The 59127-nt window shown below is 37.9% G+C and overlaps 7 protein-coding genes and 1 pseudogene across 7 annotated transcripts; all 8 read left to right on the top strand.

The window, feature by feature from the left end:
- The first annotated feature begins 5954 nt into the window (after positions 1-5954).
- ccn5 (cellular communication network factor 5) lies at positions 5955-12489 on the top strand. The gene is made up of 5 exons (XM_044352791.1): positions 5955-6089; positions 7366-7582; positions 8059-8307; positions 9379-9620; positions 10799-12489. The coding sequence occupies exons 1-5, from the start codon at positions 6042-6044 to the stop codon at positions 11084-11086; spliced, it is 1044 nt and encodes a 347-aa protein (XP_044208726.1). The 5' UTR covers positions 5955-6041; the 3' UTR covers positions 11087-12489.
- Positions 12490-14702: 2213 nt separating this feature from the next.
- Positions 14703-18185, top strand: LOC122982294 (P2Y purinoceptor 1-like). The gene is made up of 2 exons (XM_044351480.1): positions 14703-15709; positions 18036-18185. Exons 1-2 carry the CDS (start codon positions 15071-15073, stop codon positions 18183-18185), a joined length of 789 nt encoding a protein of 262 aa, XP_044207415.1. The 5' UTR covers positions 14703-15070.
- A 4625-nt stretch (positions 18186-22810) lies between these two features.
- LOC122982904 (P2Y purinoceptor 1-like) lies at positions 22811-24162 on the top strand. The gene has a single exon (XM_044352527.1). It carries the CDS (start codon positions 22811-22813, stop codon positions 23795-23797), a length of 987 nt encoding a protein of 328 aa, XP_044208462.1. The 3' UTR covers positions 23798-24162.
- A 2908-nt stretch (positions 24163-27070) lies between these two features.
- On the top strand, positions 27071-28619 carry LOC122982679 (P2Y purinoceptor 1-like). Its single transcript, XM_044352154.1, has one exon. It carries the CDS (start codon positions 27192-27194, stop codon positions 28176-28178), a length of 987 nt encoding a protein of 328 aa, XP_044208089.1. The 5' UTR covers positions 27071-27191; the 3' UTR covers positions 28179-28619.
- Positions 28620-40002: 11383 nt separating this feature from the next.
- LOC122982912 (P2Y purinoceptor 1-like) lies at positions 40003-40874 on the top strand. Its single transcript, XM_044352543.1, has 2 exons — positions 40003-40500; positions 40666-40874. The coding sequence occupies exons 1-2, from the start codon at positions 40072-40074 to the stop codon at positions 40843-40845; spliced, it is 609 nt and encodes a 202-aa protein (XP_044208478.1). The 5' UTR covers positions 40003-40071; the 3' UTR covers positions 40846-40874.
- A 2460-nt stretch (positions 40875-43334) lies between these two features.
- Positions 43335-44686, top strand: LOC122982800 (P2Y purinoceptor 1-like). Its single transcript, XM_044352371.1, has one exon. The coding sequence runs from the start codon at positions 43379-43381 to the stop codon at positions 44342-44344; it is 966 nt and encodes a 321-aa protein (XP_044208306.1). The 5' UTR covers positions 43335-43378; the 3' UTR covers positions 44345-44686.
- Positions 44687-47502: 2816 nt separating this feature from the next.
- On the top strand, positions 47503-48518 carry LOC122982293 (P2Y purinoceptor 1-like). Its single transcript, XM_044351479.1, has one exon. It carries the CDS (start codon positions 47503-47505, stop codon positions 48487-48489), a length of 987 nt encoding a protein of 328 aa, XP_044207414.1. The 3' UTR covers positions 48490-48518.
- A 2779-nt stretch (positions 48519-51297) lies between these two features.
- LOC122983035 lies at positions 51298-52400 on the top strand (annotated as a pseudogene).
- The last annotated feature ends 6727 nt before the right edge of the window (positions 52401-59127 follow it).

Below are 59127 nucleotides of genomic sequence, written 5' to 3'. Positions count from 1 at the left end.
TCCTAGGACATTTTTAGACTTTTAGTGAGGAATTTAGGTAATTACTGTATTTAGTCTCTGGCTGAGTGGCTAGGTGGAATTAAATCATGTCTCAGTCCCTTGTTTTGGATATATTTAGACCACTAATTACTATTTAATATGTATATTACGTAATATAACAGCGGTGCACCTGTAGTATTTCCTCTTCAGTTTTGCAAGAATGGATTTCAGAGGAAACACCTGGACATGTGAGGGTACGTTTGTGGCTGTTCAGTATGTTATGTAAATGTTCAACAAATCTTCCATCTGCTTGGACATTTAGCTCTTCATCTTGTCTTTTTCCTCCCTATTAAAAATTTTATGACTTAGTTTGTTTAAAAAGGCACTTACTCTGCTTTTCAGGCTACCGCCCAGATTCATACCAGTGTGTTGGATGAAAATGGATGACTTTAAGACCTCCTCCAGTCACATTTTAAGACATATAAAAAATATCCTGCCTTGAATAATGATTTATGTCTAATATGTTTTTTCCACAAAGAAGTTCAATCACCTCATTAGAAATTCTTAAAATGAAGTCTCCTCCTTCTCCCTCACTAAAGACTCAGTGAATATGCAAATATTTTTTTCAAAACTAGTTGTGATGTCCACAAATCATGCTCATAAGTACACCTTAAACTGGGATTTAAGGTGAGCACAGAGAAACTTTCCCTCTTCTGCAGATGAATGTAAAAACATCCCTCTAGTGTCAAACTACACTTACATCATTCTGCACAGTGAAGCTCAAACATCCAGGTGAAGTAACAAGAAGCAAAATACATTTCTGAGAAAACTTCTTGCTCTACGTCCCCTACATGAAAAATCTGACCAGAAGTCTGAGCCAATGTTAATCAAAGACAACATTAACTACAGTCTCTGTAAGAGGAAACTATTTGCCCTGAGGTGTGTTGAGGGAGACTCACAAGGAAAAGACGGAAGAGAAGCAGACAGAACAGACACAGTGCCGTTTGAGTGTTTATTGTGTTTTAAATGGATCAGGATAACTCAGTCTGTGACCTCTACAGGGTGTGGTGGTGATCCAGTGATGCCCGTCAGTACATTACATATCCAAAATCCTTACTGGAATAATGAGTCAGTATAACTCAGTACATCAACATCGTGAACAGACAACAAGTCACACATGCTTTCTGACTTTAGGCTTCGGAGTTGGCTCACTTGCCTGTTTTTTGCTATTTCTGACTGTTCCAGCAGTCATGACTAATCTGCCGTCTTCACTGAAAGGATACCTGCAGATCTGGCAGAGCCAACCTGCCAATGACCGGAAAAATTTCAGCGACACATGGTGCCAAAACCTCAGACACCAATTACCAAGTGCACTTGGAGCTGCTCTGTGTGTTATGTGTCAAATATTGTCCTGTGAGAAGATTTGAGTATTATTTGTGGCTGTTACAGACCACAGCCTGTTTATTCTGGGTTACACTCAAATCAGTCACAGCTTGTTGGCACCACCTGAACCCACAGACTGGCAGACTTGAATATTGTCTGGGCTTGCTAAGGTCACAAATGTTGGGGGTATGAAAATGGACTTGTCAGAGAAAGCACTACCCAAGAGCTTAGTTGAATGTCATTTGGTTGTTAAAAAAAAATACAACAGCCAAAAATCAACTCCAGAGAAAAATTAGAAAAATTATACACATTTACACATATTTAATCTGCTTTTTTGTCTACGCTAGCGGCTCGACTCTTTGACAGTGCTGTTTGATCAATTAGTTCATTAGTTCATAATTAACCGACTGTTGGATGAAATTTTGTACAGACATTCATTGTCCCAAGAGGATGAGTCCTACTGACTTGGATGATCCACTGACTTTCCCTCTAGTGCCACCATGAGGTTCACATTTGTGGTTTTTTGTGAATTGTCTCAGCAACTATTAGATAGTTTGCCATGAATTTGAAAAAAATCACTTTAATCACCAAATACCTTAGATTAGATTAAATTAAATTAGATTAGAGTCGATTCGATTCGATTACATCACATTACATTACATTAGATTACATTAGATTGCCATGAAATTTGGTACAGACATTAATCCCCATCAGGAAGAATTGTAATAACTTTGGTAATCCTTGAAATTTCCTGTTGCACCATCATCAGGTCAATGTAGTTTGTCCAACAGAGCCTTTAGCATGGCAGTAGACTTTTACTGGTGATCAATATCAAAAGAGAGACATCAAAACTGCTACTGAAGCTTTAAGTCTGTTTAAACCACACTGACTCCGACCTCCATCCTCCATTCTAAACTGTCTTTACCAGTCTGACTGATATCAGGAAGCTCATAGTGACAGTGGGCCTCGATCAGTCATGACAGATAGCCTACCACTAATAAATTTACAACATATAAACAACAGGAGATTTGTGGGAGCTGTCTGTGGAGATTACACTTCACTACGTCGCGCCAGAGGGAAAAAAAAAAAAAAAAAGATTTGGAGTAAAAAAATGAAGGGGGTCCCAAAGTGATGAATGAATGACCTATGTCTCTGGGTCACTGTGGATCAAATGGAAGCAGATCTATTCTGTGGAACGTGGGTATATATAAAAAAAAAACGCTTCAAAAACACTTTTGTGTCCAGATGTGATTTAATACCAGCATTTAACTGCCAAACGTCCCAGAAGACAAATAACTTGTAAACTCTATTTACAATAGTAACAGTTACCTAGCTAACAACAGAAACACAAGGATGAATCACATTTATGAAACTACGAACAACACAATGGTTTCAAATCACACAGATTCAGAAAAAGTACGTTCTGCATGACTAAGTGTGGTGAAATTGCCCCTATCGCTTGAGACAGGGGGCGATTATCTCTCTCCCAAGGGAGAAATTTCAGCATAACGTCAGCTGCTGTTATTTCAGGGACAGACCAGAGGCTAACAGACCACTTACTGGCATAGTCACAATTGGAGAATTTGTGGGCGTAAAGATTATGTCACGTCTTGGAGAGACGAGTGCATTACACCCTTTCAACATCTGGATAATGCATCTAAAATCACCTCCCAAGTTGGTTTTAACAACTGGATTTGAATGAGTCTCAAATGCTCACTGGATGCAGTTACACTGTTATGATTAATAAGTGTAAATGGGATCTCAGTCTTGTTAATAGATTTATTTTTAACAAGTTCTCAAATCTATGCTCCATATATCAGCGCTGATTTCTGCCGATGATCAATGATTTTACTTGTTGAGTATAACCAATTTCAACAAATTACAGAAAAATATGTCAAATATACAGTAGTAATAACAGAAATTAATAACATTTATTAATCCTCCTTTTGGCAGCCTTTGGATATTCAATGAGCATGTTACTGTTGGATTTCACTGTGAAATGAATCTCAGAATATCAGAGCAGAACAACAAAGTTTCACATCTGTAAATGTCACTTAAGCAGTGCATAACTTCAGCAGAGTGTCACCTTAGAGTATCGTTACAGCAGTCAGAGTCTACAATGTATCATCTGCTACTTCCACATTTTTGCTCCATAGTGACAGATTTGGTAGAACGATTTTCTCTACTCTCAGCACTTAGATCAATGCATTCTTTCCTAACATTTACAGGACAAATAATATTTTCCTTACTTTGCCATGCAGTTTATGCATGCATGAATCAACAAGGGATCCAGTGGGATTTTCCTACATACCATCACATACCAAAACAATATTCACTCAGACTGAAAGGGAGTCATTGTACAGGATTTTGGGGTTTCTTCAAAAGAGAAGTGTCCACTGTTAGAGTGATACTTTACTGTCTGGGAGCTTTCAAACATCTGTGTGCTCGCTGGAAAAATGAGTCGAGCCTTCTGTGCCTCTCTAGGTTTGCATTGGCAGATATGATTTCACTATGGCTGATACTGGCTGCAGTTGTTGATGTTATGACTTGGCTATATCCTTTTCACACAGTAGTTGCTCATGGACAAGCACAGTGAATCTAGTATTCATGCAATGGGTCCTACCAAGTATAACTATGTAAGTATAACTACGGTATGTTATAGTAGGCCTGTTGCATGTTATAATGCAATCCTTCCAGCTTCTGTCATTCTTGGAGAGCATGGAAAACACATGTAGAGGTGGCCAGGAAAGCATAGTTTTCGGAGAAATCTGAATCTGAAGCCTTTCAGTACTCTAGACTGGCTGGCCACCTGGAGGCCACCTGCCGGGACACACATACTTTCCTCTTTTCTCTATCTTTCTGTCTGTCTCCTTCTATTTATAACTCATCACTGGATGTCTTTACTGCCCACTTAGCTCTGAAATTCAGGAATCTACTGTTACTTTCGATGGAATTCCTTTGACCATGAATAGTTTAATTCCTGTTTCAGTGACTGCAATCTTTTTACTTTAAATATTTTTGTAGTGTCATTTTATGAGTTTTTATCGGCCATGCTATAGAAGCATGGCTTTATGGACGGTCTGTTTGCCCACTACTTTGGTCCAGACTGAAACTTCTCAACAACTACTCTTTTATTGCCATAAAATTTGGTACAGACATTCATGTTCCCCAGAGGATGAAGCCTCCTGACTTTGGTGATCCTCTGACCTTTCCTCTAGCGCCACCAGCAGGTTCATATTTTTGGTTTTGAGTGAAATGTCTCAAAAACCATTGGATGGATTGCTATGAAATTTGGTACATACATTCATGTTCCCCTTAGGATGAACTGTAGTAACTTTGATGATCTGCCTTTTTCCCTAGTGAACAACCTATCATCGGTTCGAAATTTCAATTTACCCAAAATGGTGATCAAATTACATCCAAAGTCTTGAAAGATTATATATATATATATTTTATCTTGTGCACAACTTCTGCTCACAAGTTTTTAATATATGCAAAGAAGATCCATATCTTGTGTGCACAAGATAAAGAAGTTACATCTTTAAGGACTTTGAGGGCTCCGTACCAAATACCTGCATGACTAATGACTTCCCCTCAGCCTCAGCTGTACTTTGTGTTCAGAGCTTATTAGCAAATATTAGCATGCTAACATGCCAAACTCATATGTTGGACTTGGTAAACATTATACATGTTAAACATCAGCATGTTAACATTTCCATTGTGAGCATTAGCATTCAACTCAAAACACTACTGTGCCAGCCTCACAGCGCTGCTAGGAAGGCTGACTCTTTTGGTTAATCACAACAACAACAAACAAACTGTGTGGTTTAATGAAGATGGCTGGTACACCGTGTATCCTGAGCTGAATCAGTCTCGTTGCCAGCACTGCTGCCTGTGCAGCAACTATTTGGTAATGAAGCAGCTCAGTTATGTCTTTGTGGCCTCTGAGGAGTCCTTTGAAACTGTTTGCTTCCAGGTCCCTGTTTGAATTCTCTTCGGGGGGAAAGCTTTTCTCTCACAATGGAAGAGATCATGATGATTCAAGTTCATGCTAACCTCAGACATGCTGCCCTGACACCATGGAAACCAGGGGGAAGAGGAGGATTAAATCTCTTTTAAGTCTGGCTTCAGATGTATTTTAGGTTACGGGATGAGAAATTAAATAGTGGAAATATCTGATTCATATTCGTCCGTTCAAAAGATCAGCTACTATATCTGACTGACCATACAGCAGCAGCAGCTTGCAAAAACATCAGCATGATAAAATCTCACCGCCTTAAATCGGAATCGTCACCACAAAAGCCCCGGAGGTTGTTTGACTTATAGACAACTGGGTTTATGTATTTTTCTCCCCTCAGCTCGTGTTAAGCTGTGTAAACTTAGAACGCCACAAGACTGGAAAGAGAGGGAGGAGAGGAAAAAGAGGGGGACGAGTGGAGGTGAAGGGGTGTGTGTGTGTGTGTGTGTGTGTGTCTGGAAGTGGAAATGGGCAGCAGGGAGGAGGAATGTGAAACATTTCTGACGCTGATCCAGTGGCTGTTTACACGGTAGTCAGCCCGTGACATCAGAGTCCAGACTTTATAAATGTCAGCAGGCGCAAGAATGAGCAGTTAGCAAACAGCTGCACTGTTAGCACCACATCGTCACACAGGTTAGTGAGACAGACTGACTTCGCCCCCATGGACTGTGTGATAGCTTTGGCTGTACTGCTGTGTGTGGCAACACAGGTGAGGCCTGTTCCTGCTTATTTACAGTAGTTAGTTCTGAATGAGATGATTCAAACAATGAAGCTTATTTTCCTGTGATTTTTCTTGGCTCTTGTTATTGTTAGAATATTGATTAATATTGTGGAAGAAATCATAGAAACAGGGTTTTAGTGTGGTCAGGTATTGATAAATGATAGTTATTTCATGTTTGTGCTGGATGAGAGTTGACATCTGCTTGTCTTGAGTTGAAAGGAAGAGTGATCATAGCCATCACATCTGGGCAGAAGTAAGTTTACAGACAGCTCTGTGTTCAAGATATGCAAATATGATCTTTAAAATGAATAGGACTGCAATGCAATTGACAACTGTTTTCCTTATAAATTAATCTGCCAATTGTTTTCTTGATTAGTGGATAAAATATTTGGTCAATCAAATGTCAAATGTAATTTAAAATGCTCATCACAATTTACTAAAGTCCAAGGTGATCAAATCATCTAATGTCTTGTTTTGTTGGATCAAACCCAAATATATTAGTTTATGATCAGATAAGACAAATAAAAGAAGCTAATCCTCACAATTTAGAAGCTGGAACTAAAGATTTTTTTCATATTTGCTTGAAAAATTACTTAAATGATGAATCTATTAATCAAATGTTGCTGATTAATTCCATCTCAGCCCAGAAGATACTTGATTACTCAAAATCATGTTGACATACAGAACCAGTCAAAACTTTGGACACACCTTCCCATTCAAGTGAATGGAAAAGTGTGTCCAAACTCTTAACTCTTAAGACACCAAATTCAAGGAAACACTTTTCTCTTCCACATTGTCATCTTGCTTCTTGGTTTAAAGTTGATTAACAGTAAATCTGTGTACATGTTTGTAGATTTATGGTAGAGTAGCATTATCTTGTTGCATGAAAAACAAGTTGTGGACTGTATTTGTTTACATTTTCCTTGTATAAAAGCAATGAGGGGATTATTCTCCTCTGGTTAAGTGAGGTTTGGCTGGTTCAGCAGATCTGGCCTGTGTTTTGGCTCCATCAGATACATGTAGGCTAATTGAAAACAGTGATGTGGCCTGACAGTGTTGGATACCAACGTGCAGCTTTGGAGAATACCAGTAATATTTTCTCTGCTCCTTCACATAATACAAAAATGTGGTCAAGAGGATAATCATTTAGATGGTGAAAATTGTTGTGGTGGTGATAACAATGCTCTTCATATTAGAGGCTTTTGTTTTTTGCTCATTCTACTGTAGCCTTCCTCTAACTTATTCCTGTGTATTGTCCCTCCAGGTGTTGTGCCAGCTGTGTGACAGGCCCTGCCTTTGCCCCGGTCCTGTCCCTCAGTGTCCCACAGGAGTCCCACTGGTTCTGGATGGCTGCCGGTGCTGCCAGGTGTGTGCCCGGCAGCGAGGCGAGCCTTGCACTGAGATGTTTCCTTGCGACATCCAGAGAGGGCTGCAGTGCGACTACAGCGCCAGCTTCCCCGGAAGCCCTGGGGAGTGTGTCGGTAAGTGCCTCTTCTAACAAGCAAACAAGCAGGCCCATGTCTATGTTGGTGAGACAGAGTGGAGGACATACAGGAAGGGTGTGATAGAGCCTCAGTCAGCGCGCATGAGTGGCACAAACAGACAGTTAATGTTTAGAGTCTGCTCAGCCAAGCAGGACTTCTATTTCCAGGGCTGCTGTTGACACATTTTACTCTAATGACTACCTTTTGAGCATGATAGATTGCAGAGACAACACTCATGGATTGAAAACAGACTCCTTGGTTTCTCAGTAGAGAAGCCTGGTTTCCCATAAAACTACATAACCATTGGCAGGGACAGTCACTCCTGTGTCCTCACCCCTCTCTCTCATTTTCCCCTTCTGTGTCCCCCTGCATCCATCCACCTCCCCTTCTCATCACCCAACCTGATCCTCTCAATCCAAGGTGCAGGTGTGGTTGAGGAAGTTAAAGTGGTGTCTGTGCTGTGTATCCGACAGGTCAGGAGGATGTGGGCTGTGAAGTCAATGGCATCACTTACCAGGAGGGCCAGTCCTTTCAGCCCTCCTGTGATGCCTACTGCCACTGCAGAGGTGGAGGGGTGACCTGTGTGCCGGCTTGTCCCCTGACTGTCCGTCTTCCCACTCCAGATTGTCCCAACCCACAATTTATCCGGCTACCGGGGAAGTGCTGCAAGGAGTGGGTGTGTGAAAACCTGGAGAACACAGTCATTCAGGATGCCATCACAGGTAAACCCCACAGGTGGAACTCTTTAAGGAGGAACACAAACATTTCTCTCATACAGGCATTTATTTATGTTTGAAAGTAGATTTTATACTAGCAGCAGCAGTGAGTAGAGTTTAAAGGAACAGCTTGACATTTTAGTAAATATCCACTTTTTAGCCGAGAGTTTGATGAGAAGATTGATAAGAGTAGTATCAATCTTCTCATCCAACTCTCAGCATGAAAGGAAATAAGTGTATTTCCCAATATCACAAACTATTCCATTAAATTCTGACACCTGAGCCATACTTTGGCCATATATCTCCATATATCACTGGACTCCCCACTTACAATTGTTGCTCAGTGATTACCAGTCCATATGGCAACATAATACTTCATTTATATGAGCTTTGTCACTGGTGGTCATGTCTGGAAGTTTTTATTGCTGCATTTTGCATTAAAGCGGGGTGTGTCTAGCCAAAGGAAAACTCCCAAAGTCCAAATATAACCCACATTTCTTTGGAAAAGTCAAAACATTTTTGCTTGTTGCACAGTTACCAAGGTCCCTAGTTCATAACAACAACCACGTCTGTGCAAAAATTAAACATACGAAGCCATGTGGAGATTGCATTACTCCATTAAAAGGGAAACGTGTGTGTGTGAGAGGGGGAGAGGGAGAGAGGGAGAGGGAAAGAGGGAGAAAGGGAGAGAGAGAGAGAGAGAGAGAGAGAGAGAGAATGGGCGTTAGGGACATGAAGCCACTCTAAAAAACATGTGGAATTCCAAACAATGTCTGAGTCAAACTACGTTATGAGAACAGCAATGGAACATTTTGTTCTTGGATACAAAACCTGCTATGTCATGCCTGAAGATCAGCTGATTATTATGACTTATACATGTTGGTTTTGGGAGGAACAAAAGCTTCCAATCCAATCCAATACTTTGGATTTTTATACTTACAAAAATTCAAAGCATTGGATTGGAAATCTTTGTGAACAAAAAACAATCAGAGATCAGAGACACTACTGGAAGTGAATTACTGAGTTGAATGAGTTCAGTTTATTCATTTCTTATCCCATTTCTATGTTTTCCTCTAGCCATGAGACCCAACAGGCTTTGGCCAGCCCTCCCGAGGGATCATCTTCTAAACAAACTGGTCTCACCTGCCCCCACCTGTATAGAGCAGAGCACCCAATGGAGTGCCTGTTCCCAGAGTTGTGGGGCTGGGGTCTCCACACGGGTTTCTAACCAGAATCCTTCCTGCAAGCTGCAAATGGAGACTCGACTTTGCAAAGTGCGGCCTTGCCATACAGTCCTGCCTGCCCCAAGGAAACCCAAGGTGAGTCTTGCTTCTACTGTCTGCCTATTCTCAGTTTCTGTCTTTACAGAATATCCCATAAAGCTCCAGTCATGGCTTTAAATTCACTCAAATCACAGAAAATGGTTTTGTTTTGTGGAGTTTTGAGATATTAGTCTCTAAAACTTCTGTCATTACTACAACACAATAAAAAGTATGCTCTCAGAGATTAATATCTCAAAACTTACATAACTGTCTGCATGGCTAGATACAAGGAGTATACTAAATATATGTTTATGTGATTGGGGTGAAGTTAAAACAATGCACTTTTTCAAACATTTTTCAGACACAGAGCTGCTGTGCACAACCAAATTTAAAGTTTAAGGTACCATGTGGAGTTTTTGACCACTAGTAGTGCTATGGAGCACTGTTTTTACTGTGTGCACTCTTGAGCCTGCACATGTGTGAGCATGCAGGTGACCTGATAAACATTCCTGCTGCTTGTTTCATGCTTTTTCACTGATCAACAGTTGTTGATGGTTATGCATCACTAAACCCAGCAAATTGCTAACAAAGGCAGAAAAGAAGAAGTTTGCAAACAGCATGGATATAAACAATGTACAATTTAAAATACATTTTAATATATCTGCTCTGCAAACCTTTTCTTAATTGCTGAACCCTGGTGAAAAAGGCAATAAATGAATTAGAGTTTCCATAGTCATGAAGGTTGTGCTGTGAAATGTGAAATTAGTGATATGTCATTGCCACTTCTGACCAGATTTTCTTCTATGCCATTCAGACTTACTGGTTAGTTAAGCTGACCAGTGAATTTCTATCTTCCTCGATAGCATCTCTGCAGCTCAGATGTGTTTATATTACTACACCTGTACTCTTAGTAAAGCATTGATGTTGCAGGTCAAAAGACATTATGGAGTCTATTTAAAAAGTGGGCTAAATCTGGGTGAGAATTTAATAACAACAATAATAATAATACATTGGTAACATATATAACTGTAAACTTTAACAGCATTTTAATGACTATATTTTAAAATGTAGTTTGCACCTACTTCACAATAAAATATTGCCACTGAAATCTTCTTAGACGTCTAAAAAAATAACTATTCAAACAATTGAAGCCTAGCTTTGACCTAGACATCTAGACATTTTCTCCATTAACATGCATCTTTGTCTGTGCGTGTGTGTGCATGTTGTTTTCCCAGTGGGGACGGCAGGGACAGTGCAAGGCCAGCTACACGTCACCGGGGCCCATTCGACTCGTTCACCAGGGCTGCTACAGCACTCGTGCCTACAAGCTCCGGTACTGTGGACAGTGTACTGACTCCCGCTGCTGCATGCCTTACCAAACCACCACTGCTGAGGTGACCTTCCGCTGCCCCACCGGCAGACTGCTACCGCGAGCTGTGATGATGATCCACACGTGTGTCTGTCATAACAACTGCCCCTACTCTCCGTACAGTAACCCTGCTCTTTGGGGATACCGTCCTTGATTCACTTATAACACTTCAGACTTCACTGACTGACTCTTCATCTCTGAGGCTTGCCACACATGTGGACTGGACATTGAGAGAAACTTTTTGTATCACCAGCTGGATCCACATAGGCATCCTCAATGGACCTTGAAAGAGAAAATGACATTGTAGATAAAAAAAACTGTGATTGAGTGTGTGGGATGAATCCTGATCTTCACACACAACTTCTGTCTGCACTTATTCACAACTCCAGCCCCTTGGAAAACCAGTATACTGGTGTTTTTTGAGCATATCTAAGATGCAAAAGATAGAAAGCAAACTTTATTACATAGCACTTTTCAATACAGAAGTTACAAAGTGCTTTACAGGAAGAAGGAAAAGGGAAATAAGGAGACAGAGGAGACAGAGAAGACAATATATAAATACGAAAAGGTTATAAAACCAAGACAAAGAACAAGTAGGTTTCAAGATGAGATATGCACTGATTTGGCTACTCTGAGACTTTGCATAATCACCTTTGTAGTTTTCAGCATTGACTTTGAAACAGCATCCAAACGTCCCTGCTGTGAGGAACTGAGGCTTCTCCCATACCGACGTGCCTGATCATGTAATGCCTTGATTGTCAAAGGTAAAGTTTCGAAATCAGTCATTCAAGAGACAGGGATCCAGTGCAGAGAGACAAAAACTGGTGCAATGTGTGATTTATGTTAGGTTTCTGCAGAGTTCTGCACCTGCTGGCGTCAAGATAGAGAAGATTTGCTTGAGCAGCTGAACTAAGTGTGACATGATAAAGGAAGGATAAGGAAGATTCTGGTTCATGCAATGTTCCTTAGTTCATTAATTCCTTGGTTAGAAAACAGGTAATCACAAAAAGTAATCCAAAGATTTTTCATACTGGGTTTAACATTTGGGGAAAGCAGGGCCATTAAACTGTTATAGTTATTTGCATAACAGAATCTGGGCCAATAAAAAGAATTTCTGTTTTGACACAATTAAGCTGTGGAACGTTTTGAGACATCCATTTGTAGGAGAAACAAAAAATGTGATTTTTTTTCTCATAACATTTCATAATACTTTTTATACTTCAAAAAACTAAACAATGACTTGATGACATTCAGACATGGTGTCAATTTGGTTGTAAATACAGCTTTAAAGACACATTTACACAACTGATCTGTAAATATGTCAATAACAAATTTCAATGATATAAAAGTATGTACTTGTATCCCACAGAATGATTCCAACCTTTGTGTTGACAGATATTATTTCCTGATGTGAGCAATGCAATTTTTAACTTGTACAGTTTTGTCTGTGTGTTTGTAATTAGATGATGTTGCACTTATTTCTTCATTTTCTGTTTTGTTGTAAATAATTCTGAACATGTCTCTTATGTACAGTGAAAAATATTTCAATATTTTACATATGGCCTGCATTGTTACAATGATTTCTTTGTTTTTGGTTTATATTTTTCTTTCGATATTACATCATTGCTTCATAAAAACATTTTCTTTTTCATTTAATTTCATTTAAATCATATGCATCACATTAGTTTTACCTCAATCTGTACATACTGCAGCTTTTTACATATCTTTCCCAAATATTACACTTCATTATTGATCAGTATTTGTACAATTTTCACCTTGCAAATGAACTGTTAAAACCATTTTTGAAGCACCACATATGCCACTTTGGGTATTTGATATGAAAAATGAAAACAAATTAATGACTACTAATTACTATTATTACTAAGTATTTTTTTTTTTTACAGTTCTTCACTATGAACAGACCACAAGTCAGTCAGACCACACAATCTTTTTAAGGCATCCTGACATCTAGTGGACTACAGGGTCTACTGCTGAGACTAAAGGCAGTGCAATAAACATATCACCAGCATCATTAGAACATAAGACAACATTTTGAAGTAAAGACTGCTTGTTATCAAAAGTAATCATTTTGAGGGTCGTTGTAATGTATGGTTGTGGGTTATTATCTTAGATGGAGGACTGTTTCAAATTGTATCTTGTCCATTTCTGCTTGTTACCATATGACCTTATCAATGGTGGCTGAAATCCAACTAGTACACTGTTGTCAAACAGTCAGGTCAGGAAATGAATTTATAAATATAAAGCAGAACAGCTCAGTATCAGTTTGTAGCATATCAGAACGCACTTGAAATACACTTCAGTAAAGTAATGCTTCAACAAACAAACAAACAGTCACAGTCATGCTAGCAGCTTTGTGGAGTTGTATTTAGGCACAGCACTTTGAGTTAAATGCAAACATCAGTATACTAACATGCTCATGCTTGGCAAGTATAATGTCGACTATGTTCACATGTTTAGCATGCTAACATTTGCTAATTTGCACTAAACCAACAAGCCCTCCAAATTAAATGAACAAATATGTTGTTTGACCATGTGCACTCCTGAAGGACACATAGGAGCTTTTTCTAATCTGGCGCCTCTATTGGTAGTGCTTTCCAAAACCATAACAAATCACTGTTAAAAAATAATTATGTTTTATTATGTGACAACTGGTTAGGTTTAGGCACAAAACCATGCTACATCCTTAAAGTTATTGTAACCTCTGTTGTCATGGCTACAATAGTAACAATGAATTTACTGCTAAGGGACAATTGTAGTTACAGTAATTGTAGTTGGCATCCGTCATTCAAATGTAACTATAGGTTGTTTTGGGGTGACTGTCACTTTTCTTAGGAGAACAGTCTCTACTAAACACAAAATACAGTTCAGGCTGATGGGAATGTCTTAGGTTTTGCAGGGGGTTTTTTTTATCATAAACCAAAATACTGGACAAATCAAATTTTTTACCTGATGATGGCGCTAGAAGAAAAGTCATAAAGTGATTACAGTTATCCTGAGGGGGACATGAATGTCTGAACCAAATTTCATGGTAATTCATTCAATAATTATTGAGACTTTTCACTCAGTACCACAAAAGTCAACCTCATAGTGGTGCTACAACAAAAAGTCAGGGGATTACAAAAGTCAGTAGGATTCATCCTCTGGGAGTCATGAATGTCTGTACAAAATTTAGCTGCAGTCCATCCAATAGTTGTTGAGAGATTTCAGTCTGAACCAAAGTGGTGGACCAACCGTCCGACAACAGACATGAGCCATACTGCTAGTGTGGCTAGAAATCTACAGAGAAACAGTCTCAAGTCTCAAGATATTAGTATTCTGTAACTCTCTTTATTCATGCTAAACACATAATTTATAATTGCTATAGATTGGAAATAGGTCATTTCCAATTGGTACAATATTTGGGTTGTCAGTTTTTAAACAACATTTTTGGTTGGAGTGTATCCAAACCAAACACTGTTATTATTAAAAGGCTTATTACTGATCTACAAAGCTAAATGATTTGATTGTCAGAAAATAAAGCTATTAACGACAACATTTGAGATAATCAGAGGTATACTGCCATACAAATCAAACATGTCTTGTTATATTACTATATATTGATAACATATCAGAACAGTACAATCAACTCACCACTACAATAGAAACATGCTTTACTACAGGAAGTGGTAAACATTATGAAACCCTGCCAGATAGTAGATACTTGACACCTCAGGTTACTCTAATAGCTTAAAAGCTTAAGTAAATATTTAATGCCCTCATGTTAGAAATGGTGCTACACACATAGGCTACTAAACTGGAGTTAAACCTCAGTTTCCATTTATCAAAAGGTATTGTCAGAGGAGTCACAAAAATAAAGACAGACAAGTACATATTAGCCTGTCATTGCAGTCTAAGCTGTGACTTGGTTTGAGCATTGATTCACTTTCTATTTTCAGTTTTAAAAAATGACAAACGAGGCAACCAATGAAATTTTAAGGGTCCATTTCCTGTAAACTCGCAGGTGCAGAAACACATATCTAGTATTCAGAAGCCAAAGCTTAAAACAGGAAGTCTTTTCTGAACTGCTGAACTGTTATTCTGTTTCACACACTCACCGAGGGAAGGAATTACACTAACAATGAATAACACAACTTGTCAACGTGTCAGCCTTGAATTTACAGACAGATTCCTGCCTCCTGTTTTCATCTTAGTATTCATCGTTGGCCTGGTGGCTAATGGATGGGGACTGAAGTCTTTGCTGCACAACTGGAAGAAACTGGGGGACATCAACGTTTTTGTTCTGAACCTTGGTCTTGCAGATATTTTGTATCTGCTCACACTCCCATTTCTGATGGTGTACTATTTTATGGAGAAGATTTGGATCTTCGGAGACACATTCTGCAAAATCACAAGATTCTGCTTCAACCTGAATTTATATGGCAGCATTGGATTCCTTACTTGTATAAGTGTGTACAGGTACCTGGCCATTGTCCATCCAATGAGAGCAAAGGGAAGATTAACTGTCACCCACTCTGTGGCTATTTCAGTCATGGTTTGGCTGTTGGTGAGTGTTCAAAGTCTTCCGGACATGTTCTACACCAAGACATCTGAAAACAAGACTGCATGCTACGATACCACCAATGACACATATGTTGAGGATTACCTGAAATACAGCATCGGATGGACACTCACTGGGTTTTGTCTCCCATTCCTCATCACACTGGGCTGCTATGGACATGTGATTGTCATTCTCTGCCGCCAAAATACCATTGACAAGGTACTGAAAAAGAGATGCTTGAGATTATTAATCATCTTGATTGTTCTCTTCTCTGTTTGTTACATCCCCTATCATGTATTGAGGAACCTCAACCTCTGGTCAAGAGTTTTATTAAAACAGCAGATATGCCGTGAATGGTCTAATGGAGTCTACATTGCTCAACAAATAAGTCGTGGACTTGTGTGTCTGAACAGTGCTCTCAACCCTCTGGTTTATCTTCATGCAAATGAAGATATTCGTTCTCAGCTCAGACAGCTGCTCCAGCGAGCTCGTCAAGCTGTCTCGCGGCTGTCCATCACCCCTACTCAGTTTTCCCAGTAAGTTGTCTGCTATGTGAATGAATTGTATTGCATCATCTGCAACTGTAAAACATTTATTGTACTGGGTCAGTGTTTTGTCTTATATGGTTTTATATTTTGCTGTTAACATGCTAAAAAAAGAGAAGAAGCTAAGATTAGAAAATGTACTGAGACAATTCTGAAAACACCACTGTTCACTGTGATTTTTTTTCTCATAACATTTCATAATATTTTTTATACCTGAAAAAACTAAACTATGACTTGATGACATTTGAACACGGTGTTAATTTGGTCATGAATACAGCTTAAAAGACACATTTACAGCACTAATCTGTAAATATATCAATAACAAATTTCTAATGATATAAAAGTATGTACTTGTATCCCACAGAATGATTCCAACCTTTGTGTTGACACATATTATTTCCTGATGTGAGCAATGCAATTTTTAACTTGCACAGTTTTGTCTGTGTGTTTGTAATTAGATGATGTTGCACTTATTTCTTCATTTTTTGTTTACTGTAATTGAACATGTCTCTTATGTACAGTGAAAAATGTTTCAGTATTTTACATATGGCCTGCATTGTTACAATGATTTCTTTGTTTTTGGTTCATATTTTTCTTTCAATATTACATCATTGCTTTATACAAACATTTTCTTTTTTTTATTTTATTTCATTTTAATCACATGCATCACATTAGTTTTACCTCAATCTGTGCATACTGCAGCTTTTTACATATCTTTCCCAAACATTTCACTTATTATTAAGTAAAGATAGGGGAGGATTAATTGATATTTGCATGGAATCCTTGATCAGGTTTGAAGAGAAATTAAATTATGGCTATGTTCTAATTGATGATATTTCATTATTTAATACCCTCATGTTAGAAATGGTGCCACACACATAGGCTACTAAACTAGAGTTAAACTTAAGTTTCCATTTATCAAAAGGTATTGTCAGAGGAGTCAGAAAAATAAAGACAGACAAGTACATATTAGCCTGTTATTGCAGTCTAAGCTGTGACTTGGTTTGAGTATGGACTCACTTTCCATTTTTAGAGTCAACCAATGAAATTTTACGGGTCCATTTCCTGTAAACTCACAGGTGTAGTAACGCATATCAAATATTCAGAGGCCAAGGTTTAAAACAGGAAGTCTTTTCTGAACTGCTGAACTGTTATTCTGTTTCACACACTCACCGAGGGAAGGAATTACACTAACAATGAATAACATAACTTGTCAACTTATCAGCTTTGACTTTAAAAACAGATTCCTGCCACCTGTTTTCATCTTAGTATTCATCGTTGGTCTGGTGTCTAATGGATGGGGACTGAAGTCTTTGCTGCACAACTGGAAGAAACTGGGGGACATCAACGTTTTTGTTCTGAACCTTGGTCTTACTGATATTTTGTATCTGCTCACACTCCCATTTCTGATGGTGTACTATATCAAGGAGGAGATTTGGATCTTTGGAGACACATTCTGCAAGATAACAAGATTCTGCTTCAACCTGAATTTATATGGCAGCATTGGATTCCTTACTTGTATAAGTGTGTACAGGTACCTGGCTATTGTCCATCCAATGAGAGTGATGGGAAGATTAACTGTCACCCACTCTGTGGCTATTTCAGTCATGGTTTGGCTGTTGGTGAGCGTTCAAAGTCTTCCAGACATGTTCTACACCAAAACATCTGGAAACACCACTGAATGCTATGATACCACCCACAAGAAATATGTTGAGGATTACCTGAAATACAGCATCGGATGGACACTTATTGGGTTTTGTCTCCCATTCCTCATCACACTGGGCTGCTATGGACATGCGATTGTCATTCTCTGCTGCAGAAATACCACTGACAAGGTACTGAAAAAGAGGTGCTTGAGGTTATTGCTCATCTTGATTGTTCTCTTCTCTGTTTGTTACATCCCCTCTCATGTATTCAAGAACCTCAACCTCTGGTCAAGAGTTCTGTCCAAACAGCATATGTGCCGTGAATGGTCTAATGGAGTCTACATTGCTCATCAGATAAGTCGTGGACTTGTGTGTCTGAACAGTGCTCTCAACCCTCTGGTTTATCTTCATGCAAATGAAGATATACCCGCTCAGCTCAGACAGCTGCTCCAGCGAGCTCGTCAAGCTGTCATGCAGCTGTCTGATAAATTGTCTGATATGTGAATGAATCATATTGCATCATCTGCCACTGTAAAACATTTATTCTATTGGGTCAATGTTTTGTCTTATGTGGTTTTATATTTTGCTGTTAACATGTTAAAAACAACTAAGATTAGAAAATGTACTTAAACAATTCTGAGAACTTCAATGTTCTCTGTCAGAAAGGTTTGCAGAGAAAATAGGACGACTTATTGTGGTTGTGGGGCGGGGCTCAGTAATCAGTGTGATGTGTATGTATAAAAACAGGAAGTTGACTTGTGAATGTGTAAAAATAAAAAGGATGCAAATTATATGAGCTTCACTGTTTTCAACACCACTGCATGAACTGCACATCACAGGTGTAAATAGCACAGGAAGCTAGCAGTACAAGCAAAGGTCACACAGTGTTTTCAAACTCACCAACATTACTGAGCTACTGTGTGACTATTTTATACAGGGAGTTAGGATATTTCCACTGCATTTCCCTCTCTCTGTCATGACCACAGAGACGGGTCATGACAACACACAGACTAGTGGCTGAAGACTTTTCTGTTTGCTGCTGCCTTTCATTAAACCACATTAAGGGTTAATATGTTACACTGCACTGTTACTTTTATTCTCTTGTTTTATCTGTCTTATTCCCTTTTTAGCTTCTTTTTTATTTCCAGATGTAAAACTTTTTAATTGTTATGTCTTTTTACTTGTGTTGATTTTATATTCTGTTTTAATGCCTTTTATGCTCTATGTAAAGCACTTCGAATGGCCTTTTTGTTGAAATGTGCTGTACAAATAAACTTGCCTCACCTTGCCATGTGACAGATGTCAGTGTTATTACCGTGTTTTGGGACTTGAAGGTTAGTGCTTCACAACTTTTATAGTCAAGTAGGCAAACATCAACAGTGACAAATAAATAGGGCCTTTCTCTGAGCTCATTTGCAAAAGATAAGGCTCTTAGTCAAATGCTCTCCACAAACCACCAAACAAAAATGCATTATACAAACCCTGGGTTCTCTCTTCCTCTAAATTAACTCAAAATGACTAATTTGAATTATATAGTATACCTTACATTATAGCATATACTTATATAATAAGATAATTAACTGTAACTAAACCTGTGAAAGTATTTGTGGTCATGGATCTATAAGAAGCCATTCAAAGAGCTGATGAGGCCTTTTACCAAAACATAGGCTACACATTATTGTTCAGATTAAATAAGAACAGCAAACATTATAATGATGATTATGATAAGCCAATATATGTTATGATTTGGGGATGATATCAAGGCCTATGACTGATGTAGTAAGAAAAAGCAGTTAAGGGGGATTCTGACCTTTTGATGAGATGATGAATGACGAATGATTCTTTCCTGTATCTCTGACATTTCTGCCTCTTCCTGTCAGAGATACTGTTGTCAGTTCTATGTATGAGGAATCTATACAAACTAATTGGCTTTCTCAACAAGTGTATGGAAATTATAGATGTGGAAAATGCGCACGCTGTTCAAACACATTAAATTAAATAAGAACAGCAAAAATTATTATGATTATTATGATAAGCCAATGTATATTATGATTTGAGGATGATATCAAGGCCTATGACTGATGCAGTAAGAAAATGATGCCGTTGATGTGCCATCAGAGATATCAGAAACATAGATGAGAGAACAGTGCGATGTCAACAACAGCACAAGCAGCACTTCTATGTGAAAGTAATAGCATCTGATTAACAAGCGCAGATATTGTATAGTATTTGTATTTATCTCTTATCTGGATCAAACAAGTGGCATGTTCATATCACCAGCACCTGTAATAATCATAATCCAGAATTTACAGACTGTGAGAAGAGGAGTGTGGACTTGAGCAATTCCAGAGTCTGCTGGGGCCCCAGGTAGAAAATCCCACTGGGCCATTCTGACCAACTTTCGCTGCCATTATGTTTCCCAGAACACCTATTAAATAATCAGATATTAATCAAAAAGCATTTATAGAATCTAAACATTTGACACATTTGCTGAAAAACAAATGTAATAAACTCCTTAGTTACAATATAAACAGATAGTTTGATATTAAAGAAATAAGGTAAACATAAACAACTTAAAAGTATAAAAGTAAAATTAAGTAAAATTAAGTCTTTAAGAAGTTCTTTCTCTTTGGGAACGAACCTCACATTATGAGATCAGTGCTCATCAACATCTAGCTTAAACATTTTTCACACTAATGTTAGCAGAAAAAACAAATGTAACAGTCTGTTTATCTGACTATTTAATAGTAATAAATCAACTCCTTAGTTATGGATCTTGGAGTTGCTGTTGCTAAAGTACCAGAGATGGTGGAACTTGATGGACCTCATAAGAAAAAAAATAAAAGGGAACATATTGTCATGATGATTTTAGAGGACTTGGCATATCTCATCAGTACCATTAGGATGCAATTAACTCACATTCATCAGTATCAGGACCTGGAAGGGCGGCTTGTTTCCTTTTTTTTGTTGATAGGAACTTCACCAATGTTCCTGTGGAGAGATAAGAAAGGGCTAAGCCCACACTATGTAACTAAGCAGCAATAGCATATTCACAAAGTATATTCAGGATATATTCAGGCCTTATTAATTAATATTATCCTATCATCTTTTTAAAATGTATTCCATTTGGTTTACTTTAATCAGTTTTACAGGCGGGTATCACAAACCTTAACAGAGCTAAAACTATTTATTAAGTTTACATTAGATTTTAATTAGTCTCATACTATATAATCTCAAGGTAAATAGCTAGCAGGGTAAATTGTTAGCTTGCTAGATAGCAATATCAAGTTCTTGCATTTTTAAAGATCTATGCTGAATTTGACAATATAATTTATAAATGCAGCCTCCTAAAATCTTAGCTTGGGGAGTTTCCTAGTACTGGTTGTTTCTGCAATGATAAAGCAGTTAAGGGGAATTCCCACCTTTTGACACAGTGTGAGTCAGCCCTGGAGGGGGTGAGGGTGGGGGATGGCCTGAGGACTGACTCACCTCTGTCAACCATACAGACATATTGTCTCGGTTGGTAGAAACAAATGTGCTAGCTAAACACCCAGCAATCAGATTGTAGGTGTGGCATTGGCCACCCTGGCCACCCCTTTGAAACCGTGCATGCACATCACAAAAGTTTAATAATTAAGACTGAGGTATTATTTAACATTACTCCATGTATGAAGACCTGAGGTTCAAAACACAACATTTCACAAAATGGAAAAGGTAGGGACAACAAATCTAGTTTGTGACTGGACAGAACCAAAGTCAATCCAGAGTTCAGTCAAGATTGGTCAGTGATACTGTAAACTCCCAGGGATGCACTGACTGGCGGTGAAGGTATAGTGAGATGCTACTGGGCCTTTGTCTTCATTGAAAAAGCTATCAAGAGAACCTTGCTGCAGACCAGGTAACCAGGAGTTCCCAGTCCCTGATCCACAAACCAAAATAATTGGCACTGTACCGTGAGGGAAACATATGATTTGGTAAAAAAAAGCTGAATAATAATTTTATCACTTTATAGGTTATTATAGGTTAATTTGGGGGTAAATACCTTGAACTTGGTGCAGTCTGTGCTTCATTTTCGTCATCACACCCTGTCAGGTCATGCCTCCCTGACGATGTCTCTCTCACTATCTCTCATGTACACAGTCTTGTTCTCTGTCTGTGGTGCACGGTGAAATGTCTTTGTGTGTCGTGTTAAGGTTCTGGTCATGCTTGAAAAGCCCCTTCACACAGTAATAACAGTATGTGCAAACTTTCTTAAATGCAGTATAAACACTTTACACAATTACCACATTACTGATTACCATAATCAACACTACATTCACGAGTGTTTAGTTGAGTGCTATGCCACTGCTATGAGTGACCCTTTTGTTTAAGTCATAAAAATGAGGATGTGAGATTTTACCTGCGTCAAGGATTATTTGTTATATCTTTTAGTTTGTATATTGCACCGCCATTATAACCTTGTAAACAGTGTTTTATTCAGGATTTCTGGAAAATTACGCTCCAAACTGCAAATCATTGACCAGGCTGGACTAGTTGAGCTGCTGCTAGTGCAGTTGAACCGTTATCTCATAACATTACATTAGAAAGGTACATTAGAAAGCAATAAAGGGTTGTGCTCCCAGCAATGTAAAAACAGGAAAGCTTTGACAGGTGCTGCATGCTGCAATCCACACTAAGTGCCATGTCACTGTTATGGGCATGATCAGATGAGACCTGATAGGCTGACATTTTGATTTGCACTTTAAAAAAACATTTTTCTTAAAAAGAACATAAAAACACCTCTGTACAATACGGTGGGAAATTCACACTGAAACACTGATACTGACATGTAGCCACTGGTTTTCACCCACATTCTTTTCATCTCTTATCACAGTGCAAGAAAAAAGAGAAAAACATGATTACATGCATTCTGTCATATCATGTATTAATAGTTTGCATGGTTAGGTTAACATTTTAACATTGTATCTAGCTGCTTCAGGAAATCAAATGAACATTTTCGGTTCACTCCCACAGTGATGAAATTCTAATGAATGTTCACAGGAAGCATTTTTAATGACACATTTCCTCAATTATTTCCAGGTACCATAGCATACTTGCTTTACATTATTTGCTGCTTTTCAGGAGACAGAATGATGAACACCTCCTGTCCTCGTGTCAGCTTTGAATTTACAGGCAGATTCCTGCCACCTGTTTACTTCTTGGTATTCACCATTGGTCTGGTAGCTAATGGATGGGGACTGAAGTCTTTGCTGCAGAAATGGAGGAAACTTAAGATCATCAATGTTTTTGTTCTGAACCTTGGTCTTGCAGATATTTTGTATCTGCTCACACTCCCGTTTCTGATGGTGTACTATTTTAAGGAAGAGACTTGGATCTTTGGAGACACATTCTGCAAGATAACAAGATTCTGCTTCAACCTGAATTTATATGGCAGCATTGGGTTCCTTACTTGTATAAGTGTGTACAGGTACCTGACCATTGTTCATCCAGCGAGAATGATGGGAAGATTAACTGTCACCCATTCTGTGGCTATTTCAGTCATGGTTTGGCTGTTGGTGAGTGTTCAAAGTCTTCCGGACATGTTCTACACCAAGACATTTGGAAACAGGCCTGGGAAATGCTATGATACGACCCACAAGAGATATGTTGAGGATTACCTGAAATACAGCCTCGGAAGGACACTCACTGGGTTTTGCATCCCATTCCTCGTCACACTGGGTTGCTATGGACATGTGATTGTCATTCTCTGTCGCAGAAATACCATTGACAAGGTACAGAAACAGAGAAGTTTGAAGTTGTTGTTCATCTTGATTGTTCTCTTCTGTGTTTGTTACATCCCCTATCATGTATTGAAGAACCTCAACCTCTTCTCAAGAGTTTTATTAAAACAGCAGGTATGCTATGATTGGTTTAATGGAGTCTACATTGCTCATCAGATAAGTCGTGGGCTTGTGTGTCTGAACAGTGCTCTCAACCCTCTGGTTTATCTTCATGGAAATGAAGATATTCCTTCTCAGCTCACACAGCTGCTCCAGCGAGCTCGTCAGATGTTCAGACGTCCACCTCAAACAGACTCTGGTAGTGTGCCCATGAATCAAATCACAGATGAAGTTTAATACATGACAAATGTGTTCTTACAGTGACATATTAGACATTAGTATATATCTGTAAATGTTTCTCAAAAATAATGTTTTTAATTTAAATTTGTCCCTTTAATTTTCATTGTCCCAGCAGTATGTTGTGTTGTTGCTGAAATGTGCTACATAAATAAACTTGCCTTGCCTAGTAGTTCTGTGTTTGCAATATGCAGCTTATGTAACCACCAAACCTTTGAGTTTGCAACAGATTGCAAGTAAGATTTCATTCATGCTAATATTTAACTTCATGTGATATACTGACACAATATTTAGCATAAAAAGACAGTTTACAATGAATAAAATAACAAAAGGTTAATCAAATAAGAATACTGTTCAAGTTTATATATGACCATGCTGTTGTTGTCATCTAAGTATAATTCAGACTTGTACATGTGGAAAATTGTGTTTATATATGCAGAGAAAAACTTTTAAAATCATGTAAATAATAAATTCTCTTAATGTTCAAGTCTCAATATGTTATTATTTGAAAATCAAAATTAACCACCGCACACTGTAATGACTTTATTGTGACTTTATTAAGAGCAAACAACGCGTTTCGCTTGTAGCTTCTTCAGGTTTGCTCAGTACATTTAATATTTACAGTTAATAGCTTCGTTTTCTGGTGACCAAATCATTAGTCATGTGACTCAGATGTATTTATCACACCTGTGAGTACCTGTGAGCAGTTGTACTGAGTGAACCTGAAGAAGCTACAGGTGAAACGCGTTGTTTGCTCTTAATAAAGTCACAGTAAAGTCATTACAGTGTGCGGTGGTTAACTTTGATTTTCATCTTATATGTTCCTCCAACCGACCAGCACCTGACTGAAAATACTGGCTGTGCATGGGGAGTTCTGTCCTTTGATGTTGTTATGATTGTTCAGAAAGGCTTGCAATGTTTTCTCTGAAGTAGGAACCACCAGAGGGAGACTCTTACCTTCTCATTTGTGTGGGTGAAAAACTGGATCACCCAAACTGTTTGCACACTTATGAATAACATCTTACATGATACGCATAACATCATACAACTGTACTTTAAGTGCTACAACTGCACTCCAAAAACTCTATTTCCATGTAAGTGAGATAATCTTATATTTTGATTTAAAAACTTATCTGTCTTGTTTTGAGTACAAATTAGATTATGCTGGCTATGCAGGGGTGTTTGACCTAATTCAACTAAATATCACTTGCCTTGTCTTAATTTGCCATTTTTATCTTATTTTCGGTGTAATGGTTTCTGCTTGACAGACAACTGGTACCCCCTGCTGGACAAAACACTAAGAGACATAGTTTTGTCACAGTATAGTATACGAAAGACAGCACATATACTTAAGACTGCATGTATCTGCAACAGAGGTTTTATAAAACCACATGGAGGACAACCACACCCCGTGTCTACCGCCTCCGACTGGCGGCCTCTTCACAGCTACCGCCTGTGTGACTGTGACATGTCACAACACTTCACAACGGCTTCTTGCTGGAGACAGCATCCTTCCTAACAAGAATTTATCAAACAGCTAAGTAGAGGCCCCAGGTGGGTGTGTGTAACTGGCATCACCCCTTCTGCAAAATATCACATCACAAGAAAAATTAAACAATAAACACAGGAAATTAATCAAACAGTTGTCACAATGATCTATCTTAAATGTAAAACATGTAAGAACTTGCAAAATAAAACATGAGTATGAGTATGAGTGGCTAGAAATCTACAGAGAAACAGTCTCAACTATATTACTGTATACTGATGACATATCAGAACAATACAATCAACTCCCAGCTAAAATAAAAACATGCTTTACCACAGGAAGTGGTAAACCATACAAAACCCAACCAGTCAGTAGCAACCTGACACCTCGTGTTACTCTAATAGCTTATCCACTAACACAGTACCCATCTGTAATACATAAATTGAGTGCAAATTAGAAGTTTATTCATCAAGTGCAAATTTTTTATTTCATTTTATTTCCGTAAAAATGCTCACGGCACGAGACTATTGCAGGTGATGTCTTTTTCCTCACTTACACTTCTTATAATTACATAAAAGATCTCTAACATTGTGTTTTGCACCGTGTTTCAGCAAAACATCTCTCACTCCCAGTCAGTCAACCCCACCGCCATCCCCTGCTGTATGTACGTGCACTTGCTCACATACAAACACACACAGAGGTTCCTGCTGCATTGTGGCTGCTGGCCAGTGAGAGCTATGCTGCTAGTGTGGCTAGAAATCTACAGAGAAACAGTGTCAACTCTCAAGATACTAGATCATTACTTTTAAAAGATGTATTCTGTAACTCTCTTTATTCATGCTAAAGACATAATTTATAATTGCTACATTTTTGGTTGGAGTGTATCCAAACCAAAAACTGTTATTATTAAAAGGCTTATTACTGATTTACAAAGCTAAATGATTCGATCACCAGAAAATGAAGCTATTAACAACAATATTTGTGATAATCAGAGGTACACTGCCATAACATTCAAACATTTCTTGTTATATTACTGTATACTGATAACATATAAGAACAATACAATCAACTCACAGCTAAAATAGAAACACAGTTTTACCACAGGAAGTGGTAAACCACAAAGAACCCAAACCTGACAGTGCAAACTATAAGGTTTATTCATCAAATGCACATTTTTTAATTTCATTTCATTTCAGTAAAAATCTCTGTCTTGGTGGAATCTACCCAAGTAATGGTAAATAATGACTTTACTGAAAGTGAGTAAAATTATCATGTAGTCCTGCACTATAGAACTTCTGCTGACTACATGATACAGAAATAATTTCCAATATGTAGTGTGAAACTTTGTGTGGTCACTAGCAAAAACTGCAGCCTTTCTGATATAAAGTGGTGAAATGTAATGTACTAAACATTTCCAACTAACTTTCTCAGTTTTAAATAAAGATAGAGGAGGATAAATTGATGTTTGCCTGGAATTGTTGATCAGGTTTTAAGAGAAATTATATTATAACTATGTTCTAATTGATTAATTTAAATATTTAATGCCCTCATGTTAGAAATGGTGCTACACACACAGGCTACTAAACTAGAGTTAAAATTCAGTTTTCATTTATCAAAAGGTATTGTTAGAGGAGTCACAAAAATAAAGACAGACAAGTACATATTAGCCTGTTATTGCAGTCTAAGCTGTGACTTGGTTTGAGTATTGATTCACTTTCTATTTTCAGTTTTAATAAAAATAACCAACAAGTCAACCAATGAAATTTTAAGGGTCCATTTCCTGTAAACTCGCAGGTGCAGAGACACATATCTAGTATTCAGAGGCCAAGGCTTAAAACAGGAAGTCTTCTCTGAACTGAACTGTTATTCTGTTTCACACACTCACCGAGGGAAGGAATTACACTAACAATGAATAACACAACTTGTCAACGTGTCAGCTTTGACTTTACAAGCAGATTCCTGCCACCTGTTTTCATCTTAGTATTCATCGTTGGTCTGGTGGCTAATGGATGGGGACTGAAGTCTTTGCTGCACAACTGGAAGAAACTGGGGGACATCAATGTTTTTGTTCTGAACGTTGGTCTTACTGATATTTTGTATCTGCTCACACTCCCATTTCTGATGGTGTACTATTTCAAGGACAGTACTTGGATCTTCGGAGATGCATTCTGCAAGATAACAAGATTCTGCTTCAACCTGAATTTATATGGCAGCATTGGATTCCTTACTTGTATAAGTGTGTACAGGTACCTGGCCATTGTCCATCCAATGAGAGTGAGGGGAAGATTAACTGTCATCCACCCTGTGGCTATTTCAGTCATGGTTTGGCTGTTGGTGAGTGTTCAAAGTCTTCCGGACATGTTCTACACCAAGACATTTAGAAACAAGCCTGGGAAATGCTACGATACCACCCACAAGAAATATGTTGAGGATTACCTGAAATACAGCTTTGGATGGACACTTACTGGGTTTTGTCTCCCATTCCTCATCACACTGGGCTGCTATGGACATCTGATTTTCATTCTCTGCCGCAAAAATACCACTGACAAGGTACTGAAAAAGAGATGCTTGAGATTATTGCTCATCTTGATTGTTCTCTTCTCTGTTTGTTACATCCCCTATCATGTATTGAGGAACCTCAACCTCTGGTCAAGAGTTTTATTAGAACAGAAGAAATGCCGTGAATGGTCTAATGGAGTCTACATTGCTCATCAGATAAGTCGTGGACTTGTGTGTCTGAACAGTGCTCTAAACCCTCTGGTTTATCTTCATGGAAATGAAGATATTACTGCTCAGCTCACACAGCTGCTCCAGCGAGCTCGTCAGATGTTCAGACGTCCACCTCCAACAGACTCTGGTAGTGTGCCCATGAATCAAATCACAGATGAAGTTTAATACATGACAAATGTGTTCTTACAGTGACATATTAGACATTAGCATATATCTGTAAATGTTTCTCAAAAATAATGTTTTTGAGCTTGTCAAGATGTCTTGCAGCTGTTCATCACTCCTACTAAATTTTCTACCCTGTAAATTGTCTGCTATGTGAATTAATCATATTGCATCATCTGCCGCTATAAAACATTTATTGTACTGGGTCAATGTTTTGTCTTATATGGTTGTAAGTTTTGTTGTTAACATGCTAAAAAAGAGCTAAGATTAGAAAATGTACTTAAACAATTTTGAAAACTTACTGCTCTCTGTCAGAAAGGTTTGCAGAGAGGATAGAACAACTTATTGGGGTTGTGGGGCAAAGCTCAGTAATAAGTGTGATGTGTATGTACTGAAACAGGAAATTGATTGCTTGAATATGTATAATAAACAGGATGCAAATTGTATGAGCGTCACTGTTTTCAACACCCCTACATAATCTGCACATCACAGACGCACATAGCACAGGAAGGTAGCAGTACAAGCAAAGAGCAACACAGTGCTTTAAATCTCACCACTATTACTGATCTACTGAGTGACTATTTTATACAGGGAGTTAGGATATTTACACCTCATTTCCCTTTCTTTATCATGACCAAAGAGCTGGGTCACAGACTAGTGAGAGATTGTCGTATTGTATTATCTGGGACCAGTGTTACAGTGTTAAACATAAATGTTACCATTTGATGTACTGCACCAGAGTTAGCTTATAGCCAGTTTTCATATAATTTTCACATAATACAAAATACAAAGGTACACATAATACCACATCACATACACTCACAATGTCAACTAGATATTAATAATGTAAGCTTTTCAAATTAAAAGCAAGATTATTTGTGTTCATGAGAAGACCATGAGATGAAATTTAGAGTCAGTGGTTACAGAGCTGAGTAGTTTTTAGCAGCAGTTTTTTCAAATTTGGTTTTGAATGTACTGATGAAACTGCAACTCTTCATACCATCAGGTAGGACATCCCACTGAGTTGTGGCTTTCAGAGAGAAAGCTGCCTGCCCAAATGCAGTGTGACAAAATGGTATGTTACAATCTTGTATAGGGGATATTCTGGAGGATCTAATAGAAATTACTGAACAAGTGTACACAAAGTCACATGGTGGAGGAGGGGCCAAACCATTTAAAATTTTATAAAATAGGCACAAATTTGAGAATAATCTAAAATTCTCAAAGCTCAGTAAATTGTATTTCTTCAGTACCCAACAGTAATGGAAATACATTGGCTTTTTTCCAGAGTTTGTAGAGTTTGTTTGTATAGGGACTCAAGAGGTCTTTTGGCTGTTTCTTCAGCCTGCCCCCAACATGTGATAAAATAAGACATATGGGAAAGAATCATAGCATAAATATCTTGGCTGTGTTGAAAGAGAGACAGTTTCTTATATGTCTAAAATTTGCTAAGTTGTACTTTACGGTTTTTAACAATTTTTCTAACATGTTTCTTAAAGTTCAAATTTGGATACAGTGTCACACCAAGATATTTAAAATCAGTGACTATGTCAATTTTTTCACCTTTGATGAGAATATCAGCATTAGGAGGCTGTACCATGGTTTTAGAGAAAAACATACCCTTTGTTTACATTTAGACTCAGACATGATTGATCAAGCCAATGTGTGATCCTTTCCAACGCATTAGTTAGCTTAGCAGCAGCTAACTCAGGTGTTTTTGCATGTGTGTACACAACGGTATCATCTGCATACCTTTGCAGTTCTACATCATGACACTGTTGAGGGAAATCATTAATATATAGGCTAAATAATAGGGGACCTAACACTGACCCTTGTGGAACACCCATTGTGCACTTCATTTTACTGTGCAGTGCATCACAAATTTTAACACATTTTATCCTATTAGATAAATATGAAGACATCCATGCCAGTGCTCTAGATGAGAAGTTAAATATATAGAGTTTCAGTATTATAACATCATGAATGATTGTGTTGAATGCCTTACGCAGATCTAAAAATACAGAACCAACTACTCCTCCTTTATCAAGTTTTGATTTAATTTGCTCTATTAAGTGCAAGGTAGCAGTTTTGGTTGAATGATTGCTCTAAAGCCAAATTGCATACAATGTAGACCAAAACTGCTTGTATTAAGAAATGTTGTTCAATGACAACTTTCTCAGCAACATTTGAGAGTACTGGCAGTATACTCATTGCTCTGTAGTTACTGGCTTCAAGGCAGTCTCCAGATTAAAAAATAGGCGTGACAATGGCACATTTCCAGTCATCAGGAAAGGAGCTGTGTTTAAAAGACAAGTCAATTAAATGAGCAATATGGGAGTGTCAGTGTTATTACTGTGTTTTGAGACTTGACAGCTGGTGCTTCATGAGTCGAACTTTTTAGAAAAATAAAATATGACTACAAATAGCCTAACTATGAAAATAATGAGTATATCACTTTGTAGGTTATTAGTCAGGCAGGTTTATTTGTATAGTACATTTCAACAACAAGGCAATTCAAAGTGCTTTACATAGAACAAAAAAGGCATCAAGACAGAATATAAAAGCAACACAAGATAATAAAAAATACATTTAAATACAATTGAATAGTATTAAATTGGAAATAAAAAATAAGCTAAAATAGAATAAGACAGATAAAACAGTAGAATAAAACTTACAGTGCAGTATAAGATATTAACCTTTAAATTTTGTTTCGTAAAATGCAGTGGCAAACAGAAAGGTCTTCAGTTGTGATTTAAATGAACTTAGAGTTGCAGCAGACCTGCAGGTTTCTGGGAGTTTGTTCCAGATATGTAGAGCATAAAACCTGAACGCTGCTTCTCCATGTTTAGTTTTGAGTCTGGGAACAGAAAGCAGACCTGTCCAAGACGACCTGAGAGGTTTGGATGGTTCATAACGTAACAGCAGATGAGAAATGTATTTTGGCCATAAACCATTCAGTGCTTTATAAACCAACAGCAGTATTTTAAAATCAATTCTTTGACAGACAGGAAACCAGTGTAAAGATCTGAGAACTGGACTGATATGATCCACTTTCTTAGTCTTAGTGAGGACTCGAGCAGCAGCGTTCTGAATCAGATGCAGCTGTCTGATCAAATTTTTTAGGGAGACCTGTAAAGACTACATTACAGTAGTGGAGTCTATTGAAGAGAAATTCATGGACAGGTTTTTCTAAATCCTGCTGAGACATAAATCCTTTAATGCTTGATATATTCTTCAGGTGATAGTAGGCTGACTTTGTCTTAATGTGGCTGTTGAAATTCAGGTCTGAGTCCATGAGTAAACCAAGATTTCTGGTTTGGTTTGTGGTTTTTATATCTAATCTAATCTGATCTAATCTAATCTAATCTAATCTAATCTAATCTAATCTAATCTAATCTAATAAAACATAATATATTATATATTGTATAGGAAATTTGGGGGTAAATACCTTAAAGATGGCACAGTCTGTGCTGCATTTTCCTCATCATGCTCTCATGTCATGCCTCCCTCTCACTGTCTCTCTCACTATCTGTCATGTACACAGACTTGTTCTCTCTCTCTGGTGTGCAGTGTCCGTTTTGTGAAATGTTTTTTTCATGTGTTGTGTTTAGGGTTTGGTTATGCTAGAAAAGCCCACCTGACCCCCCCTCTCCCCCATTTCACACAGTAATAACAGTATAATGAGAAAAGAGTGCTGACATGTTTGGAGATTTTAGATTGAGCAAACTTTCTTAAATGCAGTATAAACACTGTATTACTGATTACCATAATTAACAGTACATTTGCGAGTGTTTAGTTGAGTGATTCAGTTTTTTGCACATTGAGGGTTACCTGAAATACAGCCTCAGAAGGACACTCACTACATTTTGTCTCCCATTACTCATCACACTGGGCTGCTATGGACATGCGATTGTCATTCTCTGCCACAAAAACAGCACTAACAAGATACAGAAACAGAGAACAAACAGAGAAGTTTGAAGTTGTTGCTCATCTTGATCGTTCTCTTCTGTGTTTGTTACATCCCCTATCATGTATTGAAGAACCTCAACCTCTTCTCAAGAGTTTTATCAAAACAGCAGGTATGCTATGATTGGTTTAATGGAGTCTACATTGCTTATCAGATAAGTTGTGTGCTTGTGTGTTTGAACAGTGCTCTCAACCCTCTGGTTTATCTTCATGGAAATGAAGATATTCGTTCTCAGCTCAGACAGCTGCTCCAGCGAGCTCGTCAGATGTTCAGACGTCCACCCCCAACAGACTCTGGTAGTGTGCCCATGAATCAAATCACAGATGAAGTTTAATACATGAAAAATGTGTTTTTCCAGTAACATATTAGACATTAGTATATATTTGTAATTTTCTCTCAAAAATAATAATATTTTTAATTTCATATTTGTCCCTTTAATTTTCATTGTCTCAGCAGTAGTAGTGTACTTTGAATTGGTTTGTTGCTGAAATGTGCTACAAATAAACTTGCCTTGCCTAGTAGTTCTGTGTTTGCAATATGCAGCTTATGTAACCACCAAACCATTGAGTTTGCAACAGATTGCAAGTAAGATTTCATTCATGCTAATATTTAAATTTGTGTGATTATACTGACACAATGTTTAGCATAAAAGACAGTTAACAATGAATAAAATAACAAAAGGTTAATCAAATTAGAATATGGTTCAAGTTTATATATATGACCATGTTGTTGTTGTCATCTGAGTATAATTCAGACTTGTATATGTGGAAAATTGTGTTTATATATGAAGAGAAAAGTCATAATCATATGTTATTATGATTGTTCAGAAAGGCTTGCAGTGTTTTCTCTGAAGTAGGAACCACCAGAGGGAGACTCTTACCTTCTCATTTGTGTGGGTGAAAAACTGCCCCTGAATAACCCAAACAGCAAAAACTCCATGTAAGTGAGATAATCTTATATTTTGATTTAAAAACTTATCTGTCTTGTTTTGAGTACAAATTAGATTATGCTGACTATGCAGGGGTGTTAATTTGCCATTTTTATAGTTTGACCTAATTCAACTAAATATCACTTGCCTTGTCTTAATTTGCCATTTTTATCTTATTTGGGGTGGAGTGGTTTCTGCTTGACAGACAACTGGTACCCCCTGCTGGACAAAACACTAACAGACATAGTTTTGTCACAGTACAGTATATGAAAGACAGCACATATACTTAACACTGCTTCTTGCTCGAGACAGCATCCTTCCATATGATGCCCCATATGACGTTGTCTTGAGGTAAATTCATAGAGGCTCCATCAGGGAGCTGCAGGTTTTTCATGATTTGGGCCATGCCATCTCCCTATGGCACATTCAGCTCTACAAATCATGCATTCACCAGGTGCGTATAGTGACCACTCCAAAGGTTTCAACTGCTCCTCTCTGAGGTATCCCTGTTTAGCCGTAGCCTCTCCTTGGAGGGCTCTCCCCACCATATGAGACGCCTTGCTTATCCTCAGGGCCACGACTAACAGACCTCCAAAAGTATGTGTGTGTGCAGTCTTTCCCCCTAATTTGTGAAAAATGTACTGGACCGAATTTTTCAAGTACTGCTGTGTTATATGTATTTACCTCTACTATGGTGTCTTCCCCTTCAGTTTTGGATTTAATAGCTTCCTTATTAGGATTCACTTCCGCTCTGCTCACCCAGACTCTATCACTGACCTGAAAAGCAAAAGGGCCTAGGTTCCTTAAGTTGATCAAGTCCCCTAGCACCAGGTATGTCCAGACCTGTGCTCTTTAACCATTTTATCACCCTGTCTCCTCATGACCTAAACCTTTGTGTGCTTCCTTTAACATGTTTAATTGGTCAGGCTGTGGTACTATGGTTAGACCTGTTTCTCCATCTTTCCACTCTGTACGTATGGTTAACCGCAAAGGCCCCAGTCTTGCTGGCCTCTCCTGAACTAATAAATCAACCTCCCTATTACCTCAAGATAGGTAGTCATTGCATTAGTATGGCTCTCAACTTTAATCCATTTTACTTTTGGACTTCTCCTCACCTTTGCTATGATGCCCCATTGCTCTGCATGTGTCAGAGGGATCCCTTAAGTGATTTCAAACTCTCTTTGTTCCCACAAATCCAATTCTTCCCTTCCTGCTTCATAGCAATGATCAGAATCAGTTGCAATTGCAAGAACTTCTGTCTTTTCTTTTACAAAATAGCAGTGCTTCGATTTAGCCGTCTAGCTAGAGTTAAGGCTCCAACGTACTCTGATGTCCAATGACCTTCCAAATGTGTGAAGAGTGAAATTTCTTGCGGGAGAGAGAGAGAGCTAAATGCACTATTTTGTCATAACTTTTCTCTAGGTTGTGAGCACGTTATTGTCTCACCTTTCCTCTGGGAATGGGACCTCGCTTCTCTCTGTCTTCTATCACTCCCTCTTCTGCTGCTTCTCTGACTTCCTCATCTTGTGTGTCGTCTAATGGGCACTGTAGACAGACATGAATAACTAACGTCCCTGCTCTGTCTACAGGAATAAACTGTCCTACTCTCTTGGTAGATACTCTGATGTCATGCTTGACAAATTCTACTAGTTTGAATCTAGAATAAAGCTTTCGCTTCTTTTTTACTTTAGCTGCATTTTGAGTGTCTTGTGCTGCAGAGCGCTGCTCTGTGTGGTCTTGGTATTTAGTGAGAAAAAGGAGGGTGTTGACTTCCTTTTGCATCCTGCAGCTGCTTGGTGAGAGATGACTGCTTCACTACTCATTGTCCCACGGACTATTTGTGGGTTTAACATGTTATCAGCTCGACTATTTGGTGTTGGTGGCCAGCTAAATTGGGAGCTAGTATCTGTGGTTAAGCTTGGACCCTTTTCTCGTTCCCCCCTTCCTTGATCGTTTCTATATCACTGTGCACTTGTGACCAGCTTTTAGGGTGCTATAGGATACTCTAACGGATACATCATTAGGGGAACTGAGAGGTGCTCTGCACCAGGTACCTTCAAGGCTTAGATTGCTTGGTAACTATCAGCTCCCAGTCGTTCCACAGCTTCTAAGTAACTGTGGGGTGCTTCACTCCCGTAAACTGTTTAAGGGCGACCCCTATATTAATGCTGCTACTTTCGTAGGTAAATGTTCGAGTGACATGTCTAACATGGTAGAGCTTTTAAAATCTGGAGACCTCCGAGTTTGCTTTTAACTCTACAGATGTCCCTGTTCAGGCACCATGTAATGGTTTCTGCCTGACAGACAAGTGATGCCCCCTGCTAATGCTGGACAAAACACTAACAGACGCCTGTCCTCTACCTCTGACCTAGATATCGAACGGGTTCCCAAAATCTACATGCAAGACCGTCTTAGACTGCTTGGGAATGAGAGTTCAGCCTGGTTTCTATAATCACCAGCTGTTGCTGAACCACACTAATGGGCCTATTTAGTCAAGTATGTCCTGACAGCTGGGTCACAATGAAGGTGTGTGGGTGCAAATAGGTGTTGGAGGTTTGAAAGCACTCCAAGATGGCTTTCTAACAGGTCATCACTGGAGGAGGCCCACTCTGACGGTCTGAGGGCACTCACCCGGTTTTACAGGGCAGATTCAATGCCCTGGCCCTAACAGTTTAGCCAATTAAACAAATATAATAAACCCTTCAAACTGATACTTTATTGAAATAATACTCCTATCACAGATGCATCAGATTGATTACAATCAACAACTCTAAACCTTCCAAAATCTGATAATTAATAAACATTGCATGTTTATCCTTAGCAAAACATCACTATCCATTTTTAATGCATTTTGTTGAAATGTATTAACATTTTTTAATTTTTAACAAATTTCAAACTCATGTCAGCCATACCCCAGGGGAGGTGTGTATTTTGATTATCTTGGGGACTATGAGAGGACCTTAGAGATGTGCACAAGTCAGGAACTTTGGTTGGAGTGTATAACAATACAAACCTTTACAAAAGTGAGTAATACAAAATATAAAAAGGAGAATACAAAAACTTAATATAGTATAATAATGTAAACAAGAAAACACCCTCTCCAGGACTTAAAGAGGTTATAGAAGTTATAAAAATGCAAAGTAAGCAAACTGGCAAAAAGACTTTATGTCACGACCCCAAAAAGAGCTCCCAAAAAAGGCCTTTTGGCTCTCTTGTCTTTACTGATGTCTACTGACTGTTCACTCCTCTATGAAGACTTTTAAAAAATATATGTCTACTTTAAGAAATGAACACAGTTTCCAAGAACCAAGAGACCACATCTTCTGTGGTACGTCATAAATATTTTTCTTTTGTGCTTTTCAATTGATATGATAATGAGCAGTGGTTGTGAGCAAGGAAGCAAATGGACAAAGCATGCATGCACGCCTTTTGCTGTTTCTGATTGTGTGCAATTTTATGAAGAGTAAATGGATCTTTGGAGATGCATTCTGCAAGATAACAAGATTCTGCTTCAAACTGAATTTACATGGCAGCATTGGGTTCCTTACTTGTATAAGTGTGTACAGGTACCTGGCCATTTTCCATCCAGTGAGAATGATGGGAAGATTAACTGTTACCCACTCTGTGGCTATTTCAGTCATGGTTTGGCTGTTGGTGGGCACTGGTATAAATTGTCTGCTATGTGAATGAATCATCTGCTACTATAAAACATTTATTGCACTGGGTCAATGTTTTGTCTTATATGGTTTTATATTTTGCTGTAAACATGCTAAAAAAAAAGCTAATATTAGAAAATTGACTTAAACAATTCTGAGAGCTTCAATGTTCTCTGTCAGAAAGGTTTGCAGAGAGAATAGGACGACTTATGATGGTTGTGGGGCAGGGCTCAGTGATCAGCATGACGTGTATGTATTAAAACAGGAAGTTGATGTTTGCTTGAATGTGTACAAATAAACCCGATGCAAATTGTATGAGCGTCACTGTTTTCAACACCTCTGCATCAACTGCACATCAAAGGCGTACATAGCACAGGAAGCTAGCGGTACAAGCAAAGGTCACACAGAGTTTTCAAACTCACCAACATTACTGATCTACTATTTTATACAGGGAGTTAGGATATTTCCACTGCATTTCCCTTTCTTTGTCATGGCTGCAGAACTGGGTCATAACAACACACAGACTAGTGACAGATGTCAGTGTTATTACTATGTTTAAAATAAAATAAAATATGACTACGAATAGCCTAACTGTGGACACTGACAGTAAATAAAACTACTTAGAAAATGCTTAATCTGTTTGATCTGCTGCTGACCAGCTGTGTCTGCAGGAATTTTTAACTGGGGTGGCAAAGGGATGTCTAGAGGTGGCCAAAATGTGTTGCTAATGTTCACACACAGCACGAAGATTTTTTTTTTTATATGCATTAATATTCTACTAATAATAGGCTAAAACATAAATTAATAGGCTACATGCATACACATAACTCTTGATGGTCAGTCTCCTATTTTGCAGAACCTTTATAGTCAAGTAGGCTAACATTAACAATGACAAATAAATAGGACCTTTAGGACTCTTAATCAAATGCTCTCAGCAAACCACTTAACAAAAATGCATTATGCAAACCCTGGGTTCTGTCTTCCTCTAAATTGATTTATATAATATACCTTACATTATAGCATATACTTATATAATAAGATAATTAGCCTGGATGTTTTTGGATAAAGAATAAAAAACAGGCTCTGACCATATTTAAGGCTGTTAAAGTCATAAACTTTGTTCTTTTGTGCTTCATGGAAGTGAACTTTTTAGACAAATAAATATGACTATGAATAGCCTAGCTGTGAAAATAATAATTATCACATTATCACTTCGTAGGTTATTAGTGAGGCAAGTTTGTTTGTATAGTACATTTCAACAACAAAGCAATTCAAAGTGCTTTACATAGAACAAAAAAGGCAGCAAGACAGAATATAAAAGCAACACAAGATAATACAAAATACATTTAAATACAATTAAAAGTATTAAATTGGCTAAAGTAGAATAAGACAGATAAAACAGGAGAATAAAACTTACAGTATAGCATAAGATATTAACCTTCATATTTGTTTTATTAAAAGGCAGCGGCAGAAAGGTCTTCAACTGTGATTTAAAAGAACTGAGAGTTGCAGCAGACCTGCATTTTTCTGGGAGTTTGTTCCAGATATGTGGAGCATAAAACCTGAACGCTGCTTCTCCATGTTTAGTTTTGACTCTGAAAACAGAAAGCAGACCTGTTCCAGACGACCTGAGAGGTCTGGATGGTTCATAATGTAACAGCAGATGAGAAATGTATTTAGGCCCTAAACCATTCAGTGCTTTATAAACCAACAGCAGTATTTTAAAATCAATTCATTTACAGACAGGAAGCCAGTGTAAAGATCTGAGAACTGGACTGATATGATCCACTTTCTTAGTCTTAGTGAGGACTCGAGCAGAAGCGTTCTGAATCAGATGCAGCTGTCTGATCGATTATTTTAGGGAGACCTGTAAAGACACCATTACAGTAGTGGAGTCTATTGAAGAGAAATGCATGGACAGGTTTTTCTAAATCCTGCTGAGACATAAGTCCTTTAATTCTTGATATATTCTTCAGGTGGTAGCAGGCTGACTTTGTAATAGTCTTAATGTGGCTGTTGAAATTCATATAATAGAACGATGTCTGTTTTGTGAAAAGTTTTCTTGTGTCGTGTTAAGGGTTTGGTTATGCTAGTAAAGACAACCCCCTCACTTCACACAGTAATAACAGTATGTGGAGAGAAGAGTGCTAACATGTTTGGAGATTTTATATAGAGCAAACTTTCTTAAATGCGGTATAAACACTATATTACTGATTTTTGTTGAGTGATTCAGTTTTTTGTACAGGCGTGACAGTGGAATTATTAAAAGGGGAAGGGGAGCTCTTTGTGCTATGCCACTGCTACAAGTGACCCTTTTACATAACACTGGTCATTTGATCTATATTATGGTATAAATACTTATTATAGCATGTTTAAGTCATAAAAAATTAGGATTTCAGATTTTACCTGCATCAAGGATTATTTGTTATATCTTTTAGTTTGTATATTGCACCACCATTATAACCCTGTAAACAGTGTTTTATTCAAGATTTCTGGAAAATTATGCTCCAAACTGCAAATCATTGACCAGGCTGGACTAGTTGAGTTGCTGCTAGTGCAGCTGAACCGTTATCTCATAACATTACATTAGAAAGGTACATTAGAAAGCACTAAAGGGTTGTGGTACCAGCAATGTAAAAACAGGAAACCTTTGACAGGTGCTGTATGTTGCAATCCACACTAGGTGCCACATCAATGTAACTGGCATGATTAGTCGAGACCTGATAGGCTGACTTTTAGATTTGCACTTTTAGAAAACATGTTTCTTAAAAAGAACATAAAAACAGCTCTGTACGATACTGTGGAAAATTCACACTGAAACACTGATACTGACATGTAGCCACTCGTTTCCACATTCTTTTCATCTCTTATCACAGTGCAAGAAAAAAGAGAAAAACATGATTACATGCATTCTGTGATATCATGTATTAATACTTTGCATGGTCAGGTTAATATTTTAACATTGTATCTAGCTGCTTCAGGAAATCAATTGAACATTTTCTGTTCACTCCCACAGTGAAAAAATTCTAATGAACGATCACAGGAAGCATTTTTAATGACACATTTCCTCGGTTATTTCCAGGTACCATAGCATACTTGCTTTACATTATTTGCTGCTTTTCAGGAGACAGCATGATGAACACCTCCTGTCCTCGTGTCAGCTCTGAATTTAAAGGCAGATTCCTGCCGCCTGTTTACTTCTTGGTATTCACCATTGGTCTGGTAGCTAATGGATGGGGATTGAAGTCTTTGCTGCAGAAGTGGAGGGAACTTAAGATCATCAATGTTTTTGTTCTGAACCTTGGTCTTGCAGATATTTTGTATCTGTTCACACTCCCATTTCTGATGTTTTACTATTTTATGAAGAGTAAATGGATCTTTGGAGATGCATTCTGCAAGATAACAAGATTCTGCTTCAACCTGAATTTATATGGCAGCATTGGATTCCTTACTTGTATAAGTGTGTACAGGTACCTGGCCATTGTCCACCCAGTGAGAATGATGGGAAGATTAACTGTTACCCATTCTGTGGCTATCTCAATCATGGTTTGGCTATTGGTGAGCATTCAAAGTCTTCCGGACATGTTCTACACCAAGACATTTGGAAACACCACTGGGAAATGCTACGGTACCACCCATGATACATACGTTGAGGAGTACCTGAAATACAGCCTCGGAAGGACACTCACTGGGTTTTGCATCCCATTCCTCATCACACTGGGCTGCTATGGACATGTGATTGTCATTCTCTGCCGCAAAAATACCACTGACAAGGTACAGAAACAGAGAAGTTTGAAGTTGTTGTTCATCTTGATTGTTCTCTTCTCTGTTTGTTACATCCCCTATCATGTATTGAAGAACCTCATCCTCTGGTCAAGAGTTTTATCAAAACAGCATAAATGCCGTGAATGGTCTAATGGAGTCTACATTGCTCATCAGATAAGTCGTGGACTTGTGTGTCTGAACAGTGCTCTAAACCCTCTGGTTTATCTTCATGGAAATGAAGATATTCGTTCTCAGCTCAGACAGCTGCTCCAGCGAGCTCGTCAGATGTTCAGACGTCCACCTCCAACAGACTCTGGTAGCGTGCCCATGAATCAAATTACAGATGAAGTTTAATACATGAAAAATGTGTTTTTCCAGTAACGTGTTCAATGTTACAATGTTATTTGTAAATGTTTCTCAAAAATAATAATTATGCTTTTCATTTCATATTTCTCCCTTTAATTTTCATTGTGTCAGCAGTATGTTGTACTTTGAATTGATTTGTTGTTTAAATGTTACATAAATAAACTTGCCTTGCCTTGTAGTTCTGTGTTTGCAATATTCAGCTTCTGTAACCACCAAACCTTTGACTTTGCAACAGATTGCAAGTAAGATTTCATTCATGCTAATATTTAAATTTGTGTGATTATACTGACACAATGTTTAGCATAAAAAGAGAAATAAAAAAGAGAATAAAAATAACAAAAGGTAAATGAACTTAGAATATTGTTTAAGTTTATATATGACCATGCTGTTGTTGTCATTTGAGTATAATTCAGACTTGTATATGTAGAAAATTGTGTTTATATATGCAGAGAAAAACTTTTAAAATCATGTAAATAATAAATTCTTTAAATGTTCAAGTCTGTGTTATTATTATGAACCACCAGAGGGAGACTCTTACCTTCTCATTTGTGTGGGTGAAAAACTGCCCTTGAATCACCCAAACTGTTTGCACACTTATGAATAACATCTTACATGATATGCATAACATCATACAACTGTACTTTAAGTGCTAAAAACTGCAAAAACTCCAAGTGAGTGGGATAATCTTATATTTTGATTTAAAAACTTGTCTGTCTTGTTTTGAGTACAAATTAGATTATGCTGACTATGCAGGGGTGTTAATTTGCCATTTTTATAGTTTGACCTAATTCAACTAAATATCACTTGCCTTGTCTTAATTTGCCATTTTTATCTTATTTGGGGTGTAATGGTTTCTGCTTGACAGACAACCGGTACCCCCTGCTGGACAAAACACTAACAGACATAGTTTTGTCACAGTACAGTATACAAAAGATAGGGTTCCTTACTTGTATAAGTGTGTACAGGTACCTGGCCATTGTCCATCCAATGAGAGCGAGGGGAAGATTAACTGTCACCCACTCTGTGGCTATTTCAGTCATGGTTTGGCTGTTGGTGAGTGTTCAAAGTCTTCCAGACATGTTCTACACCAAGACATCTGCAAACAAGCCTGGGAAATGCCATGATACCACCCATAAAACATATGTTGAGGATAACCTGAAATACAGCCTTGGATGGACACTCACTGGGTTTTATATCCCATTCCCATTGTCATTCTCTGCCACAAAAATACCACTGACAAGGTCAGGCACGTGCACAGATAGACCTCAAAGGGGGCTTGAGCACCTGCCTGTTTGGCCTCTTAGAGAGAAAGTGTCCCTTTACTGGGGAGTTTTTTTTAAAATAAATAAATATATTCCTGTTAATCCTGCTACATCCAGTGTGACAATACATCCCATGCAAAGCAGGTATGGATCAAGTGTGGGCATGTTAAATAAAAAATAACAATGTTTGACATCCATACATTCTTGTCACATTATGCCACGTTGTGATAAGAATTAAAGGTTCTGTATGTAGGAATCAGAAATTCCTTCTTATTGGTTGGAGTGTATCTAAACCAAACACTGTTATTATTAAAAGGCTTATTACTGATTTACAAAGCTAAATGATTTGATCACCAGAAAATAAAGCTATTAATGACAACATTGAGATAATCACATTTCTTGTTATATTACTGTATACTGATAACATATCAGAACAATACAATCAACTCCCAGCTAAAATGGAAAAATTCTTTACTGCAGGAAGCGGTAAACCATACAAAACCCAAGAAGACAGTGGAAACCTGATGCCTTGTGTTACTCTAATAGTTTATCGACTAACACAGTACCTGTCTTAGTTATGTTAAATAATGACTTTACTGAAAGTGAGTAAAATTATCATGTAGTCCTGCACTATAGAACTTCTGCTTACTACATGATACAGAAATAACTTCCAATATGTAGTGTGAAACTTTGTGTGGTCACTAGTAAAAACTGCAGCCTTTCTGATATAAAGTGGTGAAATGTAATGTGCTAAACTTTTCCAACTAACTTTCTCAGGTTTAAGTAAAGATAGGGGAGGATAAATTGATATTTGCATATTATCATTGATCAAGTTTGAATAGAAATGAAATTATAGCTATGTTCCAATTAATGACTTTAAATATTTAATGCCCTCATGTTAGAAATGGTGCCACACACACATAGGCTACTAAACTAGAGTTAAACTTCAGTTTTCATTTATCAAAAGGTATTGTCAGAAGAGTCACAAAAATAAAGACAGACAAGTACATATTAGCCTGTCATTGCAGTCTAAGCTGTGACTTGGTTTGAGCATTGACTCACTTTCTATTTTCAGTTTTAATAAAAATAACCAACGAGTCAACCAATGAAATTATAAGTGTCCATTTCCTGTAAACTTGCAGGTGCAGAAACACATATCTAGTATTCAGAGGCCAAGGCTTAAAACAGGAAGTCTTTTTTGAACTGCTGAGCTGTTATTCTATTTCACACACTCACCGAGGGAAGGAATTACACTAACAATGAATAACACAAATTGTCAACGTGTCAACTTTGACTTTACACACAGATTCCTGCCTCCTGTTTTCATCTTAGTGTTCATCGTTGGTCTGGTGGCTAATGGATGGGGACTGAAGTCTTTGCTGCACAACTGGAAGAAACTGGGGGACATCAACGTTTTTGTTCTGAACCTTGGTCTTGCAGATATTTTGTATCTGCTCACACTCCCATTTCTGATGGTGTACTATTTTATGAAGAGTACTTGGATCTTTGGAGATGCATTCTGCAAGATAACAAGATTCTGCTTCAACCTGAATTTGTATGGCAGCATTGGATTCCTTACTTGTATAAGTGTGTACAGGTACCTGGCCATTGTCCATCCAATGAGAGTGAAGGGAAGATTAACTGTCACCCACTCTGTAGCTATTTCAGTGATGGTTTGGCTGTTGGTGAGTGTTCAAAGTCTTCCAGACATGTTCTACATCAAGACATCTGGAAACAAACCTGGGAAATGCTACGATACCACCAATGAGACATATGTTGAGGATTACCTGAAATACAGTCTCGGAAGGACACTCACTGGGTTTTGTATCCCATTCCTCATCACACTGGGCTGCTATGGACATGTGATTGTCATTCTCTGCTGCAAAAATACCACTGACAAGGTACTGAAAAAGAGGTGCTTGAGATTATTAATCATCTTGATTGTTCTCTTCTCTGTTTGTTACATCCCCTATCATGTATTTAAGAACCTCATCCTCTGGTCAAGAGTTTTATTAAAACAGCATAAATGCCGTGAATGGTCTAATAGAGTCTACATTGCTCATCAGATAAGTTGTGGACTTGTGTGTCTGAACAGTGCTCTCAACCCTCTGGTTTATCTTCATGGAAATGAAGATATTCCTGCTCAGCTCAGACAGCTGCTCCAGCGAGCTCATCAAGCTGTCTCGTGGCTGTTCATCACCTCTAGTCAGTTCTCCCAGGTATAAATTGTCTGATATGTGAATGAATCATATTGCATCATCTGCAACTATAAAACATTTATTTTACTGGGTCAATGTTTTGTCTTATATGGTTTTATATTTTGCTGTAAACATGCTAAAAAAAGCTAAGATTAGAAAACGTACTTAAACAATTCTGAGAGCTTCAATGTTCTCTCTCAGAAAGGTTTGCAGAGAGAATAGGACGACTTTTGATGGTTGTGGGGCAGGGCTCAGTGATCAGCATGACGTGTATGTATTAAAACAGGAAGTTGATGTTTGCTTGAATGTGAAAAAATAGAAAGGATACAAATTGTATGAGCGTCACTGTTTTCAACACCTCTGCATCAACTGCACATCAAAGGCGTACATAGCACGGGAAGCTAGCGGTACAAGCAAAGGTCACACAGAGTTTTCAAACTCACCAACATTACTGATCTACTATTTTATACAGGGAGTTAGGATATTTCCACTGCATTTCCCTTTCTTTGTTATGGCTGCAGAACTGGGTCATAACAACACACAGACTGGTGACAGATGTCAGTGTTATTACTATGTTTAAAATAAAATAAAATATGACTACGAATAGCTTAACTGTGGACACTGACAGTAAATAAAACTACTTAGAAAATGCTTAATCTGTTTGATCCGCTGCTGACCAGCTGTGTCTGCAGGAATTTTTGACTGAGGTGGCAAAGGGATGTCTAGAGGTAGCCAAAATGTGTTGCTAATATTCACACACAGCATGAAGAATTTTTTTTATATGCATTAATATTCTACTAATAATAGGCTAAAACATAAATTAATAGGCTACATGCATACACCTAACTGGTCAGTCTCCTATTTTGCAGAACCTTTATAGTCAAGTAGACTAACATTAATAATGATAAATAAATAGGACCTTTTTTCTGAGCTCATTTACAAAAGTTAAGACTCTTAATCAAATGCTCTCAGCAAACCACTTAATAAAAATGCATTATGCAAACCCTGGGTTCTGTCTTCCTCTAAATTAACTCAAAATGACTAATTTGACTTATATAATATACGTTACATTATAGCATATACTTATATAATAATTAGCCTGGATGTTTTTGGATGAAAAATATAAAACAGGCTCTGACCATGTTTAAGGCTGTTAAAGTCATAGACTTTGTTCTTTTTTGCTTCATGGAGGTGAACTTTTTAGACAAATAAAATATGACTATGAATAGCCTAGCTGTGAAAATAATAATTATCACATTATCACTTTGTAGGTTATTAGTGAGGCAAGTTTATTTGTATAGTACATTTCAACAACAAGACAATTCAAAGTGCTTTACATAGAACAAAAAAGGCAGCAAGACAGAATATAAAAGCAACACAAGATAATACAAAATACATTTAAATACAATTAAAAGTATTAATTTGGCTAAAGTAGAATAAGACAGATAAAACAGGAGAATAAAACTCACAGTGCAGTATAAGATATTAACCTTCATATTTGGTTTATTAAAAGGCAGCGGCAGAAAGGTCTTCAACTGTGATTTAAAAGAACTGAGAGTTGCAGCAGACCTGCAGGTTTCTGGGAGTTTGTTCCAGATATGTGGAGCATAAAACCTGAACGCTGCTTCTCCATGTTTAGTTTTGACTCTGGGAACAGAAAGCAGACCCGTTCCAGACGACCTGAGAGGTCTGGATGGTTCATAATGTAACAGCAGATGAGAAAATGTATTTTGGCCATAAACCATTCAGTGCTTTATAAACCAACAGCAGTATTTTAAAATCAATTCTTTGACAGACAGGAAGCCAGTGTAAAGATCTGAGAACTGGACTGATATGATCCACTTTCTTAGTCTTAGTGAGGACTCGAGCAGAAGCGTTCTGAATCAGATGCAGCTGTCTGATCGATTATTTTAGGGAGACCTGTAAAGACACCATTACAGTAGTGGAGTCTATTGAAGAGAAATGCATGGACAGGTTTTTCTAAATCCTGCTGAGACATAAGTCCTTTAATTCTTGATATATTCTTCAGGTGGTAGCAGGCTGACTTTGTAATAGTCTTAATGTGGCTGTTGAAATTCATATAATAGAACGATGTCTGTTTTGTGAAAAGTTTTCTTGTGTCGTGTTAAGGGTTTGGTTATGCTAGTAAAGACAACCCCCTCACTTCACACAGTAATAACAGTATGTGGAGAGAAGAGTGCTAACATGTTTGGAGATTTTATATAGAGCAAACTTTCTTAAATGCGGTATAAACACTTTATTACTGATTTTTGTTGAGTGATTCAGTTTTTTGTACAGGCGTGACAGTGGAATTATTAAAAGGGGAAGGGGAGCTCTTTGTGCTATGCCACTGCTACAAGTGACCCTTTTACATAACACTGGTCATTTGATCTATATTAGGGTATAAATACTTATTATAGCATGTTTAAGTCATAAAAAATTAGGATTTCAGATTTTACCTGCATCAAGGATTATTTGTTATGTCCTTTAGTTTGTATATTGCACCACCATTATAACCCTGTAAACAGTGTTTTATTCAAGATTTCTGGAAAATTATGCTCCAAACTGCAAATCATTGACCAGGCTGGACTAGTTGAGTTGCTGCTAGTGCAGCTGAACCGTTATCTCATAACATTACATTAGAAAGGTACATTAGAAAGCACTAAAGGGTTGTGGTACCAGCAATGTAAAAACAGGAAACCTTTGACAGGTGCTGTATGTTGCAATCCACACTAGGTGCCACATCAATGTAACTGGCATGATTAGTCGAGACCTGATAGGCTGACTTTTAGATTTGCACTTTTAGAAAACATGTTTCTTAAAAAGAACATAAAAACAGCTCTGTACGATACTGTGGAAAATTCACACTGAAACACTGATACTGACATGTAGCCACTCGTTTCCACATTCTTTTCATCTCTTATCACAGTGCAAGAAAAAAGAGAAAAACATGATTACATGCATTCTGTGATATCATGTATTAATACTTTGCATGGTCAGGTTAATATTTTAACATTGTATCTAGCTGCTTCAGGAAATCAATTGAACATTTTCTGTTCACTCCCACAGTGAAAAAATTCTAATGAACGATCACAGGAAGCATTTTTAATGACACATTTCCTCGGTTATTTCCAGGTACCATAGCATACTTGCTTTACATTATTTGCTGCTTTTCAGGAGACAGCATGATGAACACCTCCTGTCCTCGTGTCAGCTCTGAATTTAAAGGCAGATTCCTGCCGCCTGTTTACTTCTTGGTATTCACCATTGGTCTGGTAGCTAATGGATGGGGATTGAAGTCTTTGCTGCAGAAGTGGAGGGAACTTAAGATCATCAATGTTTTTGTTCTGAACCTTGGTCTTGCAGATATTTTGTATCTGTTCACACTCCCATTTCTGATGTTTTACTATTTTATGAAGAGTAAATGGATCTTTGGAGATGCATTCTGCAAGATAACAAGATTCTGCTTCAACCTGAATTTATATGGCAGCATTGGATTCCTTACTTGTATAAGTGTGTACAGGTACCTGGCCATTGTCCACCCAGTGAGAATGATGGGAAGATTAACTGTTACCCATTCTGTGGCTATCTCAATCATGGTTTGGCTATTGGTGAGCATTCAAAGTCTTCCGGACATGTTCTACACCAAGACATTTGGAAACACCACTGGGAAATGCTACGGTACCACCCATGATACATACGTTGAGGAGTACCTGAAATACAGCCTCGGAAGGACACTCACTGGGTTTTGCATCCCATTCCTCATCACACTGGGTTGCTATGGACATGTGATTGTCATTCTCTGCCGCAAAAATACCACTGACAAGGTACAGAAACAGAGAAGTTTGAAGTTGTTGTTCATCTTGATTGTTCTCTTCTCTGTTTGTTACATCCCCTATCATGTATTGAAGAACCTCATCCTCTGGTCAAGAGTTTTATCAAAACAGCATAAATGCCGTGAATGGTCTAATGGAGTCTACATTGCTCATCAGATAAGTCGTGGACTTGTGTGTCTGAACAGTGCTCTAAACCCTCTGGTTTATCTTCATGGAAATGAAGATATTCGTTCTCAGCTCAGACAGCTGCTCCAGCGAGCTCGTCAGATGTTCAGACGTCCACCTCCAACAGACTCTGGTAGCGTGCCCATGAATCAAATTACAGATGAAGTTTAATACATGAAAAATGTGTTTTTCCAGTAACGTGTTCAATGTTACAATGTTATTTGTAAATGTTTCTCAAAAATAATAATTATGCTTTTCATTTCATATTTCTCCCTTTAATTTTCATTGTGTCAGCAGTATGTTGTACTTTGAATTGATTTGTTGTTGAAATGTTACATAAATAAACTTGCCTTGCCTTGTAGTTCTGTGTTTGCAATATTCAGCTTCTGTAACCACCAAACCTTTGACTTTGCAACAGATTGCAAGTAAGATTTCATTCATGCTAATATTTAAATTTGTGTGATTATACTGACACAATGTTTAGCATAAAAAGAGAAATAAAAAAGAGAATAAAAATAACAAAATGTAAATGAACTTAGAATATTGTTTAAGTTTATATATGACCATGCTGTTGTTGACATCTGAGTAGAATTCAGACTTGTATATGTAGAAAATTGTGTTTATATATGCAGAGAAAAACTTTTAAAATCATGTAAATAATAAATTCTTTAAATGTTCAAGTCTGTGTTATTATGATTGTTCAGAAAGGCTTGCAGTGTTTTCTCTGAAGTAGGAACCACCAGAGGGAGACTCTTACCTTCTCATTTGTGTGGGTGAAAAACTGCCCTTGAATCACCCAAACTGTTTGCACACTTATGAATAACATCTTACATGATATGCATAACATCATACAACTGTACTTTAAGTGCTAAAAACTGCAAAAACTCCAAGTGAGTGAGATAATCTTATATTTTGATTTAAAAACTTGTCTGTCTTGTTTTGAGTACAAATTAGATTATGCTGACTATGCAGGGGTGTTAATTTGCCATTTTTATAGTTTGACCTAATTCAACTAAATATCACTTGCCTTGTCTTAATTTGCCATTTTTATCTTATTTGGGGTGTAATGGTTTCTGCTTGACAGACAACCGGTACCCCCTGCTGGACCAAACATTAACAGACATAGTTTTGTCACAGTTCTACACCAAGACATCTGGAAACAAGCCTGGGAAATGCCATGATACCACCCATAAAACATATGTTGAGGATAACCTGAAATACAGCCTTGGATGGACACTCACTGGGTTTTATATCCCATTCCCATTGTCATTCTCTGCCGCAAAAATACCACTGACAAGGTCAGGCACGTGCACAGATAGACCTCAAAGGGGGCTTGAGCACCTGCCTGTTTGGCCTCTTAGAGAGAAAGTGTCCCTTTACAGGGGAGTTTTTTAAAAATAAATAAATATATTCCTGTTAATCCTGCTACATCCAGCGTGACACAACAATACATCCCATGCAAAGCAGGTATGGATCAAGTGTGGGCATGTTAAATAAAAAATAACAATGTTTGACATCCATACATTCTTGTCACATTATGCCACGTTGTGATAAGAATTAAAGGTTCTGTATGTAGGAATCAGAAATTCCTTCTTATTAGTGACATCTGTGGCCATTAAATGAGCTGCATGATGTGTTTTTCCTCACTGACACTTCTTATAATTACATAAAAGAACTCTAACGTTGTGTTTTGTACCGAGTTTCAGCAAAACATCTCACTCCCAGTCAGTCAGCCCCACCCCCATCCCCTGCTGTATGTACGTGCACTTCCTCACATACAAACACACACAGAGGTTCCTGCTGCATTGTGGCTGCTGGCCAGTGAGAGCTATGCTGCTAGTGTGGTTAGAAATCTACAGAGAAACAGTGTCAACTCTCAAGATATTAGACCATTATTTTTAAAAGATGTATTCTGTAACTCTCTTTATTCATGCTGAAGACATAATTTATAATTGCTATAGATTTGAAATAGGCCATTTCCAATTAGTACAATATTTGGGTTGTCAAATTTTGAACAACATTTTTGGTTGGAGTGTATCCAAACCAAACACTGTTATTATTAAAAGGCTTATTACTGATTTACAAAGCTAAATGATTTGATCACCAGAAAATAAAGCTATTAATGACAACATTGAGATAATCACATTTCTTGTTATATTACTGTATACTGATAACATATCAGAACAATACAATCAACTCCCAGCTAAAATGGAAAAATTCTTTACTGCAGGAAGCGGTAAACCATACAAAACCCAACCAGACAGTGGAAACCTGACACATCGTGTTACTCTAATAGTTCATCGACTAACACAGTGCCTGTCCTAGTTATGTTAAATAATTACTTAACTGAAAGTGAGTAAAATTATCATGTAGTCCTACACTATAGAACTTCTACTGACTACATGATACAGAAATAATTTCCAATATGTAGTGTGAAACTTTGTGTGGTCACCAGTAAGAACTGCAGCCTTTCTGATATAAAGTGGTGAAATGTAATGTGCTAAACATTTCCAACTAACTTTCTCAGGTTTAAGTAAAGATAGAGGAGGATAAATTTATATTTGCATATAATCATTGATCAAGTTTGAATAGAAATGAAATTATAGCTATGTTCCAATTAATGAATTTAAATATTTAATGCCCTCATGTTAGAAATGGTGCCACACACATAGGCTACTAAACTAGGGTTAAACTTCAGTTTTCATTTATCAAAAGGTATTGTCAGAAGAGTCACAAAAATAAAGACAGACAAGTACATATTAGCCTGTCATTGCAGTCTAAGCTGTGACTTGGTTTGACCATGGACTCACTTTCTATTTTCAGTTTTAATAAAAATAACCAACGAGTCAACCAATGAAAATATAAGTGTCCATTTCCTGTAAACTTGCAAGTGCAGAGACACATATCTAATATTCAGAAGCCAAGGCTTAAAACAGGAAGTCTTTTTTGAACTGCTGAGCTGTTATTCTATTTCACACATTCACCGAGGGAAGGAATTACACTAACAATGAATAACACATCTTGTCAACGTATCAACTTTGACTTTACAAGCAGATTCCTGCCAACTGTTTTCATCTTAGTATTCATTTTTGGTCTGATGGCAAATGGATGGGGACTGAAGTCTTTGCTGCACAACTGGAAGAAACTGGGGGACGTCAATGTTTTTGTTCTGAACCTTGGTCTTGCAGATATTTTGTATCTGCTCACACTCCCATTTCTGATGGTGTACTATTTTATGAAGAGTAAATGGAGATGAATTCTGCAAGATAACAAGATTCTGCTTCAACTTAAATTTATATGGCAGCATTGGATTCCTCACTTGCATAAGTGTGTACAGGTACCTGACCATTGTCCATCCAATGAGAGCAAAGGGAAGATTAACTGTTCTGTGGCTATCTCAATCACTGTGTGGCTGTTGGTGAGCGTTCAGAGTCTTCCAGACATGTTCTACACCAAAACATCTGAAAACACCACTGGGAAATGCCACAATACCACCAAGGATACATACGTTGAGCATTACCTGAAATACAGCCTCGGATGGACACTCACTGGGTTTTGTCTCCCATTCCTCATCACACTGGGCTGCTATGGACATGTGATTGTCATTCTCTGCCGCAAAAATACTACTGACAAGGTACAAAAACAGAGAAGTTTGAAGTTGTTGTTCATTTTGATTGTTCTCTTCTCTGTTTGTTACATCCCATATCTTATCAAAAACCTCAACCTCTGGTTAAGAGTTTTATTAAAACAGCAGATATGCTACAAATGGTTTCATGGAGTCTATATTGCTTATCAGATAAGTCGTGGACTTGTGTGTCTGAACAGTGCTCTCAACCCTCTGGTTTATCTTTGTGGAAATGAAGATATTACTGCTCAGCTCAGACAGCTGCTCCAGTGAGCTTGTAAAATTTCTCAAAAGTAATGATTATGTTTTTAATTTCACATTTGCTCCTTTAATTTTCATTGTCTCCGCAGTAGTAGTGTACTTTGAATTTTTTTGTTGCTGAAATGTGCTACATAAATAAACTTGCCTTGCCTAGTAGTTCTGTGTTTGCAATATGCAGCTTATGTAACCACCAAACCTTTGACTTTGCAACACATTGTAAGTAAGATTTCATTCATGCTAATATTTAAATTTGTGTGATTATACTGACACAATGCTTAGCATAAAAAGAGAAATAAAAAGAGAATAAAAATAACAAAAGGTAAATGAACTTAGAATATTGTTTAAGTTTATATATGACCATGCTGTTGTTGTCATCTGAGTATAATTCAGACTTGTATATGTAGAAAATTGTGTTTATATATGCAGAGAAACACTTTTAAAATCATGTAAATAATAAATTCTTTAAATGTTCAAGTCTCTGTGCTATTATGATTGTTCAGAAAGGCTTGCAGTGTTTTCTCTGAAGTAGGAACCACCAGAGGGAGACTCTTACCTTCTCATTCGTGTGGGTGAAAAACTGCCCTTGAATCACCCAAACTGTTTGCACACTTATGAATAACATCTTACATGATATGCATAACATCATACAACTCCAAAGTGCTCCAGGTGAGTGAGATAATCTTATATTTTGATTTAAAAACTTGTCTGTCTTGTTTTGAGTACAAATTAGATTATGCTGACTATGCAGGGGTGTTAATTTGCCATTTTTATAGTTTGACCTAATTCAACTCAATATCACTTGCCTTGTCTTAGTTTGCCATTTTTATCTTATTTGGGGTGTAATGGTTTCTGCTTGACAGACAACCGGTACCCCCTGCTGGACAAAACACTAACAGACATAGTTTTGTCACAGTACAGTATACGAAAGACAGCACATATACTGAAGTCTGCATGTATCTGCAACAGAGGTTTTATAAAACCACATAGAGGACAACCACGCCGGCTTCTTGCTCGAGACAGCATCCTTCCTACCAAGAATTTATCAAACAGCTAAGTAGAGGCCCCAGCTGAGTGTGTGTAACTGGCATCGCCCCTTCTGCAAAATATCACATCACAAGAAAAATTAAACAATAAACACATGAAATTAATCAAACAGCTGTCACAATGATCTATCTTAAATGTAAAAAATGTAAAAACTTGCAAAATAAAACATGAGTAATCTTCAAACACAGGAGTATATATATAGATGTGAAGACAGCCCTCAAATATCAAGAACACAAACAATCAATCAACAGAAGGGATAAATGCTCCTGTGTGAGAATATAATGTAAAATGCAACATCAAAAACATAAAATTCATGAATTTAAAATATATCTTCAAACATAAAATGTAAAATTGAAAATATGACTTCTAAAATATAAAATGCTGAGTACCAAATTAATAAATGATATAAGAATTAAATAAATAACTCAATACATGCATATTAAAAATGAAAACTCAATGGCAGAAAATCACTTATGCATCAAAAAAACAACAGCATAACATGTCAAATGATTATTCAACAGATTTAATATGTAACAAGATCTATCTATCAATCATCTATGGGAGATCTATGGCTCTTCCACGTCAGCAGCGAGATGAGGTGCACCTAGTATGTTGTACATGCTCGGAGGAGCATCAGAATACGGACCCAGATTGTGGATTGAGAGTCGTAAACGTCCCATTGATCCATCTGCAAAAGGTGAAGGTTGGTTTCCTGGTTATCCAAGGAGTTTGGTGTGGTGAGGCAGTCTAGAGATGGAGTCCCAGGTCCTGAATCTTAAGAATTAATCAAACTCAAGTCTTGTGGTTAGCACTTAGCAGGTAATTGTATGTAAAACTTTTTGAGCCAAGTCAGACTAACTCCTCTGGGTTGTTCCAGCCTGAGTGTGTGTTTGTAACAGAAAGTACAAGTACCCAACCACAAAACTGCATGACAACCGCAACTAGGCAGGAGAATAACAAGGTACATTTGCAAAGTCAGACAGACATGCAGCAGTGTGGAGAGGCTCAAATGCTTTCTCTTGTTTTCATTGATGTTTGATATCGACATTCAGATCAGCCAAATTGCTAAAAAGGTGGTTTCACTGTTATTTGAAGTTTTGTTGTTTTTCAAACATTTTCTTGGCTTTGTTTTGTTTTTGTTTTGTTTTTTCCATGGAAGCAGCAGCAATTTTACTATATAAAGTGCCAAGCAAGAAGTGTGAGGGAGGATTGCATATTGTAACGTGCAGGAAAAATATACCCAGATTGTTCTAAATTATTCTCTGTATTTCCTGCAAGTCAATATGATACCCCATATGACGTTCTCTTGAGGTGAATTCATAAAGGCTCCATCAGGGAGCTGCAGGTTTTTCATGATTTGGGCCATGCCATCTCACTATGGCACATTCAGCTCTACAAATCATGCATTCACCAGGTGCGTATAGTGACCACTCCAAAGGTTTCAACTGCTCCTCTCTGAGGTATCCCTGTTTAGCCGTAGCCTCTCCCCAACCCCCCACCATATGAGACGCCTTGCTTATCCTCAGGGCCGACTAACAGACCTCCAAAAGTATGTGCGTGTGCAGTCTTTCCCCCTAATTTGTGAAAAATGTACTGGACCGAATTTTTCAAGTACTGCTGTGTTATATGTATTTACCTCTACTATGGTGTCTTCCCCTTCAGTTTTGGATTTAATAGCTTCCTTATTAGGATTCACTTCCTCTCTGCTCACCCAGATTCTATCACTGACCTGAAAAGGTCAGTCCTTTAACACGTTTAATCGCTCAGGCTGTGGTACTATGGTTAGACCTGTTTCTCCATCTTTCCACTCCGTGGGTATTGTTAACCGCAAAGGCCCCAGTCTTGCTGGCCTCTCCTGAGCTAATAAATCAACCTCCCTATTAGGTAGTCATTGGCATTAGTATGGCTCTCAACTTTAATCCATTTTACTCCCTTTAGTGTTTTCAAACTCTCTTTGTTCCCATAAATCCAACTCTTCCCTTCCTGCTTTATAGCAATGATCAGAATCAGTTGCAATTGCAAGAACTTCTATGTCTTTTCTTTTACAAAATAGGAGTGCTTTGATTTAGCCGTCTAGCTAGAGTTAAGGCTCTAACATACTCTGATGTCCAATGACCTTCCAAATGTGTGAAGAGTGAAATTTCTTGTGGGAGAGAGAGAGCTAAATGCACTATTTTGTCATAACTTTTCTCTAGGTTGTGAGCACGTTATTGTCTCACCTTTCCCCTGCTCTGTCTACAGGAATAAACTGTCCCACTCTCTTGGTAGATACTCTGATTTCCTGCTTGAAAAATTCTACTAGTTTGAATCTAGAATAAAGCTTTCGCTTCTTTTCTCCTTTAGCTGCATTTTGAGTGTCTTGTGCTGCAGAGCGCTGCTCTGTGTGGTCTTTGTATTGAGTGAGAAAAAGGAGGGGGTTGACTTCCGTACTGCAGCCTGCAGCTGCTTGGTGAGAGATGACTGCTTCACTACTCATTGTCCCATGGACTATTTGTGGGTTTAGCATGTTATCAGCTCGACTATTTGGTGTTGGTGGCCAGCTAAATTGGGAGCTGGTATCTGTGGTTAAAGGTAAAAGTTCCCTCAATGGCTCAAATATAGAGTTATCTATTCCCATGTGCGGTTCATCTGTTAGTACTGTGGCAACACTTTGCCTCTCATCATCATCATGATTAACGCCAGTAGCCATGACCACCGTATCTCTATGGTCTAGGTACTTTAAACCCTTCCTTTCCTTAGGATGTGCTAGGTACTTTAAGCTTTTCCCTGTCTTAGCTTGGACCCTTTTCTTGTTCCCCCATTCCTTGACTGTTTCTACATCACTGTGCACTTGCGACCAGCTTTTAGGGTGCTATAGGATACTCTAACGGATACATCATTAGGGGAACTGAGAGGTGCTCTGCACCAGGTACCTTCAAGGCTTAGATTGCTTGGTAACTATCAGCTCCCGGTCGTTCCACAGCTTCTAAGTAACTGTGGGGTGCTTCACTCCCGTAAACTGTTTAAGGGCGACCCCTATATTAATGCTGCTACTTTCGTAGGTAAACATTCGAGTGACATGTCTAACATGGTAGAGCTTTTAAAATCTGGAGACCTCCGAGTTCTCTTTTAAATCTACAGATGTCCGTGTTCGGGCGCCATGTAATGGTTTCTGCCTGACAGACAAGCGATGCCCCCTGCTAATGCTGGACAAAACACTAACAGACGCCTGTCCTCTACCTCTGACCTAGATATCGAACGGGTTCCCAAAATCTGCACGCAAGACCATCTTAGCTTGCTTGGGAACGAGAGTTCAGCCTGGTTTCTATAATCACCAGCTGTTGCTGAACCACACTAATGGGCCTATTTAGTCATGTATGTCCTGACAGCCGGGTCACAATGAAGGTGTGTGGGTGCAAATAGGTGTTGGAGGTTTGAAAGCACTCCAAGATGGCTTTCTAACAGGTCATCACTGGAGGAGGCCCACTCTGACGGTCTGAGGGCACTCACCTGGTTTTACAGGGCGGATTCAATGCCCTGGCCCTAACAGTTTAGCCAATTAAACAAATATAATAAACCCTTCAAACTGATACTTTATTGAAATAATACTCCTATCACAGATGCATCAGATTGATTACAATCAACAACTCTAAACCTTCCAAAATCTGATAATTAATAAACATTGCATGTTTATCCTTAGCAAAACATCATTATTAATTTTTAATGCATTTTGTTGAAATGTATTAAAATTTTTTAATTTTTAACAAATTTCAAACTCATGTCAGCCATACCCCAGGGGAGGTGTGTATTTTGATTACCTTGGGGACTATGAGAGGACCTTAGAGATGTGCACAAGTCAGGAACTTTGGTTGGAGTGTATAACAATACAAACCTTTACAAAAGTGAGTAATACAAAATATAAAAAGGAGAACAGAAAAACTTGAGTATAAAAATGCAAACAAGAAAAGATCCTCCTCAGGACTTAAAGAAGTTATAGAAGTTATAGAAATGCAAAATAAGCAAACTGGCAAAAAGACTTTATGTCACGACCCCAAAAAGAGCTCCCAAAAAAGGCCTTTTGGCTCTCTTGTCTTTACTGATGTCTACTGACTGTTCACTCCTCTATGAAGACTTTTAAAAAATATATGTCTACTTTTAGAAATGACCACAGTTTCCAAGAACCAAGAGACCACATCTTCTGTGGTACGTCATAAATATTTTTCTATTGTGCTTTTCAATTGATATGATAATGAGCAGGTGTTGTGAGCAAGGAAGCAAATGGACAAAGCATGCATGCATGCCTTGTGAAATTTTGCCGTTTCTGATTGTGTGCAATTTTATGAAGAGTAAATGGATCTTTGGAGATGCATTCTGCAAGATAACAAGATTCTGCTTCAAACTGAATTTACATGGCAGCATTGGGTTCCTTACTTGTATAAGTGTGTATAGGTACCTGTTCTTCCGGACATGTTCTACACAAAAACATGTGGAAACAAAACTGGGAAATGCCATGATACCACCCATAAAACATATGTTGAGGATAACCTGAAATACAGCCTTGGATGGACACTCACTGGGTTTTATATCCCATTCCCATTGTCATTCTCTGCCGCAAAAATACCACTGACAAGGTCAGGCACGTGCACAGATAGACCTCAAAGGGGGCTTGAGCACCTGCCTGTTTGGCCTCTTAGAGAGAAAGTATCCCTTTACTGGGGAGTTTTTTTTTAAATAAATAAATATTTTCCTGTTAATCCTGCCACATCCAGCGTGACACAACAATATACTCAGTACCTCGTGTTGTTTCCGAGTGTAGCTGACAGAGAATTTATATTGGTATATGTCAGTGTTGATAGTTTACTGTGAGGTAAAGTGATTGTAGGTGACGGAACTCAGTAGCACTAAAGTTCAGGGGGACTATTATTGTCATCGCACATCCCATGCAGAGCAGGTATGGATCAAGTGTGTGCATGTTAAATAAAAAATAACAATTTATGACATCCATACATTCTTGTCACATTATGCCACGTTGTGATTAGAATTAAAGGTTCTGTCAGAAATTCCTTCTCATTAGTGACATCTGTGGCCATTAAATGAGCTGCAGTCAACACATTGGTGCTCGCAGAACGAGACTGCTACAGGTGATGTCTTTTTCCTCACTTACACTTCTTATAATTACATAAAAGATCTCTCACATGCAAACACACACACGGAGGCCCCTGCTGCATTGTGGCTGCTGGCTAGTGAGAGCTATGCTGCTAGTGTGGTTAGAAATCTACAGAGAAACAGTCTCAAGTCTCAAGATATTAGACCATTATTTTTAAAAGATGTATTCTGAAACTCTCTTTATTCATGCTAAAGACATAATTTATAATTGCTATAGATTTGGAATAGGCCATTTCCAATTAGTACAATATTTGGGTTGTCAATTTTTAAACAATGTTACTGGTTGGATTGTATCCAAACCAAACACTGTTATTATTAAAAGGCTTATTACTGGTCTATAAAGCTAAATGATGTGATCACCAGAAAATAAAGCTATTAATGACAACATTGAGATAATCACATTTCTTGTTATATTACTGTATATTGATGACATATCAGAACAATACAATCAACTCACAGCTAAAATACAAACATGCTTTACTACGGGAAGCGGTAAACCATACAAAACCCAACCAGACAGTAGAAACCTGACACCTCGTTTTACTCTAATAGTTTATCGACTAACACAGTACCTGTCTTAGTTATGTTAAATAATGACTTTACTGAAAGTGAGTAAAATTATCATGTAGTCCTACACTATAGAACGTCTGCTGACTACATGATACAGAAATAACTTCCAATATGTAGTGTGAAACTTTGTGTGGTCACCAGTAAAAACTGTAGCCTTTCTGATA

Source organism: Thunnus albacares, chromosome 5, assembly GCF_914725855.1.
Source record: "Thunnus albacares chromosome 5, fThuAlb1.1, whole genome shotgun sequence".
Classification (NCBI taxonomy): Eukaryota; Metazoa; Chordata; class Actinopteri; order Scombriformes; family Scombridae; genus Thunnus; species Thunnus albacares.
Note: the sequence above shows the minus strand (reverse complement) of the source record. Positions and strands in the feature narration are given on the sequence as shown.

What these genes read in the sequence shown, in the direction of transcription:
- ccn5 (XM_044352791.1), top strand. Translation starts at nt 6,042, where the DNA reads ATGGACTGTGTGATAGCTTTGGCTGTACTGCTGTGTGTGGCAACACAG. An exon ending in TGCTGTGTGTGGCAACACAG is followed by an intron (nt 6,090 to 7,365) that starts GTGAGGCCTGTT and finishes TTGTCCCTCCAG; the next exon opens with GTGTTGTGCCAGCTGTGTGA. An exon ending in CTGCCCCAAGGAAACCCAAG is followed by an intron (nt 9,621 to 10,798) that starts GTGAGTCTTGCT and finishes TTGTTTTCCCAG; the next exon opens with TGGGGACGGCAGGGACAGTG.
- LOC122982294 (XM_044351480.1), top strand. Translation starts at nt 15,071, where the DNA reads ATGAATAACACAACTTGTCAACGTGTCAGCCTTGAATTTACAGACAGA. An exon ending in GCCAAAATACCATTGACAAG is followed by an intron (nt 15,710 to 18,035) that starts GTACTGAAAAAG and finishes ATTGCTCATCAG; the next exon opens with ATAAGTCGTGGACTTGTGTG.
- LOC122982904 (XM_044352527.1), top strand. Translation starts at nt 22,811, where the DNA reads ATGATGAACACCTCCTGTCCTCGTGTCAGCTTTGAATTTACAGGCAGA.
- LOC122982679 (XM_044352154.1), top strand. Translation starts at nt 27,192, where the DNA reads ATGAATAACACAACTTGTCAACGTGTCAGCTTTGACTTTACAAGCAGA.
- LOC122982912 (XM_044352543.1), top strand. Translation starts at nt 40,072, where the DNA reads ATGTTTTACTATTTTATGAAGAGTAAATGGATCTTTGGAGATGCATTC. An exon ending in GCAAAAATACCACTGACAAG is followed by an intron (nt 40,501 to 40,665) that starts GTACAGAAACAG and finishes ATTGCTCATCAG; the next exon opens with ATAAGTCGTGGACTTGTGTG.
- LOC122982800 (XM_044352371.1), top strand. Translation starts at nt 43,379, where the DNA reads ATGAATAACACAAATTGTCAACGTGTCAACTTTGACTTTACACACAGA.
- LOC122982293 (XM_044351479.1), top strand. Translation starts at nt 47,503, where the DNA reads ATGATGAACACCTCCTGTCCTCGTGTCAGCTCTGAATTTAAAGGCAGA.